Genomic DNA, 64,524 nt, shown 5'->3' on the forward strand with positions numbered 1-64,524 from the left:
AAGAAAGAATAAAGCCTTTAGTTCATTATCAAACAGATCCACTATGTGGTTCATACAACAGCTTCATAAAGAGATGTCCTTTCAATATGCACAAATATGATTCATTGCTATTATGCAATATTACCATATGAATCCGAAGAAAGAACTACGCACATTTCAATTCATTAATTTCACAATGAAGCAATCAATGCGTATTTTGTATCCGAGGCTACACAGTATTACTCAGCATAGTGTTATTCTTTGTCATTATTTTGTGATGCATCTTGATTAATTAACTGTGGAAGTACACATGGGTTGTTTGCACAAGACTGGCCCCAGCATTCCCTATCTTGTTTACAGAGTAAGCTAAATTGTTACAGTTGATACGGGGCCCTTGTCGACTCGGAACATCTTTCACTTTACGGTAACGCTGCTTTGAGAACGTATGTTGTAATACTTTGCAATAATGGTTTGTAAATATATTGCCAAATAATAAACTTAACCAACACAACAAACAAACGCAGGCTCTCGTATTACATGTATCGCTATAATCGGCATAACAGGGCATGTCAAATATAAAACGCCTCCGAGTGTTTGGTTGGGGGGTCGCGCTTGCCTCTTCAGGAAACAATTTGCATGATTCTGCAAAAAAAAGCAGCACCCAAACTTTATTGGCATTCTGTCTCGCGGAAAGCGAATACACTTTTGTTGGAGATGTTATTTAATTTGACCAAACCATCCCGGAAGATGTTTTAACAGGTTAGCTTATACCAGTTGAAATGCAAGAAAGGTTAGGTAACTTCACTTCTGAAAACCAAATTCCACTGACATTTTTTTTAAAGGTAAATCCAAGTCTCTACTAATATCTAGTCCGGTGTTAAGACTACCTACTTTGTTTGCTCTACCATTAGCGCCAGCTAGTTAGCTAGCGCCTAGCTGACAGAGAACACTGTTACGGAAGAAAATGTGTTAAGTTACACAATCTTCCAAAAATGAAGTTGGCTTACGTTACGAGTTACCACGTGCTATGTCAATATTCAGTTGGGTCCCAACAACAGTTTATCAAGCATGACTCATATAGGTACACTTACCTTTCTTATTAGATATTCTGAAATGAGACCTAATGACCCTCAGTACTAGCAACCTTTCAGAACCTGCCTGTAATTTTATGTTTACTGTAATTTATCTTGTAATGCCGTAAACGTTTGACATCATGTCGTGAAAAGCATTGTATTCGGGCCAAACAAGAGTGAATTTTGAAGGAAAACGAAGTTCAGTGGGCCATCTGCTGGTTAGTGGTAAGTATTGCAGAGGAATTCAGCCAGGGAAAGATTGTGCCGTGAAGTTGACAGAAGCAAATCTTCTGGACCGAAAGGGAGAGAGACACAAGAGCTTGCATAAGAAGGCCTATGTTGTGAATAAATTATACAAGGAGATGTAAGCTGCACATGAGTCACTGATCGAATCAGTTCAGGACCTGTTGGCCAGAACAAAATGTAACCTTAGTCTATTCTGACTCAACATCCACGAGTCAGAGCTTCATTAACCTTCTTCAGTATATAACTGCATACAGCTTCATGTGCTCCTTGGCCTGTATAGGCAAAGTGTCCATATAAAGGTTAAGCTTTTGGCCCAAATAACTATGGTGTGCGTTCAGCGTATTCCTTTAATGTGGGTTACATGTCTGCTCTGCACTGTTGGTTTGTATACAAATCTTGCGATATCTGTCATTTGTCCACGGGGTGGCGATATAACTTTGGAATGACCTCGCAAACACATTTGCTCTGAATTGTTCAGATATTATTTGTAACCTAAAGCATTCTTTCTTAGGCCTTACAATTAAAACTCAAAACTTCGTATCGAGTCTTGAAAACAAAAGAGATCATGTTTGTATTATCAAACTTTTTGCAAAGCTACACAGGGCCATCTGCATGAGACACAACACAACTGCCTTTCAAGATGCTATTTGAATATTACTGTTTTTTTTTTACAAACATTCTCACACTTGTCTCAATACCATGTACACTTTTTCAAAACACTTAACACATTCACTATATCAGTATACTATGTGAACAAAACTAGGGATATGCATTGCATTCTTCCGAAAAATGGATACCTGTCTCAGTCAATGTTCACCACCAGCAAAACTCTGTGAAACTACAGCAATTTTTGCAGACATTTTGATACTCTGAGCAAAACAGTTAACTTAATTATCCTTATGATGGCACTGTTGACCCAAAGCTGGACAAAATTTAGATCACTGTAGATGGAAAGATGCTGTATTTTGACAGACAAATGAAACTCTTGAAATAAAACAGATTATACAGATTTTTGCAGGACATTTACACAGTTTTCGGCTTTGTTTTGTGTGTTTGCAATCTTGTTAACAAGTGGTGCAATACTCATTTGCATTAAAATGTGCATGTTTTAAAGAAAGAAATACATGTAGTTGACACTGAAGAAATGTTCCCACTATAACTACTGTGTATGTAATGGGCTATCAATTAAACAAAATTATCCAAAAATGCAACTATAACAAACACTTTTATCCAAAGTGACTTACAATAGCACTTTGCATTGTGCAGGATTTAAACCCAGGAATTAGGAATTCAACCCACTGTACAACTGATCACACATGGAAAATGTACTGTACCCAAAAGTGGTATCTACAGTATTGCAAAACCACAGATCAAAAAAGGTTGTCCGTCTTGGTGTGACAACAAAAAATATCTGTGGAATATGGGAGAGTTTAGGGGTGGATAATATGTGCTAAAAATTTGTTTCTAAAGATTCAAGGCAAGGGAGAATGTTGCTGTACTGTAAATATGAAGTTCATAAAAATATCACCATGTATCAGCATTAGGGCTGCAGGATACCTCTAGTGGTAGTCTCATGTATTGTTGCTTCACATACTGTACATTTGAATGAAATCCTCTGTCACAGAGGATGCTGAATAGATCTGTCTTTAGGCATTTAGCTGATTGTCATATTTACTGTATTTGTTTTGAACTACAAAATGTAAGTGGTGTGATATATTTTGCAGACTAAACTATGCAAAAATAGAAAATACAACTACACATAAAATACACATTTTTGCAAAGCCTCAAGTTGTCTGTGTTTTTTTAGTTAATTGTACATAGAGTGATAAAGTAGTTAAATGAAAGAGAGCATATGCTATAGTTATGGCAACATGAGTCACTTCTGGGTGAAGTAAGAATTGTTTTGGTGGTTGTTGGGTATTTTACATGAAAGGTTAACTGATGCGCTCAGGTGTTTGTCTGAAAAGCCCACTGTGTAACGTGTTTTGAAAAAGGATATATGGTATTGAGACTTGCCTTGAATCTTTAGACACAAATCTTTAGCACATCAAAACTGTACAAAACGATTGTAAAAAAATAAATAAATAAAATAAAATAAAAAAAACTGTATCGTAAACATGTATGTTAATTGAGTGGGAGAACTCAAGTTTGTGATGCAATGTAGACAACCAAATATAAAGTCTAAAGTGGAGGCTAGTTCCGTTTTTGCATCAGGCTATATTGTTGTAGTAGCCTATAAACCGAATAGGAATAGCCTACAGAGTAGCCTACCTTTTTAATTTTGAAAAAGGTTTGTTTTATAGTCTAGTACAGACCATGTGTATTTATCTTTCATTTAGATATTGTGTTTCTCACAGAAAATTCTACGTTCAGTGCAGTGCACGTGGGCCTACAGCCTCTTGATTGACCTCATCAGTGTAGGCTAGTTCATAAATAGTCATTTGAATGACGTGTGCGTTATTTGATGTGAATCTCTTGTCAAAAAAAGTATTGATATTATCTAAATGATGTGTTTCATTTTCTCATTTTAAAAGTGATTGTTGAGAGCAGGAGAAAGAGAGAGAGAGAGTGTGTGTTGGTTTATGATCGTGTTTTGAGAATGCCTTTCATGTCATGCATCAGAAAACGTAGCATTTTTAACAAATCACGTCACTGGCAATTTGAAAAATAGCATAGGCTACATTTTAGAAAATTCTATAATTACATTAAAAACTGTCATGAATGAGTGACACCAAATGCATTTACACTGGACCGAACAGTTCCCCAAAGTGAGGCTTTCCACCGATGTCCGGATAGGCCCATGCGAACTCTTGAGGATAGCCTTCTATAGATGATTCATTCATGGGAGTATTTCAGCTATAACAATGGCCGTCACATGTCCATCTCATCGCCGTTGATGGAATTTATTTAATTCGCGCTGTTCTCACCATAAACCACTGCTTTTACCGGGGGGCGGGATTTCCAATATGTTCAGTTTGTGTGCATCTGCAGGTTAGTTCAGTCAGATGGAGGGGACGCACGTTTCGCCTTTCCCCTGACATCCCTCTCTCCCCCTCTACCCCCTTTCCGCTTTTTTTTTTTAAAATATATAAACACCGTATTCTCTTGTGACCGTGGCACTGTGCTTCCCTCAGCCGGCCAGTCGCCACTGGACGCTGCTTAAATTAATGGCGGCCTCTCCGGAGGACATCACAGATCGCCGACCGATCAGAAGAGTCCGGTCTAAGAGCGATACGCCCTACCTCGCTGAAGCAAGGATCTCTTTCAACCTGGAGACAGGTAGGAGGCTGCTGTATGTCATGCATGCACAGTGTGCTGGTTCAGATCGTAACATCGTGATGTTGTAAATTGCCTCTGACATTTGCTTGTTGGCTATAATACTGTGTCTTCTAATGAGTTTGAGCTATGACAAGCAGTTTTGTTTGGAAATCAGTTTAGATTCTTTCGGTTTGGAGGGTTGCTCTCTGCAGTGCTGGATGATCGGGCTTCAGCCTATTGAAGAGAACGAGTTATGTCTGTCTAGGTAAAACATGTAGCATAATGTCAATGCTGATATTTGCACACCATGACTGGTATATGAATCATAGCCTTTATTCTTTAAAGACAGGTGCTTCACTGATAGGGAGAGTTTTCAAAAGCGTGGTTATTTTACAGATCAAGATGTATTTATATGAGCTTAGTCTATTACCTTTGCTAAGCTATTGTATTTTATGTCAGGCTACATATTTAACAAAAATCACAAATGTAAAGTTTGATTAGGCAAACCTTAGAGTTGTTTTGTGTAGTAGCCTCGCTGACTAATTCCGTTGCATAATAAGAGAAAGTCGAAAAATCAAAGCGTGAGTAGTCACATGTTTGTTTTATTTTATTTGATCATATTACACATTGTTTCGCCATTTTATTTCACAATGCCTGCAAAATCTCGATGCTTTCATATTTAGAGTTGGAGATGGTTCATTAATTGTGCAGATGCTTTACCGCACGAGGCGCATTGCATCCCTTGTTGCCATGGTGACTTGGCATTAATGTATGGCTGAGTCAGTGGCCTACAATGGGAAGTCACCGATCCAGATCGCAAAAAAATACGAAATAGGCTACCCCAGAACATGGAACCTCAAATTACTAGCCTACTGTTTTGATCAGGAATAGGTTTGTTAAATAGCCTTAATTTTTTTTTATTTTTTACATTTGCAACATTTCGATTTGATTATAAGGAAATGATGGATCTGTTCAAATATGTTATGCTGAAATAGTCACCGCTTGCATCCTCTGTGCTGACTTTGTGCTGCATCTGGATCAACACTCGAAAATCAGTCACAAAATGTTCATCTGATATTGAACTGGATCAAACTATTGTGATGAATCATTCATCTTAAAATTACCCTTTAAGGAAGATTCAGTCTTGCATACTAGCCTACGTTTGGTGTATGGTAGCCTACACAGCGTAAAGTAGTATCACACCCCCTTAGATTTGTATGGGTTTTGTCGCTAAATGGATTCTGCAGTTTTTGTCTGGGCTAAGTCCCATCATGCCCCATGATGTTTTGACTGACTTACTCTGCACATTAACAATGATGTAATGGAGCTGCCCTCTCTGCTGTGCTGTAACTGACTGTGACATTAGATAGGCCTAGTTACTCTGACATTTACCTTGTTGTGTAAGCGCAACCGTATTGCCATGTAATAGAGCTTGGTTTGCTAAATTTAGCTAGCCTGTGTAGTTCTGTTACACACATCCCTCCACATCCTATCCAGTCTTACTAAATATCTTGTACCAATTTAAGCTGCAAGGTAGCCTATGTTTCAGCACATGGAGGTAACACGGCAAGGCTAGTCAGGCACTCTTTGTCATATCTTTCTATCTTACCTATCAAACAGAGACCAACTTATTATTCCATCAGTGTTCATGCTAAGATGATATGTTACTTTGAATGAACGGTAAAGCAGTGAGATTTTTATTTTTTGCTCATAGTTGCCCTTTAAGTGTGCACTGGTGACTACTACTTTCCATATGGAAATCTGTGAAGTCTCTACTGGTCTTTGATGATGCAATGCCACTATGGAGAACTGTAATGATGCAAGACCTAAGCTCCTGCAGCATCTTGAATCTCTGATGAGTGGAAGGGAGAAACCAGCAAAGTTGGGGAGACAGAGAGAGCTAGAGGAGTGAGTGAGAGAAGAAACAAAAGACGGGGGAGTGAGTGAGAGTGGGAGGAAAAAGAAAAGAGAGTAAGCGAACTGGACAGGGAGAACAAAAAACACAGAGATAATAATAATAATAATAACTTTATTTTGTATTGCGCTTTTTCAGATACCCAAAGTCGCAGGTTACAGAGTCATAGGGGGGAGGGGGGGGTAGTACAGACAGGGGGGACAGTACAAGCAGGACACATTTACATTTACAGGCAAAGAAAGGGGGGGGGTATTACAGACAGGGGGGACAACACAAGCATACACGAGATGGAAAGGAAGGGGAGAGACCGAGATTAGCAGGTGTCGCTAGAGGAGAGGAAAACAGGTTGGTGTATGGAAACAAGGTCACACTCTGAGGAGTCCCGCTGTGACCCTCTGCTGTTTCACCAGACCTCTTTAATGAGGCTCCTGCCCTGCAGACAGGAACCCACTGTGAGTACTACATGTCACATCAAGACCATCTAAGGTACAGTGATGTGACTCATTTGGCATCTTGATCATTTCAGCACATTTTTATTACTGTAACTTTAATTTCTAACTATAATTCCTGAAGTACTGGCTGCTACAGCAGGAGGAAAGACTGTAGGCATACCATGTGTTTGTGTGTGAAGGATTGTTTATCCTGTCAGTTTAATTGATTGACTGATTGAGTGTTTATTGTCCGACTGAACGTTGTTTGGGTCTAGACATGCCTGTATGACGCCTGTCTTTATTTCATACCAATGCACACACAAGCATGCAGTCAGCCATGCAGATACGGTATGTCTGCCCTCCTGTCTTGCACACATACATACACACGAACGTACACATACACACACACAGATCACAAGTAGGGGAGACACACATTACTGCTGGATTATTCAAAGTGAAGCACAGTTCTGGCGAGATTGTATTGATCTGGAGTCAACAAAGTGTTTGCACCAACACAACAGCATCTTCTTCCTGCGCCAATATAATAGTAGTTCTCCCAGTTCCCAGTCGTACTCTGGATGAAATCAGGTTGTTCTGTTAGGATGACTGGCATGTCCACATTTAGTCCCTTTTGTTGTAAGTGTAATGGTTCCCTTTGTGGCTTAAGTTCTCAGTCAGGTTGAACTAATTTGGTTTGAATAAACAGATCATTGATGTTGGACTGTAAAGAATGGCTCTGAATGCCAAAGTATTTGCTAAGGTGAATGACGTACAGTGTATATGTTTAACATAATGTTCATCAGTTTATCCACCCCACCTCTTTACAAAAAAAAAGTATTCTGTGAAGAATTCAGTGAATTGTGTGAAGAGCTAAATGCTACAGACACCAAGCATTTTACCTCGTCTTTCCAACTACTACAGAAAAGGCTCAGGCTATCAGCCCCACTGGGACCGCCAGCCTCTTAATCAGAGACGATGCTAACACAACACTGCCAAACTGTAGCAGCCAATTAATCTCTGATTCCAGTCACTTCATAACGCAATCAGAGGCTAATGTGAGCACACCGGTTGTTTCAATGAGCCTGTGTAGTGGCTGAATAATTGGATTTCAGCCATAGATTAGATAAAACACTGCGTTGCCTGCCATTTGAATCACACTTCAATCTCAATGTGGATGAAGCGCTGCTTTTAATAGACTTTCGGTGCTTCCTGCCTCTAGTAGAACAACTGCCAGGGTGAATGTTTACACACAGGGAAGGTTGTAATTGTATATGACTGCCCGTTCACTTAAAAATGTGGAAAAGTTTGAATTGCGTAGCTGTGGCTTCATAAAAAGAAGCAGTCTGATAAATGTGGGTGAGAATGTGTGCTGCGCTGGCCTGGTGCCTTGGCTGATGACATCATCACTTTGTGGCCAGCTTTGGCACAGCTGTTCCAGTGGCGTGGGCAGCTGGAACAGAGCAGGTGAACAGATGTGGTGAGCACCAGGAAGGAAGCAGAAGATGAAGAAATGGCATGCCACTAGAAGCGTGCACGCATAAATGCACAAACAATGGCTCAGGATAAAACAAAACCGAGAAGATCCTAAACACTATTTGACCACGAGGACATGCACATGTGAGGGTATGACGGCATGCAAGGAGTTTATTTAGAGTCCTGTGCCACCTGCTTCTGTGGTGCTCGTTTGTATGGATTTGTAAGCGAGAAAGCGATTTTTCAGGTCTAGCTGTCGTCATCTAGACATAGGTAAAGAAAGAGAGATTCAGGGCGATGAACCATCTGGCATGTCCACCTATGGGGACAAACTTTAATCTGTGCCAGCGCAGGATAATGCTTTCAGCTGATTAAACACAAAGTGTTACACACTGACAGTCATGTGCATCTATCTATAAATCCAGGAATCTCTGTGTGTCTGTCTGTCTAGGGCGTATCTCCCTGACGGTAGTTACATTAGTTATGAGATTTCGCATGTAGCTTACGCATGTCATGAACCTGTACATCCTAGATTTTGAAGATTTTTGAATTCATAGTTCGCGAGATATTTGTATTTTACCGTTTCCCGTAGGGACTAATGGGTTATCGTTGACAGTCATGTGCATATATTTAAAGGCGTGTAAACACAACATTGCATGTGCTCCCTTAAGCACAGTGTTCCTGAAGACAGCATCTCAAAGACCTCCAAATATCTAAATACACCGTCCTCCTAATATTCCATCTCTCATTCTCTCTCTCTCTTCCTTTCTGTTCCTCCCTCTCTGTCTGTCCATTTTGCATGGGTAATAATAATACAAAAATGGCTAGGCTATCTTATCTCTCCTTTATGTCATGCTTGAGTATTATACCACCCCCAAAAATATATTGTGCGTGTGTGTGTGTGTGTGTGTGTGTGTGTGTGTGTGTTTGTGTGTATGTGTGTGTGTGTGTGTGTGTGTGTGAGTGATTGAGCTTGCCTCTCTCTTCCTGTGAATTGCCCAGCATGTGTGTGCTTTATAATATTCCCATGCAAGAGTATCATTATAAGTAAGTACACTAAGATTTAGCTTGGGGTAGTGTACTAATAATTCATATTGACAAATCCTAATTCTCTGTAAACATGGATCACTCCATCTAGAGACAGAAACAGATGTGTGGGGATTAGCCTGGACTATGTCCAGTAAACTGGGACTAAGTCTTCTTTTGGTCATGGTTGGAAGTTATTTTGCTGCGGATTAGATTGAGATGGATTAAAGATAGATCTTTGGGTCTGCTATCATTTTCATGCATTATACATTTCCTTTGGAGTTTTGACATTTTGTTCTTGCAGTTGCTATTGTGGAGGTTGGTATGGGTCTGAAAAAGGCAGTCTTTTCCTTATTTATACACAAGCCACACATTACCTGTGTGTTTATGTGTGTGTGTGTGTGTGTGTATGTGTGTGTGTGTTACCATGTTTTTTTGTGTAATGTATTATTGTGAGATGCTGATGGGCTTGGGCTGCTTGATCAGAATGCAAATAGAAGTCTGCATTGCAGAGGGTGGACACACACACACACACACACACACACACACACACACACACACACCGCTATGTATGCCTGGAAAATGTAAGATTTTTCATAGCTGTATTGTAAAAATACACACACACATACACACATACACACACGTACAACCAGCTACCAAGTACACATATACGCGTGCACACATCTACAGAAATAATTAATACAATGATTGTGTGTGTGGGAGTGGTTACGTGTGATTGTGAGTGTGTGTGTGTGTGTGTGTGTGTGTGTGTGTGTGTGTGTGTGTGTGTGTGTGTGTGTGTGTGGGGGGGGGGGGGGGGGGTGTGTGTGTGCAGTGTCCACACATAAATATTTGTATAGATATCACAGCATGGGTTCTGACTGCCTCAAGCTACTGTATGGGATTCCAGCCTATGGGAATTCTCTCCCAAGAGGAAAAAAACCTTTCCTGCTTGCATTCTCTCTCTCTCTCTCTCTCTCTCTCTCTCTCTCTCTCTCTCTCTACCTCTCCATCACACACACACGAGGTAACAATTCGCTTCATGCATATATTATGACTTGAATATTGTATGATCTCATTTTAGGCTCTTCCTACTCGAAAAGAAGCTACTCACCTTTGTTTTCATCTGGGCTCCTTTTCAAAAAGCCATTTCACTTCAGTCAGTCAACTTGTATATTTGATGTCAACTATTTACGTTGTGAATTACCAATGGGATTGTGAAATGCCGCCTGACTCTTCGCTTACTCTTGCCTCTCATGCGTACCCTCCCTCAGCTGAAATGAGGTCTCATTCAGGTCATACTTCTGCAGTGTGTTTCCAAACGGTATGGCTCATTACTTCAGCACACTGTGCTTATTTGTTGTTTTGTTAAAAACAAATGTGTACCTAAGGACCTGTGCTGCGTCTGCAGCAGTGGGGCTAGTTCCCTGTGCAAGGTCAGTGTGTGAAGCAGACTGCACACAGACTGCAGTCATCCATCCCGGCATCAGCTGTGGAGATGGGAGTGTGCAGCGTTGTGTCTCGCACAGCAAGCTGAGGCTGGCACCGGGCAGCTGCCTGTTCAGCGCGCCCTTGGCAATTATAAGGCTTGTTCTGCAAGAGAGGAAGGTGTTGTCACACCCTGACGTTCCTGACACGTACACACACATTTGCGCACACATACACACACACAAGTGCACAAAGAAAGGCTCTATTTCACTTAGAAACACACACACTCACATGCTGATACTGCATACTCTACTAGTAGAAATATGTATCACATGGATGTTATAATACACGTCACACTGCAGTGAAGGTATAACATCATTACCCAGACCCTCCAGGATTTCGCGATGTCGCGATCGCGCCAATTCACGCGAATTCAACGATTACCCGCGAATTCAGCGCGATGTAGCAATTTTAGCACATCACCGCAATTTTCGCGAAAATTTGACAAATCATTGTCCTCTCCCACAACTTTCTCGTGCCCTGCAGACACGGTGCAGACACTAGCAGAGTTCTAATCCGTTGTAAACAATGAGAATGGCTACACCAGGCATGGAAATTAAACACAGTTTTATGTGTAGGCTGAGATATTCATAACATTTAATTCAGTCTTACTTGTGGTCCTTTTGTAATTCCAACAGGTGCACTTCGTTGTGGATAAGTAAATCCTATGTACTTTTCCCCCTACGTGTTTAGCATAACTTAGCATAACTAGCTATGTTTCTAGTTAACATTCAACAGCTGTTTCCATTCCCACGAGACGAACATTTGAGTGATGTCAAAGTAAAAGTCCTGTGTTCGTTTCCATAACAACAACTCAAACAATATACATTTTCTGACTTAAATAAGCAAAGGGCAGAACTGCCTATTACGCTACATTTTTGTAGTACTGGTAATCTTTTGTTTGGCATGTTGGTAAGGTTATTTCAGTTTCAGTTTGTTTATTTGTTGAAGAGGGACAGTGTACATTAACAAACATTAAAATGTAAATGGACCCAATTGTAGCCAAAAGGCTATTTTCCATTGGCAGTACCCCTGCCAGAGTGTAAATGGCTATACATATATATATACACATATACATATAAAAAATAAAATAAAATACCAATATATAAGTTCTACTGACCCACTGATGCACACATTTTTGGTTATTTATTAACCATGTTTTAAGATTTATTTTAAAGCAGTTAAATTAAGTTGATTCTCTAATGTTCTGTGGAAGATGGTTCCATTCTGGGCTGACCTTAACTGAGAATACACTTTTTTTTAAAGGAATATCACACTCTCCTATTGCTGCCCTTCGAGTAGCACTGGTTGCTGATGTTCTAAACTTGACTAGGCTGCATAGTGGTGGGCGGGCCAGGTTAAACCGGATTTTGAACATTAAACAGCAGTTCTTAAATGTGATCAGATTGTCCCAACTTAAAAGTCTGTATTTTTGGAGGACAGAACAGTGATGGTGTGAATTAGGTTTTTTATCAAGTATTTTGAGAGCCTGTTTGTAAAGAGACATGACTGGTTTAAGAGTAGTGGAGTTTGCAGTAGACCAGGTGGGTAAGCAGCAGTTAATGTGAGATAAAATCAATGAGAACATATACATTTTAGCAGCCTCAGTGGACATGTGATTTCTAAGATGCCTAAAGTTGGCCAAGGTGAATTTTAAATTTATTTTAGAGGACCATTTTTCAACGGTTTGGTTCTTTAGAGAATGTTTGTTCATTCATTATTTATTTTTCAACAAATAACTCAATTATTATTACAAAGAGGGAAATAAGCAACTTTTTATCGCAACTTTCACTTGCGCTCGCAATTTTTCATTGCAACAAACACCTAAAAACACCGCAATTTTCACCGCAACTTTTTGGAAAAGAGCCCGTGAAATCAGTAATTTTCGGCCGCAACTATCACAGAAAAGGCCCGCGAAATCCTGGGGGGACTGATTACCTTACAGCGTTACATAACAATAATCGTGTTCCAGAGTTCTTTGCACATCATGTCAATTCATTCAAAAGGGATTTTTATCTCCACAAAGCCTATGATTTTATGGAACCTGCAAAAAGTGTAATCATTTCATTTGGAATAGTTGGAATGTAATGGCTGAAGACATGTTCAGTGTCCTTAGTTGAGTAGATATGTGTCCCCGACTGTTGGATGCTTTCAAGTAATGTATATGTATGTATTTAAGTAAACAATATTGGAGCGGGTTCTTTACTAACTCCTCAAGCAATATGTAATTTTAGTCTGTCATGTCAATTTCATTGCACAAGGCAATCAAACTAAATTCACACAATTCACAATGTTAATAGCTCTTGTGCTCACATGCACACCCGTGTTCTCTGGTGCACAAGCTCCCCTGTCAGCGACTTGAGAGGCAGTGGGATTTTGCAGTAATGGTGTGCCAGTGAACGCCCCGCTGTGCAGTAAGGCTTTTTTTGGGGAACGGCAGCATGGCCATAAAGTTATTGATCATAGTCGTAGTCACAGTGGCAGGTCGTCTCTGCAGCACGCTGTGCATCTCAATGAGGAAGGCAGCAGTATACTGTTCCCCGGAAAAGGAATGCGCTAAGAAGTTCCTCAGCTGACAGTGTTCACTCACAACTCTGTCTGTTGCCCCAGAACCTCTGAGCCTTTTTCACAGTCCTTTAACACGTTTTATGGTGCTAGGTAGTTTCGGGGAAGTACATTTCTGATTAAGAGTACAGCCACCTGATATTTGGTGATGAAGCAGCCGTAAGGAATCTTGGAAAACCATGCAGATTCACTTGAAAAGAAACACGTTGATGGGGAAAATGCACTAATGACTGCATGTCTGCTTTCATTTGTTGTTTGATATTATGCACTTGCATTGCACAGCCTCTGGTTTCTCACTGATACATTTCTCGGTGTTGATGAGACAGCGGGAGCCATGTCTGCGTGTGTTTGGTTCGAGCTGCGGCTTCACGAGCACCGAGTCAGCAGTATGAAGTACTCCGTCATAAGAGGGCTGGTTGTGCACCGTGTGTGTGAGGGTCATTAATATCCTGTTTCTGGCCTGTCTCCCTCCACACACACAGACACACACACACACACACACACACACACACACACACAGAGAGAGACACACACACACACACACACAAACACACACACAAACACACGCACACACACACGCACACACGCACACACACACACACACACACACACACACACACACACACACACACACACACACAGCGAGTATCAGCTCCACAGCTGAGTCATCACACGAGCCAGTAAGCCCAGACCTCCAGCCAGGGAAAGAGAGTACAATAGCTGTAGAGAGAGGGGGTATATATAGAGAGAGCTACTGCTGCCAGACAAAACAGTGATACCTTTGCCTCTGCATAGTAATTCATAAGCATTTAAATGTCCCTTACGCCCTACTACTATGCTTGAGTGCGTGCCCCATTTCAATTATGTGGTGCAAATGCTTTTAGCATAAGAGGAAAACAAGTGAAAAATGAAGCTGTGAAAAGAAACAATCAATTTGTCGTGGCCATTTCTCCATAGTTCACCGGGCACACCTACCATCCAGCATCAAGTCTATCTCCTGTCGGAGCACCAGCTCAAACGACTCCGGCCCAAATCAGGAGCAGAACCGTCGCACTACGAGCAGTGATCCTCAGCAGGGCAGGGCAGGGCTCCATCCATAATGCATTGGGATAATGTCTGTGGTTAGTCACCTCTAACCACGAGGAGATCATGTACACTCCTGGCAGATGATGCGCTGCCGCTCGACACGAGCAGTTCTTGCAAACATTTGCGTCAGCTGGGCATGGAGATCAGATCAGAAGCAGCGCTTTCCTCATGACTTTTTGCAGTGGCTTGGTTCACATGGATCTGTGCGTGGAGGAAAAGTTGTGTTCTATAGAACTAGTTCGAGCAGTCAGTTGTTGGTGCCCTGTGGTTTAGTCTGCTTGTTGTAATGTTCTCCTTATGTAAAAAGTATGATTTAATCTGCTTATTGTTGTGTTCTCCCTATGTAAAGAGTATGTTTTTCCAGTGTTATGTAAGTTTTATTTCCTCCAGCCATCCTGTGCTCTGAGATAATTGGACCAAAGAGAGAGAGGTGGACAGAAATACGCCAGATATTTTCAGTCCAATACACAGAATTTCTGAATTCACAGTAAAAAGATGATGACGCATGATTGTATTTGTATTTCTTTATAATTTTCCAAAATATTTTGAAAAGGAAGATCCATTTAGCAAAAGATAGACCCCATTCTGTTAGGATAGAACTGTCCCATGGCCCTCTGAAAAACATCAGCAGACAGACTGTCAAATATGCTTCTATTTTGTCTGTAATGCACCCTACCATCAGTTTTCAGTATATGTTTTATTTTGGTTTGCCCTGATGACAGCAAGAAGTAGATCCTAAGTGAACGTGCTATTTTTCTTCTTTTTAAAATGCCACTTGCCCTTCCCCTCACAAAGCTAGATGTATGGGCTATATAGGTTACTCCTCCAGGACAGTCACGTAAGGATGCAGATGTATACATGTTTTATAAGGTTCACTGTTGGTAAACAAAAGGCCTTTTTACAGTATTTCTCTGTTCCTAAAACACATTTTTTCAAAACATGCCTCGGTTTCTCTGAACACTAAACCCAAGTGCCAACTCCCTAAACCAATTCTGCTAAACTTTAAGCACAATTCTCTGCTTTAAACACAGATTTCAATTGTTAACCGCACTTTCTTCAAACCACAACACACAATTCTCTGCTTTAGACACAGTTTTCAATTGTTAACCACATTTTCTTCAAAACACTAAACACCATCCTCTCTACTTTGCATGCTTCATCAATGCCAAAACCTCATTGTGTTCAAACAGAAAACACTGCTAATCAAATGACAAAACTTCCATTTCCAAAGCTGTTGTGCAATTTGAAATCAAAACTTTAGATCCTAGTTTGGAGAACAATTTATGGCAACATTGAAGTGAGTGGTGATCAGAGGGGCAGAGGAGTGAGAGTAAGAGGAGGAGGAGGAGGAAAATGATGAAGAGGAAGAGCAAGACGGAGAGCCATTACTGTATCTCTGATGAGATTCAGGCCAATGTGTTCAACCATGTGGTCAACATGGGTTTGACCATGCAGGAGGCTGGCAAGGCTGGCCAGAGGGTTCAACCAAACATAAGCCGCTTCTCAGTTGCACCGATTCTCCGGACATTCGGAAGAGAGAATGGGTAAGAAACACTACTATGACAGTAAAACACTAGTTTGAATGCCTTACTGTATCAGGAGCATAGTATTGTTGTATTTTACTGTAGAATATTTTACATTGTACTGTATTTGTAAAATTACAGTATACGTAAACAAATACAAAGTGCAACCATTGATGACCAAGACATATTCCTAAACATCAATACAAAGAGCCTAGCCACAGTGGACCATGTTCTAAGGCAGAACATCTCGAGAATGAAGCAGGTGTACAGGGTGCCTTTTGACAGAAACTCTGATAGAGTCAAACAATTACAGTATGATATGACTATGTGCAAGTAAGTCATATACGTTTCCACAACTGATTACGTCCTATTACTGTACTGTATTGTAATCCAATCAAATGTTCAAATCAAACTGTATTTTCAGATGTTTCACAACACAACAATTGTCGATATTGTCTTGAGCAAGAACAGGATGCAGTCTAGTTTTTTTGTCCTTTTATTATTTTACATGTTTCTTTCATTTTTGAGTTAAAACATTATACAGTTACAATATTTTACAACAGGAGAAAGCGTACAGTAACACTGGAGATGAAAAGGCATAATACTCCTGATAAGGCCTTCATACTAGTGTTTTCCCATTTCATAGTAGTGTTTTCCATTGAGCACATCAGTGTTCAATCAATGCTTAGAATGTCTACTCAAATAATGGTCTGTGTTTGTTGTTTGAAAACAAAATGCCCTTTTGAGGTGATATAATAGTGTTTTGAAACCAAAGTGTCATTTTGCAAGAGATATAAAGGGTTTTGCATTTTGTGTGAGTGGTTTTGGGATTTGTGTTTAGAGCTAAGAGAAACCGAGGCATGCTTTGAAAAAATGTGTTTTAGGAACAGAGAAATACTGTAAAAGCACTCAAAAAAGGCTGCACAGTTAGAGGAGAGTAGTGTGTGAATGTCCTGTCTGACCTGATACACAAAACAGTGTATGAAGCATCCTGGATAAAACAAATGGGTCTTCTCACAGAAGTAGTCAGTCTCACTGTTACATCTCAAATAAAGTGTTATGACAAGCTCTGCTGAATGAATTGCCAGTTGCATTATGTGTGTGCGTGTGTGTGTGTGTGTGTGTGTGTGTGTGTGTGTGTGTGTGTGTGTGTGTGTGTGTGTGTGTGTGTTTGAGAGAGAGAGAGAGTGTGTGTGTGAGAGAGAGAGAGACAGAGAGAGAAATGGAGCTGAGTATGCCAGTATTTGTGTGTGCTTGTGTGTGTGTGTGTGAGTGAGAGAGAGAGAGTGTGTGTGAGAGAGAAAGAGAGAAAGGGAGCTGAGTATGCCAGTATTTGTGTGTGCGTGTGTGTGTGTGTGAGAGAGAAAGAGAGAAAGGGAGCTGAGTATGCCAGTAATTGTGTGCTGTTCACTGCTTTTGGTGCAGTGCCTCCAGACCCCCATCCAGCAGGGCTGTCACACCCCTCTGAATGAGCTAGAGTGAGACATCTCCATCAGCCCAATGCAATGTGCATGATGAACCCTGAACAGATGCTTTCAGATCATGTGTGAAGTATATAGTGAGTTTTTGGAAGAAGATGTGATCCTAATTTGCCATACATTGATTTTTCTTATCCTCTTACAGTACCACCCCCCCGCCCCCCACCACCCCCCTCCCTTTCCTCACGTGTCTTTCCCTATCAGAGAAATTACATATTTTCATGGATCACTAATAACTTCTCACCTGGGTATCACAGCCACGGTTGATTGCCAGCATGGTACATGTCACAGGTTTGTGAAGCAGACTCAAGTCGAGGCTGGCATTGTGTCGTGCCCGTGAGCGGTTCCAGTGCATGATCTTTGCCAGGTCAGCCACCAGCCCTTTAAAAGCCTGGCCACACAGTCAGCCACGCCACACCCCCCCCCCCCCCTTTAAAAGCCTGGTCACACAGTCAGCCACCACTCCTTCAAAAGCCTGGCCACACAGTCAGCCACCACTCCTTTAAAAGCCTGGCCACACAGTCAGCCACCACTCCTTTAAAAGCCTGGCCACACCCCCCCCCCCCCCCCCCCCCCCCCTTTAAAAGCCTGGCCACAGAGTCAGCCACCACTCCTTTAAAAGCTTGGCCACACAGTCAGCCACCACTCCTTTAAAAGCCTGGCCACACAGTCAGCCACCACTCCTTTAAAAGCCTGGTCACACAGTCAGCCACCACTCCTTTAAAAGCCTGGTCACACAGTCAGCCACCACTCCTTTAAAAGCCTGGCCACACAGTCAGCCACCACTCCTTTAAAAGCCTGGCCACACAGTCAGCCACCACTCCTTTAAAAGCCTGGCCACAGAGTCAGCCACCACTCCTTTAAAAGCCTGGCCACACAGTCAGCCACCACTCCTTTAAAAGCCTGGCCACAGAGTCAGCCACCACTCCTTTAAAAGCCTGGCCACAGAGTCAGATGTGCACAGGGCCCTGGCCAGAGCAATTTCATTTCTGCAGCATCACTCTCATTTGCATCTCAACGCTGGCCCAGTGCTCCCTGCAACTGAGGAGACTGATGCTGTGCAGGTCTTCAGGCCACTGCATGGTTCTGCTGAATAAGACGGCAGAGTCATGAACCATGTTAGCTAGCTGTGCGAATCATGGCTGTGTTGTGTTAATCTTCCTGCTGAGACATTGTGTGGAGATGACACAGCACTGTTATAATCCAAATCAACCTTGCAGAGTAAATGAAAACAGCCTTTTTAAACCAATGGATCATGAAATTTAAATGTGGTTGTTTGTATTGTTACATCAGTAATAACATTATTTTTCATCTCATCTGTCTTGAAGAATTTTTGTCTTATTTGCGAACATTTCAACTAATTCCTTCAGCTAAAAAAAAAAATAAGAAAACTTCACAGGCTGTCATGGCATCAGTGAACCTGTAATCCCACAATATGTTTTCAGATCACATTCACAGAGCTCCATTTGAAATAGTTACAGTTGAAAGAATACAGAACCTGGATCAATCGCTGTGCACAGCCGGTGAGAACTCGCCCTCCGGGACTGTCGACTATGAACTCATGGCTCATGCTGGCAAGCAGAGGAGGTGCAGTGTGCTGCAGTGGTGCAGTACTGCCGCCCTGTGGAAGTTATTGGAACATATTTTTTCTCGAACGCTGAACTCCTCCAGCTCTGTAAGGGCATAAATGAATGAACATTGTTGTTCTGGTCAACGTAGAAGTCCATGTAGAGAAGCCAAGGTGACTTTACATGCTCATTGTTTGTGATAAATGGGCATAAATAGGGTGCTTTATGTCTGTGTCCTCCTAGCCCTGACTTTCTTCCCCTCTCTTCCTCACCTCTCTGTCAGTGCTTTTGTGTATGGAGCCATGAATAATAAGTGGAACAAAAGCCAAGGAAATAGGAAGCTTAGGAATATAAATGAATATTTAAAGCGTGAGAGGATTCTGTAAATGCCATTACAGTAAATATCCGGCCATGCACTAAATAACATATGACCTCACAAAAGGAGCGTGACTCACACTACATACACACTATGAACACAAACTGTCTCCCACAACAAGCATCACTACCCAACACAGACATGATGCACCAATACCCTTCACTGCGCCTCTTCTGTGTCGAGAATCTCAGTTGTGCTGAGCTTCACGATGTGTCTCCCTCACCCCTTAAGGCTCTTCCTCTCTCCTCTTTCAGAAGAGCTGAGCATCCATTCAAAAAAGAAAAAAAAAAAGAAGGTCTCTTCTCAAGTTGAGGGGATTGTCTGGGAAGTCTGAGGGCTGGTTTAACGGAGGCGTTGTATGTGGGTGGTCTTCTTCACTGTTGTGAAAGACGGATGTTGCATAATATGTCTGAAACAGATGAATAAATCTGACACTCAGCCATTCAGCGGCTGTATTGTTTCTGTCATTCTGTTCTGCTCAGTGCTTACACACGCTACGCACAGGTACCTCTCACACATATTGACTGGCAACATAATCGAAAATCATGTGATGTGTGTTTATTCAGAAAAGGATTACTGCACAGTTGGCCATCTGACATTAGCTTACCCTTCTCTCTAAATTAAGTAAGTTACCTGGGACAACTATAATAGAGAAAAAAAGAACATACGGAGACTGGTTCAAAAACATTTTTGAATGCATCATCATGCATTTGCAAATTAATTACATTTCCTTGAGTGATTGCAGAATGTCTTCTTGCTTAATAAAACTAGGCTTAAATGAACCTCACCTCAGTAGCCCTAAGGTTTATAATTGTATATAGCGTCCCCGGTGGTAGGATGGAGTATTTTATGTTTTGGTGTTGATGGAACGGGTGGCCACTAGATAGCAGCACTGGGCTGCTAGAAAGAATTTGGAGCAAGCATTGAGTCATTAAATGAATGACATTTGTCTCCTGGTGTCACACATGATGTACCCATCTCTACGAGGGATTTAGTGTATAGATGTCAGTAGCTGTAGTAATGCACAAAAATGCAAAATAAATAAATAAATAAATGAAATCCTTAAAAGGGGTTCGATTGCCCCAGGCTCTCATGGATCTCTCAGCCAAAACCAATCTGATTCGATCTGTTATGCCCAAGTAACACATAGCACCAAGTCCTCTTCCCCTTATTTGTGATATAGATAAGGGATTTTACTGTGATTGACTGAGATACAGAATCCTCAGGATAGATGCTTCTTTTTGTTTGGGAATGTGATGCATTTGACAGTTACAACAACAAACCAGATATCATAGCTTAGATGACTTTTTCTTTTATGCGCATAAACAAACCAGCAAGTATTAAATGTGTTTGAATTAATGTGATTGTAATCCGTGACACTTTTTGTCAAATTCAGCTAATTGTGCTTTATGCTACTGTGGTGTTCATACACAGGCCTGGCTCTATAAATGGTAAAACAAAAATGGCTTAGACCGAAACAGTATACACTATTCCAACCAATCAACACATTGCTTCAGAAAGAGGGAAGGGAGGGATGAAATTTGATTGACTGTTGAGCTAAAATATAAACAACCTTGCACCAGAATTGCAGACTATACCTTTAATGAGCAAATAACTGGAACATACACAATAATAATTTAAATAATCGAGCCATGTCTAGACCAACAATATAAAGTGCTCTTTTTGCTGCAATGCTTTTTAAATTTAACCTAGAGTGCTCTGTATTTGTGTGGTGATGGAGGTAGAACAGCATGAGGGCGCTGTAGTTCTCTGTGGCCTCCTGCATTTGCGCTAATTGAATTTGTGCTCCCTGCTGTGGCCGAACCCTTTTGTCTCCACCACTCTCAACACTGTGCAGGTGTAATGGACAAAAATGGAGCTAATCTAGAGACCATTATTCTCTCTCTCTCTCTCTCTCACACACACACACACACCCTCACTCTCTGTCTCTCTTTATCACTGTCTTTCTGTGTGTTTGCAAATCACAATTGTTTGTATTTGAAAACCCCCATTTCAACCCACTGCTGCAAGGAGAGAGAGAGAGAGAGAGAGAGAGAAAGAAGAAGAAGAGAGAGGCAGACTACCATGAAAACTAATGTTTGGAATAGTTACAGTCAGATTAAAGTTAGTATTTAGAGCACTTGGAGAGCCATATCTTATTATACCACTCACACTGACAGAGTGTGATAACATTATCAACATAAGGTTCAATATGGTAGAGACAGTTTCTCAGGTCCCATAAGCTGTTTGAAGCTATAACAAGCATCAAAGCAGATGACAGGGCAGATATGACAGTAATAAGTAACGTGTGGAAATATAAAAATGCTATAATAACATAAAATGGGACTCAGGATAAGACATAAGCCACAAAGACATCCACTATAACATGCTAATCAGTTTGCATACTATTGTCAGTTAAAAGGACAGAACACAACCATTGTTTGATGTTCACAGAAATGTGTGAAAATAACCTACAGTTGCTCTTACTAACAACAGGGCTTCCAGGGTACTTTAGGGACAAACTATTAATACAGACAAAAACATCACATGCGTTATGTTCATTCTTGTCAAGTGTTGAAAGCTCCGTTAGGCAGTTGATGTGACGCTTAAGCAAGTAGCAGCGTATCCATTCCTCAAACATATGACTGAGATGAAACACTGCTGGTCTGAAGGTCAAACATCAGTCTCAGACAGAAATGGACAAGATCACAAGAGCCTCACAAGAGCCCCCCCCCCCCCCCCCCCCCCCCCCGAAGGACAAGATGCAGCATCTTCAAATGCCTGCCCTGACCTCTGCTGTCAACAAAAAAAAAACCTCATAAATAAATAAACAAGCTTTACATAAGCTATTACATGCTGCTTCATGTCAGCCCGAGGAAGCCTGACTTCAGTTTGTGGGGTGGAGCCAAGATCTGCACAGCTGAATAGCAACAAAATTAGGTTCAACCCAGATTAGAATTACATAACTCTTCCACTCTGCCCGAGGGGACAGAGAGGGAAATGAATCGGACAGTTATCACATCAATTCCAATTCCAATTAAGATTGTAGGTTTTATAAGTATGCGTGTGGATGTGTGCACTATATGTCTGCGTGTGTGTGAGTCCACAGGGATGCATGTAAGTGTGACTATGTGTGTTCACCTTGTAACGGCCTTGCATGACATACCAATTGCATGTTGACATATGGAACAAAAATAAGAGATTTTCATAGAAGCATTACTCGGGGCAACCTACAATGTCAGTCCGCATTTGTTAGGGAGAGATGTAGGCTACTTGTGAAGGGACTGGACTGGACCCATGCCACATGAGTTCCCCTGGGGCTCAGGCGTAAGACCCAAGGAAGCCATCGTCACAGCCAATGTTGAGTTAGTACGCTCAGCTGACGAACCTTGTGCTGAACACACAGCACAAACAGAGCTCCCAGAAATGGTGAAGCACTGCTCTGCTTAAACAGTTCATTATTTCACCGTGCCAAAGAATAGTTTGGCTACTACGAGACTATTTGGCTGTTTGTGATTTCTTGAAGCACGCTGTAGGAAAAATTGCCGAATCTGGGAGCATTTCATCTGTCTTGACACTTGATAGTTTCATTCACATGTGCCTCAAATGACTAATTCAGCATGATATGCACATGAATAGAACTGCATATGTGTTAATACGCGTATATACAACCTTACATTGAGGTCCGCATAGCGCAGTGGAGTATTAGAAAATGTGTGCTATGCAAAATTATCAGGCAAAGCATTTTTGCAGTTATGTGTGTGTGCGCACAGCAGTGAAAGTGTTTAAAGATGTTTCTAACTAATGCCTTCAGGGAAGAGACTACTAATTGGCAGACCGTATCTCTTCCTGAGTCATACAGTTCTCCGGCAGAAAGCTAAAGTAAAACACAGAGCACAGTCCAGTCACTTTTAACAAACTACCCAGCTAAGTAGTTGGAAGGACGAACCCTGAAAAAAAAAAAAAAAAAAAGCTGAAAAACACCCTCTTTCCTCATGAATGAGCCAGACTAATATGCTTGGGTGGACAACAGCTTTGTCTGCATAGTGCAAAGATGGAGTTATGCAACAGAGGGGTACTCAGTCCTCATGCGCTGCCCAATGTGACCCATCGCCTCAACAGCTGAACCTCACAGAGAAAAATATGTGAGAGATTTAAGTGGATGAGTCACGACCAACAATAAAACATGATGTAAAAAGAGTGATGAAGACAGGCTTTAAGCATTTGTCTTAAACTCTGTGGAAGGGTGAATGAAAAACCAAATGTATGCATAGAATGATTGATACATTAAGTTGTAGATGTTGACCCTCGGAGAGTCTTCCACACACATACGTATATACGCACACTGTATGTTATTCTATGCAGTATATACATGCTATGAGCGCACACAATGTGCTAGATATACACTGGTCAAGTCTTTGTCCCAGGAAGGACTGTTATGACTGCCAAGGGAGGAGGTAGTGCTGTGATGGTTGAGAGAAGGAGATTTATTGAAGGGCACATAGGGAATAGCAGTAGCATGAATGACATGTCACTGACTAAATTATAAGAATTGAGTTTTGTTATTTCATACAAAATGATACAGGTGTTTATATGTCTGTTTACTTCAAGGAAAACAGAAAAAAATGTGAAGAAAGTGTTTAAAATCGGTTTTAAAAACAACTTCATTGCTTCCTCCACATACGCAGTTAGAGATATGTCTACTTTTGTCATCCTGTGAGGTGATGCAGTGGTCTTGTTAGAAAGATACTGGGGCCAGAATCCGCAACAGCACTTTTGACAACACTCCAACTTCCCCCATGACTGTTTCTCCGTATCTGCGGCTACCAGCTCCCCACCGCACAGTGCTAATTTGGGGACTTTGCCCAGGGTGGGATTCTGAAATTGGGAAGGGGAATGTACAAGAAGTGTGACTGGTGTTCTCAACTGCTGCAGAGGGAGAACCCCATCCCCAGCCCCAACCTCCCTACCCTTTGATGTCTTCAGCTGAGGCAAAGGCTTGTGGCAAGAGGCATCAAAGGCATGCTGGCGTGAACATGGCCGGCCTGTAACTTGATTATGGAGGGATATGCGAGGGTTTTCTAATCTCTCTCGGCTGTGTACAAAGTACTAATTTTCAGCCTGATGGAAAAAAAAATGAAGGAGGAGGAGGAGGATATGTTAGTGGAGGGGGCTGTGTGGATTTGTCTCCACTGGAACCTGAATGAAACAGTCTCTGAATGACAAGCAGCAGTTCCATTCGTGGATTAATCTCCGGGGGTAGTCTTCACTGGATGTAAGCTCAGGGATAGGGCCAGCTTCACTGAGGGTGTTTATTGCAGTGGATATAAATATTTTGATGTTATTGTCTGTCCAGCATTAATTGTTGTCAAAAGCAAACAGACATAATTTTATTCTTGCCTATTCACCACATTCATCATCAGCTTGTATAGTTATTTTTGTGAGAAACATACACTCAATCAGGTGAGCACAAAGGAGTTGTTTATCCTATGCTACTCCTGAGACACGTTTAATTCGCACATTCTAATGGACCCTAAAATGAACACCACCTTTAACCCCTCTCACGATGCCATTGCTGATAGCCTGCAATAACAAAGCCTATTCACTCACTAAGTACATACGTAGCCTACAGTAGGCTAATTGGGATTAGCTCGCAGTGGCGGTCGTCAATGGCGTGCACGTCTTGCTTGGCGTTGCCTTCTGTCAGCAACGCTTTACGTCCCTACAGGTAAAAAGAGAGGACAGGTCTGAATCTCAGTTGTGGAATTGATAGTGATGCTGACGTAGTTTGCAGTGGGGCTGCCAGCTACAGGATTGGTTGTTGCAGCAGGGGCAAGAGGGGGGTGGACGGGAAACAATCGAGATCGGTTCGTTTAAAACCGCCTCCTCGCACGGCGCGCTCGGAGAACGGCAAATCCTTTCTGCTTTCTCCATGTTTAAGTCTGCGAGCTACCAGATGGCGGATCCCGCGCCTACAATCATGCATGGGAACTGGTTCTCCATGGGATACAGGGATAACGCTACCACCACGCCTGCGGGGATGTTTGTGGAGAAGCCGAAGAAGAAGGGCTTTTGCCTGGTTAAAATGATGTCCCTTAACCACAAGAAAGAGACGGCCAGTCATCAGCACCATAACAACAACATGCCCTTCATGATTCATTGTCACATTGGAAAAGAGATCAAGCATATATGCAGCAACTGTAGCCGCGGCAACGATACACAGGAGGGTGAGTGGGCTTGTAGCACAGGACCGTGCACCACAGGGGCTTCTGTTTTCAGTGTGGATTTTCTACGAGTAGGCGAAATATCTTTCTTTTCAGGTCTTCAGTTATGCGAAAGATCTTTCGGAACGCCTCAAGCCGCGGAACTAAAGATACCACTGAAATTCACTAAACAACGTTATAGTTTCTTAATGATATGAACAATTAACCTACCACACTAGTGTTCATCGTTTATGGTGTAAGCACATAAAAACATAGGCCAGACAGTAGAATACTGAGCTGAAAGTGGTCACTGTAGTATTGCATCCCTATTGAATTGTTTGCATGTAAAATATATGCGGATTCACCGTACTGTGCATATAACACTCTTGTTAGCGTCCGACAAGTTGTGAATTCCTTTCTATCTAAACTAATACACCGTTTTTCGCATTACTTCACCGCAGCGTTGCTCACCACAACATGCCGCTTCCAACTGTTTTTTCCGCTGCGTTTGGAGGGGTCATCTAGGCTTGCCACTTACCATCCGTAATGTCATTGTATGTAAATGCAAGCATGTGAAAATAATTTAGTTTTAAGGAATTAACAATGACCACAATTTGTGAAGTCTTCCAAGCATTTTATTGACTGTTGTTGTTTTGATTCCTTAATTATGCAATTTTCTTATCTGGTTAAATAAATTACGTTAATGCGCACGATAATTCTTCGTATGGCCTATAAATCCCTCTGCTCATTGCTTTGGTTGCTAAAATAAAGGGCTATTAGAAGTACATTTCAGGTGGTTTGTTTATTCGCTCTGCGCCCTTGTTCCAATCAAGCAAACATTTTTCTTCTTCCTATGCCATTTCTTGAACCTTCGGTCACAGGCTGTCTAGATTCCGAGTTGGATGGAGAATGGTGATGTGAACGAGAGACTGTTTGTTCGGAATGGATGCTTAGACTGAAAGGAGGCCGATTTGGAAAAGGACAAATATTAGAAAAGATGTCTGTGTGTGTGATAGTGATGGTTTTTAAAAGTTGGTTTTGGTGTGGAAAGTAGCTTAACAGCAGACCTTTTCCCTATTCCTTTTGCAGCTTACTCAAACAAAGCCATCTCATAAAAAGCTCATAGTGAAGTTAGGAAATGTTAACAATGGCCATAATAAGCATTTCGTCAGACAGGGTGGCATCTTTGCAAGGCATGCCTTCACTTTATAAGCAGACATGTTAAATGCACAGATGGTTAGGTACCAGTCCTTTTCAAAGCCTCTGTGCTTTCTCTCATCTTGTCTGATTTCAATTGGACGGGACTGATTGGCTCGGTTGCTCCACTGTGCTATTCCTGGAGATGCAAACATCTTTCAGATGGTATAAGTAATGGGCATAACCTGGTTCATGTCTGCCTTAGGTTTTCATCATTCAGCCGCACGTCAAAGCCCAGTCAAAGCCCAGTCAAAGCCCATCCCAGCAGTGACTTGTGAGATGTAGTTTTGTGATGGGTTTAGCTGGTAGCCATTGGTGTGAAATGTGGAAAGGCATGCAGTGCCTGCCATGCTGGCCTCCCTGTGGTTTGGCAGCACAAAAACCTGCATGATGTCTCAGAGGTGTCCTGTCGACACAGAGTCAAATCCTCAGTTCTGGCCAGGCATGCTTTTTCCACTCTGACACAGGCCCTATGTCCCTGTCTGTCAAACCATAAAAGCCTGATCCAACGTGCAGTCCCCCCCGCAGTTTAGTTGATTGTCAAAATGGTCCTCAATAAAAATATAGGCCAAACACTGATATTTCTGTTCCTATTTTTACTATTTCACCAAGACTATGCACAAGTGGTAGTTAAAATAGTTAAAACCTAGTCCTGAAAAAGCATCAGTAATTCCTTTTGAATTACTCAGTGCAGTATGTTCAGAGTTTGAAGGGCAGCCTCCCACATCTTGTATTTTGATAAGGGTCTTTAAAGATCACCCTCATCCATTTTTAAAGGCTGTGGTTTGTGAGGCCAGGAAAAACATGGCCCACTTCTGTTGCAATGTATGATGTTCTTTGTTTATTTATTAATTTGTGTGCTACTCTCTGTCTGTGTAGCAGCTCATGATCTTCACCATGTGGTCTTCCACTGTAGGCATGCTCAGCCTAATATTTCGCCTGTAACTCTTTGCTTGAACACTCTTGTGGAAGTATTTTTTGATGGTAATCCTTATACATTGCTTAGGCCTGTGTAGTAAATTATGCGAGATTACTGTCATTATGTTCCCTTTAGTTTTGTTCTGGCGAAGCCGTATTGTCATTCACCGTCGTGATCTGTCATAAAACCATAGCAGTAAATGCACTTGTCCATTGCACACCATTTATGTTCAGTACTACTCTTTCAAGTAAATACTTTGGTCACATGACACACTGTGTCTTCATTTGTAGCTGAGGAGGTGGAAAGACTGTCTGCCATGCGTTCGGAATCCCTAGTCCCAGGTACCCACACCCCACCCATCCGCCGGAAGAGCAAGTTTGCCACCATTGGCCGTCTCTTCAAACCCTGGAAATGGAGGAAGAAGAAGAGCGAGAAGTTCAAGCAAACCTCTGCAGGTAAGGCTTTTTCCTTCTTTTCCCAACTATGTCTCAAACTTCCCTCCAATTCCCTTCCTCTGCCACGCTGCCCTACTCTGGTCTTTGGTGCTTTTCACCTGTCCCTGCCCGTTCTCTGCCCGCTCACTCTCCACTAGCTCTCTCCCTGCCCCTGTTCGCAGGCCCTGGCTCCTGTCGAGAGGAGCTTGCATAAGCGCTCTCTTAAGCCCAGCCCTAATGGCATCACCTGGAGTCGGACCAAGCCCTTGGCAGCATCGCGTTTATTTTGAGGTCGGGGTCCTGGGTGCCTGGTGCAGAAGTGTACGGAGGCAAATTTGCCGCAGATTGACCATCTCCTGTTTAAGTACCGGCTCTTGTGCTCTGCCTTCTGAACATTCAAAAGCAATGTGAACCTCACTGTTAACCTGTAGTGGGTATCTCCTACATCAGTACATCTTCACAGACCCTCACATTTGGTTGTTAAATTTGGAATCTTAATTCAGTGTAAGCAATTATAATTAGATTTTTGATACAACTTGTTAAAGTCTGACACTTGTCAATTATAAAGACAGTGAGGAGCATTAACATTATTCATTGGACCAGTTCATTAACAGCCAATCAAAAAGTTCTTTGCATTTCTCTGTTTGACTGTGAATCTCTCTCTCTCTCTCTCTCTCTCTCTCTCTCTCTCTCTCTACCTGAGCGGACGTGCGTGTGTGAGCTGCGTGTGTGAGTGTGAGTGAGCAAGTGCTACTTCTAACTTTTCTCCCTTTGTGTGTTGTTTATATGTGTGTTTAATCATTGAATTATTTTGGTGGCACTTAGTTTTACAACTAGTGGGGTTTTGGTTTAGCTGGGTGTTGTAAATATCACGTCTTGTTTCCCCGTGGAGTCTGCGACCGGCTTGTTGCTGGGAGTATGGCGGCCGCGGGAAGCATGGATTTTGACAAATTAACCCGCCAGCACGGGATCAAAATTGAATGTACCGCAAGTGTGGAAAATGTTAGTTTGGCGGTTGGTATTTTAATTGGGCACGGTAACGTGAAGTCGACTTCACGTATGAATAATGCGGTGGTGCTATTTCTCAGCACAATTGAGAACGCTAATGAGGTAATTGTGAGGGGTATTGTACTCAATGATTCCCACATGCCAGTCCTCCCACTCAGTACCCCCGCCAAGAAAGTAATAATTTCAAATGTACCCCCGTTCATCAAAGATGAGCTTATTGTAAAAGAGTTGCAACGCTATGGCAAGCTGGTTTCGTCTGTTCGAAAAATCCCTCTGGGATGTAAATCGCCCCTTCATCGACATCTAGTGTCTTTTAGAAGGCAAGCATACATGATCCTAAATAGTGGCATGGAGGAGATTGAGCTAGTGTTCAAATTAAGGGTGGACGGGTTCGATTATGTGGTGTATGCAACGTCAGACACTGCGTTGAAATGTTTCAGTTGCAGTGGAGCAGGACACATTGGGCGTTTTTGTCCCGGTAAAAAGGGCAACACAAAGGAGGACACTCCAGCCAAAACCAATGTGGCTGAGTCCCCCATAGTTGTTCCCCCAGCCACTGAGGTAGAACCCTCGGAGGATGGGACCGAGGGAAGCGGACTTGAGGGGGGTCTTCAGTCCGTAGTGGATCTGATTGTGCTTTGCCCTGAAGCCGTGGCCGGTGATTCGGTGCTGATTGAGCCAGCCGTGGCAGAGATAGCTGTGGCTGGACCAGGTGAAACTGCTAATGAGAAGGGGCATTCAGTAAAGACACTGACAGTGCCTCAACCGTCAGTGAATGTGGCTCAGGCTGAGGCTATTGACATAGACCCAGTCTTCAAAGTACCGGTGAAGAGAACGATAGACCCGGTGGAGGTTACCGGGTCTAAAGTGAAAAAAGACACACACACGAGTGGTAATCTGGATAGCGATTGCGAATCTATTGACTCAAACTGGTCCGAGTGTTCGCAGGGAGAGGCACAGCTCTCCAGCGAAGAAACGAAATATACTGCAGAGACAATTAACAGTTTCCTACGCGACACGAAAGGGTTGCGGAAAGTGGAGGTGGAACTGTATTTTCCTGATTGCTCGCAGTTTGTTAACGATGTTGGCTATTTCATGAGGGAGGGTGCATTTGAGGATAACAATGTTTTTCGTCTCCGGAAAATATTGAGCAAATTGAGGAAAAAGTTGCGTGATAAAACAACTAAGACTACTTAGTTTATATGTATGTGTAAGGAAGGGTTTTGTATGACTTGTAATATTGTTTGCTCCTGTGTTGGAATAACTGAGCCTGGTTTCAATTGTGTGTTATAATGTACAGTGATTTTTGTTTCTGCAAACCAATGGCAAATATTTCTGTGAAAAAACTGTGTGCTCATTTGATGATGATTTTCATTTCCGTTTGTTTTGAATAAGGTGTAAAATACTGTTGGCGTTACTGTTTACAAATAAAAGTTTTTTATAAAATCAAATAAAAAAATCTCTCTCTCTCTCTCTCTCTCTTTCTTTCTTTCTTTCTTTCTTTCTTTCTTTCTTTCTTTCTTTCTCTCTCTTTCTCTTTATACACACACAGGGACACAGAGCCCCTTCTACCAATACCATGTGTTCTCATCATTGTATTTGCACAGTGGGTGCTGTTATACACTCAACAAACAGCTGTGCTGTTGCACACTCAAACAAGGTTTTAAGGAAATGTATCTTTTGTTAGCTTTATGTCAGGAGTTCGTCAGTATATTACCTATATACTAGCCTGGATACCAGACCGAACTTAGACCCGCGCACAACATTTTGAGGTCTGGAAGTTCGGTCTGGCACTGCTCCGTTGGGGAGAAATTGTCAGATCTCAGAAAACTGACCTAACCAATCATATTGTCAGGGTGGGCTGTATACGATGATGGACAGATGATCATGATTTTTTTTCCTGGTTCGGTTGAAACACATAATCACAGCCCAATGGAGCAGTATCAGACTCATATTCTGACTAGAATTATGAGTATGACATCGTCCTACCGATATACCAATTCCACTGATACATTCATTACATTGTACAATTCTTTTACCTTGACTAAAGTCTTGGTGAAGCCAATAATACATTTATTTGAATGGAGTGCAGAAAATGTCCCCCCACCACTTGACCTCAGGTTTGAGGAATGAGCAATTCAGTTGTGGCGCAAGGTGATTGAGACACAAGAGAATTGATTGAAGGAAAGTGCAGTGGCCTTTGACAGAGAGCTATTTTAAGGCCTTTGATGCACTGGTTCACTGGTCCATGGCGGTCAGTGGCAGGTTAAGAGCTTGCTTTTTACAGGAAGGTGTGACGGGACTCTGCACCACTTTGTTGATCTTGGTTGACAATGCTGAGAAGTTCACTCGTTGCCCTGAGTGCATATACCACTTGGCTTTTATTAAACCCTGGATGTTGGACCCTTGTGTAATTGCGTCTGTTCTTAAAAAAACTTCACTTGCTCAACTCCAATTATTCCTAACATCCTCATTTTGTACATGTTAGGAGAATTTGAGGACAATTTGCCTCAGGATAAAATGATTTGGCTCCTAGAAAGGATGTATAACCTTTTTAAGCATACGAGAAGAGATGCTTCAGAACACCTGAAATGATTGACATGGGGAGTCTTGAGGCGCATTCCTCGTCGTGGATAGCCTCAAAACCACTCATGCTCTTCTTTTTTGGCAGATTACATTTGGAGATTAGTATGACTGACTTACATTTCCGTTTGTTTTAGGGACTTAAGCAACGGGAGCCCAAAGGTCCTCTTTTAGATCCGTATCGAAGCACTTCAATTGCTCTTAGCTGTTTTTTTTTAAATGCCATACAACTAGGGCAAATTAGTTCAATGTTTTCCTCTGTCACAAGTTAGAGTAGTTAAAGCCCTAGTGTTGCTGGCTTTTTTTCCCCCACTGAATGTCACTGAATGATCAGAGAAAGCGCTCTTGGCATTTATGCCAAAGAGACTTAAACCCATACAATTAATGTAACGGCTGGAAAATGCTAAGCAAGTAATAATTTTTCTATTATACCAGACGCCTTGGGCACAAGGGCAGCAAAACTGTTCTACTTTGATGTAAAGCCTTCCAGGACCTCAAACAGTGTAGTTTGTCTTGACTGACAGATACATAGATGTATGGATGTTAGGGGTGGAGAAAAAAATCGATTCAGCTATAAATTGGGATTCTTGATGAAGGTCAAACTGACAAAAAAAATCGATTGACCCTTGTTGACTATCTACAAAATAACTTGGGATTTGATTTTTCCAGAGGGGATAAGACAATGGCATCTCCTGGCAAAGGCATACATAAGGAAATACTTTAATTTTGAGGGGTTTGTCACTACATAACTGAAGATCAGTAATAGGGAGGGAAAGTAATAAGGCCCCCCTCGTGGTAACGTTTCTAACGCTGGTTGAAATGAATAGGACTCGTAGACATTTTTTGAAAAAATACAAATCGTAAAGTTGGTAGAATGGATTCCATGACGTATGCTTTGAGAAAATGTATTGATTCTGTCGTATAGATGACCTCACCAGTTTGCGCACCTCACCGAGCGGATAGGACTCGTAGACATTTTTTGAAAAAATACAAATCGTAAAGTTGGTAGAATGGATTCCATGACGTATGCTTTGAGAAAATGTATTGATAATGTCGTATAGATGACCTCACCAGTTTGCGCACCTCACCGAGCGGATTTTTAAGGCACTAGAGCTGTAACCTTACGTTTCATGATAAACCTCAGGGAATGAGTTAAGAGTTGACTGAAACCATATCTACCACTTTAGCATATAGGCAGCAACAACTTTATTTTTATAGGACAAGACAACAAAAATGTTACAGAAGATTGTGGGTTGACCTGCTTTGCGATATATTTTTGTATGTTTTGTCCTTTGCCAATCACATCCCCTAATAACTTCGGGTCTCGGCAGGGGCTGTCATTACTAACACATCTTGTAGAGACAACTTTCTCAAGTTTACCCTGGTGTGCTGAATGAGGAATCCCATTTCATCATGAATTGGAGGTGTGTGGTTGGTTGTTTGTTATTGCCACAAGTAACACCCCCTAAACACCATATAAGGGCAGGTGTTATGCTGTGTGTAAATACTCTGGGGCAGGCCCAAGAATTTGAGAGATGCCACTACATACTATAAGAAGAACTTCAGCAGTTGTGAAATCAGCATAATGTTAAATACATTTAAAGCAAGTAAACGTATGTTAAAATAAGATTTATATGATATTCGTGCATTTTGTTTTTGTTTTGATTTTTAATGCCCGTCAAATTTAAAACATATATTTCCTTGGGTTGGACATTGAAAAGGATTTATTTATTATTATTTATTTTTTTTACTACTTCTCGACCACTCGCCAAAATGTTCTCTTGCCTAAGTAAGAGAACAGCAAATTCACATTGGTGAATCCCAGAAATCTATGGGCATTGGGCAGTGACAAAAAAAACTAACAAATCATGGATGCAAACAAAAGTAAGAGGAAATGTGTTCCTATATTGCTTCCTGCATGAGGCCCATTGTCTCAGCTGTATTCTGTATACTTTCAGTATCAAAGTATTTAAGGGGAATTGCAATACATATTGAATCAGCAATTAAATATAAAATATCATCACATTATCTATATAACTAAATATTAAATTGGGATTTCTGGCAGTTTACACCCCATATGTGCGTATGTATAGATGGATTACTGTGCAGTTTCTCTGGTGAACAGCAATTGGATGTCAAGTTTAGGTCAGGCTCTATGGATGTCCAGTTTGTTCGGTCAACTCACAGAGTAGCCCAGGCCAAACCAACTCTGGACTTGTTTCTTGTCTATCTGGTAGTTTAAAATTTGCCCTGGCGTTTCATATAAACTGGTTGCCTGTGATTCAGCTCCTCACATTGTAGTTCCTGCAGTGCAGGAAATAGGATCTTTATTGGAATATTAACACATGCTGGTCCTCCTATTATTAGGCTAGAAAGTAACTGGTGTACTTTGTGTTTAATGAGCATGCTCCAGTTTTCTTTCCAATTGTAGACAAATAAGTAGGCCTAGACAGTAAGGGGGAGGTTAATGTGTCAAATCAGTGGAAGAAATAGGCTAGGATAGGAATGATGGCTCGTTATGGGAGTTGGGGGAAAATCAATAAGATAAATGAAACACGCCAGTATGTGTTGCCCAAAACCACTGCTGTGTTCAACTCAAACGGAAGGAAATGGATAATATAAATGGGCTTCATCCTCAGTCAAGACCAACTACACAGCTCCTCTAACTGCAAACATTTGATCCCTCTTTTGTTTATATGGGATCTTTCAGTTCTGTACTTGAACCTGTTTTGAGATGTCTTGCCAAGACCTGCTTCGGCATGATGTTGAGAAGCCAGTCATCTAAACGCATGCCCTCTGACAAAGACATCACAAGCCTTGATCAATAGAACGTGATGTTAAGGAGCTGACCCCCGGGTTGATGCCTGTCCCTGTGGAGTAAATGACATTCAGGCAGCATGCTGATGGAGTACCGATGACATGATTCTTTACCTCCACTCATTCTCTCCTTCGCCTGCCAGTGTTTTTTTTCAACCGGACTGATGTAATATTGAACCTTTGTAACCACTTCATGTTGTTTACCATATTGCATATTTGCTGGTGGTTTATTTTGACATGCAAGAAAGTTTGTTGTAATGCAAATGGGGTTCTCCACTTGCTGATATTTATGCTGACATCTTTTTCAGTTTGCTTATTTTGTCTTTTTTTTTTTTTTTTTGCTTAATCACCACATTAGTTTTAAGTAGATAGTAGCCAGACTGTTTTTCTATTATTTATTTTGAAGAATGTCTAGTCCCATCTGACCTGATCTGGTTTGTGTTTTAGGGCATGGTGTAATAGCCCGAGTCTAAATGGCTTACCATTACCTTTGTTGGCAGTTTGTTGCACCTCAGGTGTGTGTGTGTGTGTCTTTGTGTGTGGCCTTGTGAGTTGCTGTTTCTAGGCAGCACTGGTGTGTGTGTGCGTGTGTGGTGTGTGTTGAGTCCTCCTCTGTATATGCATGTGTGTGTGGCCTTTGAGCTGATGTTTCTGGGCAGCGCTGTGGGAAGCAGAGAGCCGGTGCTGAGAGTGCAGATGCTGCAGGTAATTGCGGGAGAGGAGAACACAAGAGGATTAGGTCAGCTGCTGCTGGGGATGGCCGGTGAGAGCAGACTGTGGGGCTTATCTCACAGCAGTACACCACCACTCCCTGACAGCTGTCTGTATGTGTGTGTGGTGTGTGGTGGTGTGTGTGTGTGTGTGTGTGTGTGGTGTGTGACTGTCTTGTCATTGGGAAGGAATGGATGGAACAAAGCGGCGGCTGATCTATCCAATGGAATCTGTCTCCCAGAAGTGGATTTGATGTATTTGTATCCATAGCGAGGCTGGAGAGGGACAGTCATCCTCTTTAACTCCCCACCCCAGGCTGGTACTGCAATGACACTTTTTTTTTTCTTCTAACAGTCTCAAATTTTGGAATTATTTCACACACGCACACTCATACCCACATGCATACACACTTACACATGCGTGCACACACGCGCATACACAAACACACATTCACAGACACACCTTAAAAAGGTGGACATTTTCCTTATTTTTACATCAGTGTCAGCCAATGTCTGTCTTCATGACATGCACGGCATGAGGTATTGAGAGTGGCTGGGAAAGAGAATCACTCTTTAAAAGCCTCAATCTGCACGAGGTACCAGAGGGAAGGAAAGAAAGCTGAATATCTAGGTCACTTTTTGGCTGGATGGGTCGTACTTAGACCAACAGCATATGCTTCACAACACAACTTGAAAGTGCCTTTGATCACATGCTGTGGTATAGTACCTTATATTGCTCTATCCTGCACTTGATAAAAACTTCTCATTATGTTTTTATCATTTGGTTTTACATGAGTCTTAGCTGGCACTGGCTAAGGGGAGTAGTGAACTAAATGGAATTAAACTAGTAGTTTAACTACATTTTGCAGTAGATGGCTGGTTGTTCAACGACATAGATATTTGCATAGTGGTTGAAGTAGGTAAACTACTTTTTTTTTTTGACAATTTTTGTCCACAAAAGGGCCTATTTATTTGTCAACGAAAATGTTTTACTGTTTTAGTTGTAGTCAGATAATCCAAAATCCAGATTTGTTTGACAAAAATAAAACATCCCTTGCTATTTTGTCCTTATGTATAACCTGTGAACAAGCAGGCTCTTTTTGCAATAAACTCAATTGCGAGGCATTTTTCGCTAGCATAAATGTGTTTTTTTTTTTTTGCATTATATTTTGTTATACATAATTGTATTTGCATCACCTGAACATTGTCAATTTGATCATAATTCTACAAAGTAGTTAGAACTAAGTTTTTCAAGTATCTTTAGTTATCCAAGCAAAATTTCTCCCTAGGGTAGCTTAGCTGTAGTTCAACTTCTTCCAGCGTGAAGTAATTGGTAGCTTGCTATATTACTCACTGGTTGGTGTAATCCTCACTGAGGCACTAGTCTGCCTCTAAGGGCTGTGCTCTGGACCGTCTGAGGGGGTTTTGGGCGCCAGGAGGATGGCTCGAAGGGAGCCTATATGCCATCTCTCTCGCTCACTTAGACACATGCCACACACACACACACACACACACACACACACACACACAGAGTGTGAAGAGTGGTGTACTAGAACTGTCCCTCAGATGTGGTGACCTTGTTAGCTGCAGGCTCAATAGTGAAGTGTGGAAAAATGAGGGCAGAAGTGTTGACCCAGCTAACTGCTCTAACTGGTGTCTCTGAGGGTGCCCTGTGTTGTGTCTGAACCTGTAATGCTTGTAGTATTGATACCACTGTTTTTACAAAGCCTTTCAGCCAGGGATTTTGTTCTCACATAGCACAAGTCGTTTATTCCCTAATTAATTCCGCTTGTGAAGTAAACGGTGTATAACATCTCAACAAGTGATTGGAATCATATGAGTACATTCATTTAATTAGTGTTTAGATGTACAACAAACAAACCAGTGTTTGCTCTAAAGACTAGGGCAATTTGTGGTGGTAATTCTGTTTTAAAAACCCAATTTCAATGTCTGTATTCGGTAATAACAAGTCCAATAGCCAGAAGTCCAGTTGATGCCTGTTGGAAGGAAGAAAAAAAGTGTGGAAGAAAATCAGTTTAGAGGTGAAAAGAAAAAAGAAGGAAGGAAGGCAAAAAAAACATCACAGCTAGCGCTAACATTTCAACATCACAGCTAGCTCTAACATTTCAGCATTTCAACATCACAGCTAGCTCTAACATTGCACATATTTCTGGAGAAGCCACACATAATCTATTAACTGATGTATTTGGTAACATGCATGCCTTAGTTTGTTCCCACTTCATCTTGCCCTTTATGGCAAGATGAGTTTGGCAGGGATGAACCTGTGGCTACTGCAGGTTGATTGGTTTACAGACAGCAGTGTTATGCAATATGTCCTGCTGTAGCTTGCCCTGTACAGTTATGTCACAAATCCTTCGGTAATTGCGTCTTTCATTTTGCCCTGTTTAAATGTAATCTGACTGCATGGTTAGTAATGACATAGACCCAAACTGTTTCTTTCCCTTATTTGTTGGTATGATGCAGAAATGTCATTCTGAGACACATTCGTTCACGGACCGGCTTCGTGATCCATATGAACTCTCAAAGGTTTGAAGATACTCTTGTGCTGTTTGGTGAAGGCAATAATAACACGAGGGGAGAAGCTGACAGGAGTGCTGTTTGCCCCATGGCTTGTGTTAAGCATCGGGGGCATTCTAATTAATTGTTCACATTAAGAGCCAGTGAGTTAAACGCTAAACATATAATCGAACAGGTTTGGCAAGTACCAACAACACTTGTAATGCACGTTTAATCCATGAGGGGAAATAAAAGAAAAAGAACATAACTAATTAAAAAGAAGTTATGAGTGAGTGAACTGTTTGTGCATGACTGTCTGGAGGAGGTAATACGTGTGGGTTATGTTGTAACCATGGTTTCCACAATTGAGAACCTAGACATTTCCCTTCATGTCGGTCACGAGACCCTTCATTTGAGTTGCTATGGGAAAACAATCGCACCGCACCATGTGCATCTCACCATGGGCAGCACAAGAGCCAACACTGCAGTGATGTAGGCTTTCTCTGCTATGTAGATGTAGTACTACAAGGTTTCGAGAGCTAGAGGGACTTGGACTTCTAGGGTGGCAGTGCCAGTGGGCACAGATGAGAAGCCATGGAATCTTCTAGCTGAGGCATGGCCATGTAGCCAAGGTCTGCGATTCCATCCATGTTCTTGTAAGCAGACATGCCTTTCACAGGGGATGTCGCTGTGTATGGTGATTTCTATACAGCTTCAGTTCCTGCCGTACTTCAGGGAAGAAAGCTCTCTGATCTCTCAACATTTTACCCGACATGGTATGGCAGTGGGGGCAGTCCGATGCCGGAGAGTGGGCTTGCTTGGCATAGTCCATCACTTGGCACCCTAAAGCACTTGGCATTAGTGTCCGAACATAAGATGGCGGTGCCGCCATGGCACCGTTTGTCCAGCATGGGTTTGTTTTCTTTTCTTGAAAGCCCTGGTCTACGAAAAGAAACCAGAGTTAGAGAGAGCTAATATGCTGGCAACACCTCCGAGCTCAGTAGTGGAAGAACAGTGGACCATTTAGGTAGCGAGCCACAAGAGTTTATTCAGCTTTCAGCATACACATAGGAGGTGTTGAGTCACGCTGAGGGAATGAAGAGGATGTAGGCATACATGGCACAGGCATTTATAGCTGTGGCACGAGATGATGTGCGTGTCTTTGGTCAGTTCATTGGCCCTCGGTGCTGTACGGCCTCAGCAGTTTGCCTGGAAGGGGCTGATCCCCATAGCTTCTCTGACGCAGCGTCTCCTGACCTGACATGAAGGGGCACTTTTAGTAGTCCGCATCCTTTCAAAATAAATAAAGTTTGTTGTGTTTCTGGCATCTGTCCTGGCTAAAGGCCAATATAAGACATGACCGTTACAATTGCTGGACAGGCCTCTGTGTCTTGATGTAGTATTTTGTCCTCTGCAAACAAAAAGGTTAAAACTATGTGGTTATTTATTCAAACATTTTATCAAGTCGACAGAGACCGAGACAGAGGCTTCCACTCCTCTCTGCTTGCCTGATGATTTGCCATACGCAGGTTCTAAACGTTGAAGATGGATGGGACTTGTGATTTTTCCCCTGCCAGACGAAATGAGTACACATCATCCTGGGAAGACATCCCAGATTTCCCCAGTCTTGTATGGAAGCCATGTTGTCCTTCCTTGCACACATAGACTCAACGGTCTTATCTGCTTAACATGCTGTATGGAGCTTGGAATCTTCTTTTAAAGGCTTCCCATTATTTAAGTTAATTTGGGCTGGTCCACTTAATCCATAGCCTCATTTTGTTAGCCGGACCAGCTGATGCAGAGCAGTGCACAGACATGAAATTGTTTGTCAAATAGTTGTCATGTCAGCCAGTCTGAGGTCCATTGTCTGCCAGGTTGCTGCTGATTTTTGAGCTGCAAAAAGAAGTCTTGTCCTATGACTCACACACCTAGACAGACAGACTGACACACACACTCACACAAAGACACGCACACACATAGACACTCCCAACTGAGAAAATCGTTATCTTTGGGTTGTGGGTGACACACCTAATTAAAGTGCCCTCACCAATATCGCTGCTTAACCACCACCACCAGCAGCAGCAGCAGCAAAGAGAAAGCGATGGCCCTGTAGCAGCCAGCCCTGTGTGGGGAAAGAGAGAAGAGAGCTATTGATTTGCTGCCGCTGCAAAAGCTGATGCTGGCACCCACTCATTCTTTTACATACACCCTCTTCTCTCAGGGCTCTGACACAAACATCACCATGCTGATGCATACACACAAACACACACAATCACAGACATGAATAAACACACACACACACACACACACACACTCATATGTCAGCTGCATCCTCTTTGTGTTGAGGTACCTGCATGGTCACACACCTGTCCATTTAACCACACAGATGGTATCTTTAAACGCACATCTGACAGTTTTTGTTTGGTGTTATGCATGATTTAGTATGAGTAGGATTCTCCCAAGCTGCTGATTGCAGCATTGGTTTGTATGTAAGGTCTCTGACACCGGACTCTTAGCGTCACTTCCTCGCTGCTTTCTGAGGAGGCGTGGGAGAAGGAGCTACTTTCCCTTGACGCTGCAGACGTGGCATTGTGGTGCGGTATGGTGTGAGCTTACTGACGACGTCCGTGCCACGGCACAGATGTTGCTGCTGCTGCTGCTGTAGAGGATGCTCTTAAGCTTCACGGTGACATTTACAGTTCCTGTAAGCCGCGTCCACCGGCGAACCCCCCTAATGGCTTCCACACCTTAACAATTTGATCATAACCCCCAAAATGGCCCGGCATGGCCCAATAAACAGGATGACATTTTGAATCGGCGTGTGTGAGTAATCCATTCTTATGCGTGGCTGATGCGATGAACTCTTCTCGCTGAATACAGACGTGGTGCTAGGCAGCAGTGGGTAGAGACCTCGTGGAGGCTGTTTTTAATATTCAAGCGTGTAGGATGTGAGAGATGGGGAAGGGGATTTTTGCATTTGGGTTTGGTGATTCAAACTCCAGTGTAGGTGTCCACAGCCACCATGCATTGAGAAGACCCATTTTGGAAGACAAGGTATCAGCCTCAGAATCTAAAGCAAACGTGCACTCAAGGGATTGTATATAACATGTTAATGGCCTCAAGGAAGGAGGCACTTTTACAGTTTTACACATAAGCCTGCTTTAGCCTGTTTGAGCTGCTCTTGTGTGTTGGTCATGTGCTGCGTACCTCTCAAACCTTCTGTGTTCGTTACACACACACTCACACACACACACACACATGTGCGCGCTGTGTATTGAGAGCTGTTCTTCTGCCTGATTCTCATTTCACATTCTTAATTGGTTCCTTTGCAGGGGTAGCTTTTGAAATGACTAACATCACGTTAAACGACCCCAGTTCAGCACAGCACGGGAGAATGTTAAGTCCCTCAACTGTTTGAGCCCTAAAAATAGATGGGAGCGGTCGCGCTGGGACATCTAGCTCGTTTAGAAGGCGTTTCGCCAGATAGAATGGAGTGGGGGGGGGGGGGGATTATTGAAACACCTATCCTTTTTATCATTCTTATCACATGAAAGTAAAGGTGTTAAATCTTGCTCATACCTCACGTCCAGAGATTGCCGGCTCTGGTGAATCCACTGAAGGGTTTACACGATGGAAGGAGAATGAGGCTCTGTGTCTCAGTTTGGCCGTGCAGTATTTATTGAACTGTTGGCATGCATTTTCGAGCTAATGTGCGTAATGCAGAAGAGCATTAAGGAAGCAAGAAATGCACATAAATTAATGCTCTCTGTGTCTCTGCTGCTCTGCTGGTGACTGCGGTTAAAGCACAGCAAGACATCAACTGCCATTTTATGTGAAGCGTTCTCCCTAATGCCAGTAGAGCAGCGGCTAATGCTAAGGGTTTCCTCAAAAACTATTATTTTTGGTGTGTGTAATATCTAGAAGTGACTGATGTATTTAGCATTGCATGCATTGTGCTGCAGTATTAAGCTTTAGGTTGAGTCACACAGACTGTTAGAATTGTGTACAGTGCCCTAGTTTCAGCAGTGCCTCCTTAAAATGTGTCAGAGGAAGGAAATTGATGCATTAACACAATTGTAAAGGCTCTGTTTGATGGTCCCATAGGTTCAAAGTGTTGATCTTGTTATCAGCCTGCATTCATACAAGCTAATTGCTTCACTAATCAGAGGCAGAGGCAGAAGCCTTGTTGAGTCTTTCACTGCGGTCGTGCTAGAGGTACCTCAGCAGCTTTTACAGCTCATCCTTGACGGCTCCTTTTCCCCCCTTCTCCTCTTTTCTCAGCCCTGGAGAGGAAGATGTCCATGCGGCAGAGCAGAGAGGAGCTGATCAAGAGAGGAGTGCTGAAGGAGATCTTTGAGAGAGGTACGTTTAGTAGCCATGTTCGAAAGCTGACTCCTCAACAAAACCCCATGAAGAACCTGAAACCATATTCATACAGTTGAGGAGATGACTACAACCTGTATGCCAGCTTTACCCTATCCAGAATGTCATCTTGTGTGTCTGTGTCTCTGTGTGTCTGTGTGTCTGTGTGTCTGTGTGTCTGTGTGGTGTTATCATTTCGTTGGGAAAACCACACCATTAATAATGTTAGAGGGAGAAAAGAAATCCTTTATATTTTGGATTCATAACACTGGGCCCATGGGAGTGATCCCACAGGGAGATGATGCAATAGCCTCCATCTTTAAAAAGCAGATACAGCTCATACTTTCATGTTTATCTAGGAATGTGTGTGTGTTACCAGTGATTCACCAACTCAGTTTCTTAAACAGGGAAAGGAACCAAATGAGGCAAACAATGGGTAGCTTTCTGGTCAAAGATGGCCGAAAAGATGTAGAGCAGTGGAAAGAGTTACATTATCCCTAGGGGGCTATATGTACAGTAGATAAACCACATGCGATGTAGATGGACTATATGTACTTCCCATTGGAAATGGCCTTTGTTGGTTTTTCACTATTCCACTTTCACCAAACTTGAATCGTTTGATATCTTGAAAATTCATGGCACGATTGCAGGTTGTCTTGGTAATGCTTTATTCTGAATTACTGTCAGTTTGACTGATTGGGGATTAATCGATTGTTAACTTTCTCATTGGTAATGTTTCTTTGTTGTTTATGTTTTCTTTTCCCCCTGTCGGGTAGCCCTCAAAAATGTGTTAATCTTCTATCTGATTGGCTCTAAACGCTTAATCAGCTTATGGACTTACTTGAGTTCGTAGTGGGACAAAATGTTAGATTGTTGGACTTGAAAACAGCTTATATTGAAAAACAGTAAATATTGAAACAAGTTTTCAATATTTACTCCACCAGATTCAAACTTCTGTGTTTTAAGAATGTAGTTTCAGCATCTGCAGTCGTTTGTCAAGCAAATGATGGCTCATAAATTGGAAGCGAACCGGGTCCACAGTTCTAGTGCTTCACGCTGTTCAGTCTGCACGTTCTTCACATGTCTGCTACATTCATAAGGACACCCTTGAAGAAGCATCAAAAAAGCAACCAATGAGTAGCCTGATGAGATTGTGCCCTGGAAAAGATGTGACAGAAAAGATCACTTGTGGCTGTAAAGGTCTTAGAGGTGTGTTACTGTGGCTGTGCCCAGCCATCACTCACATCAGGAACAGTTGAGGTCCATTTCGGGCGTTATGCCGTTGCACGTTTCCTGTGACTGGAAGCAGGTGTGTCTAGATCAAACACAAGGAGCTAATATTAGTTTCTGTGAAAGGCCTTGCTGTTTACCGCTCGTCTGGTGCATTAGCCCACAACTACACACACACATATACACACACCCATGCACACTCACAGATACAGAGTTGAGGGGTGGGTTGGAAATGTGTAACCATCTCCTCTTTCTCAGACTTCATGGCCTTTGTAACAAAAGAAGAGGGGAGGTTTAAGTGTGCAGGGCCAGGGTCAGTGCCCTGCATGTTAGATGGGGGCAGGACGGCATCATGTGGCTACAGGGGGTCCAAGCACACAGATGGGCACAGGAGCAGAAAGTAACACACAGCCCAAGTCAGTCATGTCCTCTCCTAATTCCCCTCAGGAAAAGTTCTCACAGCATTATTAGTGATGATAAAGGGGCTTCTGGCTAGTGTGGAAATGTTAATAATGTGCAGGGAACTTGAATGGAACCGATCTCGCATAGGCATTGTCTTTTATCCTCACCTTCCTCCGCAGGGATTCTATCTGTTCTTTACCAGCTTGTCAAGTTAATTACACTGGAAAAAAGATAAAAAAAAACATCAAAAGGACACCACTTAATGAACTAATGTTGCAAATGGGACTTTTTTTTCCCCCCTTCCTACCCTTTCAAAATGTCTTTGTGATTATAACAGCAGTCAAAAGCTCGGTAATGGACTTTGTTTTGCGTCAGCAAGTGATCTGATCTGATTTGTTTTTTTCAGCGACCAACCTTAAAGTACGCAATTCCACCGAGACTGCATTGAGTCAACCTACTCAAAGCGTTGGCACTACAGTAGACATGACCATGTAGAGGTAGAGAATGACTGCAGGCAGCATTACGTGCTGCTTTGAATTGAAAGAGGCATCATCATCCTTATCACAAGGCTCATAGGTGTGCTGGTGACCATTTTTGATGAGATTGTTATGCATATCAACGTTCTTCTTCACTTAACATGACCTTGATATATAGGTACATAAGTTAGTATGTTGTAGTTCAACCACATCGGCACATATTCAAAGACTAGGTTTGGTTAGATGAGTACATGGATCAACCCAAAACATTTGTGCTTTAATGCTTTCAATTCACTTACTGCAACAGTCATTTGTCCGTTGCTATCCTCTGATTCTGCCAGGGTATGATCATTTTGCAATGTAAAATAGGACAGCCTTCTGTGTCTCTTCACCATTTGTGTTCTTTGTCTGGTAGTAGGTGCAACCTAGGGGTCATTACAGTGGGTGTGAGAATATTTTATTCAGTGTTGACTGTTGTGGTTTTAAAATAAAGATGTCTCTTGTGTTGAATTGCAGCCAACATCGACTTCCGGCCCTCCATGGAAGGCAGTGTGTGTCCTCAGGACTCCTCCCTGAAGCAGACGGTGATCCTGCCTCCCAAGAAGTCTGTGGCTTTCACCGGTGACGTTCAGGACACGCCACCTAAGCCCCCTCTGTTCCACAAGCAGCCCCCGGCGATCCCCCCGAAACCCTTCTCTCGCCTGCCCAATCACAGCACAGGTGAGCCTGACCTCAAGGAGAGGAGGGGTGGGAGGTTTATCTTCTGAGATTAGGGATTGGTCTGACATGGTGGCACCCAATCCCGTCCACAGAGAGGTCACGCGTGTCCGTCCACAGAGAGGTCACGCGTGTCCGTCCACAGACGCATGTCCGTCCACAGAGATCTGAGCGGTTCCGTGATGGCGGTGATCTCGGGCAAGATACTCACTTTCAGGTTTAAACTTTCCAGGTGATGTCGCTTGTTAACCCTATCTGGCCCCCGAATGGATTTCAGTTTTTCAAAAAAAACACACATTTGTGGAAAGAATTGCAACTTTTTTAGACCATTCAAACAAGGCACTGTTTTTGATCATCTTGCCTAAATGTTCTTAATCTGTTGTAGGGATTGAAAGCTAGTGCTGGTCTCTCTCTCTCGCTCCTTCTCTTTCTACCTTTTTCTTTCTTTGTCTGTGTGTGTGTGTGTGTGTGTGTGTGTGTGTGTGTCTGTGTGTGTGTGTGGCAGATGGCCTCTTTGAGATTAGTCTCATTAAATCCCACTTCAGCAGGACTGCCTCTTTCTTTTCTCTCTGCCACTCTCTCTTACCTTCGCCCATTTCCTACTGTGAGTTATTAGGTTTCCTCCGGTAGGAGGTAACCTATTGTATCTGTTAGTATTATTCTGTTAGTACCATGGGAGTCAATGGCAGCCCCTAGAACCATATGGTAACTTTTTGTGAAATTTGGCACACTCATTAAGGACAGCCCCTTCTTCATTCACACCAAGTTTCATGGCTCTCATTACACCACTCTAGCGCCACCAACAGGTCAAAGTTGGACTTTTGTAACACACGCAACTTTTGAACCGTATGACCGATTTTCAAAAATGAGGTACCATTGGATTCCCTGGATCAAGACAAATTAAACCCACCCCATGGCGTCAATTTCCGGTTATATAGATTTTCCGCTATTTCCGGTTTTATCAAAAACCTTTGAAAGCCTACTCCTCCTGCAATTTTTGGCAAATCTTTTTCAAACTCACCAGAGATGATCTTCAGACCTAGTCTCACAAAAGTTATCAACAGAATTTTGATCCTCACAACCGTTTGTCCGGTACAGCAACTCAAATTCAGCAGAAAAGTCGCCAAACAGGAAGTGAAGTCATATCTTGGCAAATCTTTGACAAATCAACACCAAACTTGATATGTCACTGGAAGACACTACAACATGTTGCCATGTGCAAAGGCAACTTCATATCTTCAAAAATGATTGATATAAAGCAAATTGGATAGATTGTTAACGCTAAAACAATGCTTTACACATCAACAGGTCAAAAAGTGATACTCTGATTGAATCACAAGTTCATGTGAAGACACTTGAGAATGTTTGACTAAGATGAAAAAATTGACTAAGATGAAAAGTAGATTTTTGGTGAATATTTGAAATACGCATGCTTGGCTAATTGCTATGGTGTTTCTCAATAGACGGTCTGCCTCTGCCCCTCTGGTCTTGCGCGCGTGTGTGCTCCAGATTCTCTCTCTCACACACACACACACACACACACACACACACACACAGGCTCCTTTGACACGCGCAAGCACACACACACAACATTTAAGGAAATTTAGGGATGACCACACCCCTTCTCACTCTTAGCTTGAAGCCATGGCCCTTGAGGATCTTCAAAGTAATGCATTTGAAATGTAATATCCCATTGGCAAGTCTGCAGCATGGATTTTTCTATACAGTGACAAATTGTCACAAAAATACATTTTTCCCTGGTTCGCAATGTCTGGAGGAGGACACCGCCATCGCTGCTTGCAGCTATATTTGTATTGTGTTTTTTTTTAAAAAAAAAATTTATTTATTTCTCATATCTGTATAATAATATGTAATATCTTCCATCCACCCATTTGGACGGGTCATGCTTTATTTACTGTTTTATCTAGTCAATACATATTCTGATTCTATTATATTCTGCCTCTCGTTCCTGTACATCCTTCCCTGCCGGTTAAGAGACTGGCATTAATACATGGATGTAACTCTGGCAGCCCTGACACACATACAGCTTCTCACATACAGCTCCTGTCTCCACCCCTGCTTTGCCAAAACGAGTCAACAGTACAAACATCAGATGTCTGTGCTTTCATCAGTTCAACAAAATGATGTGTTTTTTGATATAAGCGCGTGCGATATCAATATATAAAGACGAGCTAAACTTAACAAAACCATTTATTTTGTAGACATTGTCATTTAGAGTAATTCCCCATTATTGTCTTTTTTTTTCCCAGTCTAATCTTCTAAAACACTCCTAAATGAAAGCGTACCTTAAAAAAGTCCATATACCTGACTATACACACTACTGACAAACACTCTGGTGGTAATGAGCGTGTAAGGGTGTTCTCCCCCCCATCAGTAGCGCTGGCTAGTGCTGTGAGGGCACGTTTCCTCGTGACGGCAGCCTGGCACCGTGCCAGCGTACTCTGATCCGTAAATTAGCTCGGCATAATGAGTCCGTTTTGGTCAGTATATCTGGGAAATGGGTACGTGCGTGTGGCACTCGGTCACCTTTCGGGTGTGTGCACCAGTGGCAGAGGGGGTGAAGTAGCCTCCTGCCGACTCGTCCCCCACGTCACTTGCCCTTCCATCATGCTTAGCCGTCTTAGTCGGTCGTGACACACCTTGACAGATATGATGAGTGACTTAGCTCAACACGCTGATATAACGACTGCTTAATTGACGGCTGACGTTGTCTTTGTTCATGTTAAGCCGTGATGAGTGAGAGGGATTTACATCAGTTCATGTTGCACCGGTATGGGCATTTAAGAGAGGGAAAAAACCTACTTCAGCAGTGGCTTTCTCACTGTGTCTGACCGCTTTATTGATCTCTGTCTCTTCCTCTGTCCGTCATCCAGCTCCAGAGTCTTGCCAGCCCATGAAGCTGTCCTGTATGCCGGGCAAACTCTCTCCTCCTCTACCTCCCAAGAAAGTGATGATCTGTGTACCTCCAGGAGGTCTGGACCATTCTTCCTCGCCCATGTCCCTCTCCTCCTTCACCCAGAAATTCCCCTCGGGCCCCCACGGCTTACCCCTGCACCACGTCACCATCGGGGGGCACCCGGTCCTCTCCGGGCGTGGCCACCAGCACCAGCACCAGCATCAGCATCAGCACCCGCACCCGCTACAGTATGGCACCATGCCCACCAGCCTGCACCCGCCTAGCCGTATCATTGAGGAGCTCAGCAAGACGCTGGCGCTTACCATGCAGCGGCTCGAGAAGTGAGTTTGTGTGTGTGTGTGTGTGTGTGTGTGTGTGTGTGTGTGTGTGTGTGTGTGTGTGTGTGTGCGCGCGCGCGCATATGCATGCACTTTTGTTTGTTTAAACATTTTTGTGTGTGTGTGTACCATTTTAAGTGGGGTTGTGCTTCACTCAAACTACCCTGTTAGTGCATTGCTTTATATTAGCATGAAGCCATCTGGACGAATTTCTCCTCCATGGACTCATAGTCTGGTAAAATCAAACCAGGTCTTATCTTTGGTCATATCCTTTCCCAGATCTGAACCCATCGCCCTGGTGGTATCGGTTCCGTAGCAGCAGGGATGGGTTTTTACACTTCATGTGTGGACACAGGTGTTTGAGGACAGTGACTATCTCCGTGTTTGCGTGTTGGGTATTGGCATTCAGTGTAGTTATAATAGACATCGTGCAGTAAGGCACACGCTCCCGTACTCCATGGCACCATTCTCCCAGAGCTGTAATGGGGTCAGGCTCGTGAGGAGGTGACCTAGCTTCCCGCACCCCTCCTCGGGAACAGCCGGCCCACTTTAGCTGAGCAACGGGTAGAGGTACACACAGCCGCAGCTGGCTTGAATTGGAGGCAAACGCCCTTGTGCCACATTCCCATTAAATAGGATGAACGTCTTCCTTACTAGATGACATGCTTACACACACCTGGGCCCTACTCCTCAGAGCCCCATCATTACACACAGCTTGTGTGTCATCGGGTAAAGGAGAAAGGGATCAGGGTATGACTCAGTTGTGTGTTAGTGATTAGCCTCCAGCTTGCGTTGTGATTCGGAAAGATGATGCTGGAGATAAGGTAATAATTGCATAATCGGGAAATGAGTCAGGCTTGAAAGGCTTTTTTAAATGGCGGAAGTCCTGAGCAATGTGTGTTTTTGCGCAAGATTGAGCACAATTACTAAAATACTCAGATTTAGAGTGTCACCTCATTAGCGATTACTTTGAAATAATGCTGAGGATTAATTTACTTTTATTATAATGCGTTAGAACGGAATAAAAGTAGCTGTTTGAGAAAAAACTATTTTGATCCAGAATCAAATGACGCGTGTGTGCGTGTGTGCGTGTGTGCGCGTGTGTGTGTGTGTGTGTGTGTGTGTGTGTGATTGATAGATGTGTGTGTGTGTGTGTGTGTGTGTCTATAAAAAGTATTTACTCCCTTGGATGTTTTACGCTGTTATTTATTTTATTAATCAATCAAGGGCAATATAGTGATATAGTCAAGAAACTTGTTTATCCTTGGTTGACAAGGTGTAGTAGTTAAGACTTGAATGTGTGTGTGAGATGATGGTTATGTCTGAATGTGAAGCGAATGTCCTTTATGTTTAGTATTATGTAAAGTTTGAAACATGTGGCCTAGTGATCTGATAGGTCCTGTACTCTGTTTTGGGTTATGTCAATCTGGGAGTCTGGCTCTTAATTCCCTGTCATGTTTCACTGTGCATGGCATGCACTTTATGCAATTCCCCATAACGGACATCAGTAGCTAGAAAACATAATCTCATGCGAATTTCTCGCCAGGGAAGTATCTAGTATTACTTGAATGTTGCCAGCAGTGGAGCTGTTATATAAGTATGTTGTTTTGTTACCTCTTTGTTACCATTTCCACAATTGTATGTATTTACTGAAACTTAAAGGACATACCTGGCTGGTATTGAGTAGTGTAACTCTGACTAAATATAGGTATATATGCAGTACATTTCTATGTACTTAGTCCTCTCTGTAATATTATAGCCTATATATTGAGAACATTGCCTCTCTTTTTAATTACTTCTTGTCTGTTACTGTTAATCTGTGTGATTTTGACTGGCTCAGTTTAATGGACTTGCATGTCTTGCACCTAATCCTGACTCTGATGCATCGTTTGTTTCCCTCAATCTCTACCTTCTCCCTCCTAGTTCTGGGCTGCATGGCGGCCCGTGTAGCCTGCTCGAGAGCCGGCAAATCCCCTCCGCGGTCATCGACTGTGACGACGACAAGGAGAATATGCCAAATGAGTCGGACTACGAGGACTTGCCCAGCATGTACAAGGACGAGGAGGAAGACGACGAAGAAGATGAAGAGGATGAGGAAGACGACGACGACGACACCCTCTTCACAAGTAAGCCAGAGCGTGGCACACCTCTCGCGCAAGTCAACCGCTGTCCCCGGGTCAGATCTGGTCACATCTGACCGTCTCTGATCAGAGACACTGGTGTCCAGTCATCCACACAGCCCACACCCCATGCTGGATGGAGTCAAGAGGAAGTTCCCTGTATTGTGTCGGATGTTTTGCTGCTGACACCCCATGTGACGTGTCTCGTCTCTTCCAGGTTCCCTGGCGCGAAAGGTGCTGAGGAAAGACTCACTGGCCGTCAAGCTGAGTAACCGGCCCTCCAAGAGGGAGCTGGAAGAGAAGAACATCCTGCCCAGGCTGACAGACGAGGAGAGGCTGGAGTCCAGGCAGCAGATTGGGACCAAGCTCACACGGTGAGCACACACACACACACACACACACACGCACACACACGCAGACGCACACACACACACACACACACACACAGGCACACAGACACACACACACACTCTGTCACTCTTCTCATTCACACTGGCACATGTACATCATGCTGGCAGACTAACTCCACACCCACAGGGCTGTGTCATACCCATATCTACCCATATCTACCCACACACGGACAAGACTAATCAGATGGTGTGACCAGAAGTTACTCATGTTCCAGAGGACACCAGCTGTGTTGGGGGATCACTTTAAATGCTGACACTTTAGCAACTACACACAAACACACACACACACACACACACACACACACACACACACACACACACACACACACGTTATGTCTTTATCTCAAAATAGAAGTACTTCACTGATTATTTCAGGCCTCTTCTTAAAGAGTCCAGGCAGTTGTTGTACCTGTCTGCAAACATGTCCAAGGCTACCACACACTGGCATCAGCTGTGTAGTCCTTGAGCAGAGGGATGGGATGACTAACAGCCACTAATTGATATTTAGGGGGTTTGTAGCCTCACGTATTAACATGTAGTTCACTTTCAAAATGTGTGCTTACTTGGGAATTCCATTATTTTAGACACACAGATTTTACAATGACACGCCGGTGAATACATTGCTTTCTTAGGTTCCCAGTTCGATTAAATTGGGTTTGTCAGCCAAATGTTTTTTTTTTTTTTTTTGCATTCTGAGAGGGTGGCTGCAATTTATAGCTGTAGCCTCTAATCCTGTTGTTACTTGCTATGTCAAGCTCCCTGCATACAGCACCCCATTCAGAATTTAGGTCAGAGAATTCATGAGTGTGTTGTTGCTCATGGTACACACACACACACACACACACACACTAAACACCAATCTTACAAAGCCTTCCACGAATTGTGCTCAGTGAAGTAGGATCTGAAGTGTGGGCGACCACCTGAACTACCCAGCAGCAGCAGCAGCAGCAGCAGTCGAAGCAGTAGGTGGATATTGCAGATTGCCTCCCTCCAGTGAAGATGTACAGTATCCAGTCTGAGAGATCTGCACTAGAAAACTGAGCCTCTTCATGACTTAAATCTTTTTCCACTAAGCTGACAGGCTTTGATGTCTTCATTCAACGTACGCGTGACTCATTTCTCCCTACCCTGGCTGAATTAGCCACGCTGACGGCCGCTGACGGATGCTGCCGAGCATCAGCCTCTGTCACCACCACCACCACAGCCTCATAAATACCCCACCATCACCACAGCCTCATGAATCCCCCCCCCCCCCCCCCCCCCCAGAGCCATGGGCACTAGCTGCAAAGAGAGGTACCCAATTGACCCAGTTTCAAAATGGTGCAGCAAATCCTTCCCACTCGTTCGTTCGTTTGTTTGTTTGTTCGCTCTTTCTTTTCTTTTCTGTCTTTCATCGTCCTCTCTCTGCCTCCTGCAGTTGTATCTCTCTCTCTCTCTCTCTCTCTCTCTCTCTCTCTCTCTCTCTGTCTCTCTCTCTCTCTCTCTCTCTCTCTCTCTCTCTCTCTCTCTCTCTCTCTTTCTTTTCTGTCTTTCATCGTCCTCTCTCTACCTCCTGCAGTTGTATCTCTCTCTCTCTCTCTCTTTCTTTCTCTCTCTCTCTCTCTCTCTCTCTCTCTCTCTCTCTCTCTCTTTCTTTCTTTCTTTCTTTCTTTCTGTTTTTCTTTCTTTCTTTCTTACATCACCCTCTCTTTGCCTCCTGCAGTCGTTTCATGTTTCAGCAAGACAAGTCAAAACCAGTGCTTTCATAATGCTAAAGCATCCCTTGAATACATTCATTGATTCATGTATGTTTTAACATTCATGTTTTAATCCTGATGGCAAACTAAATGTGTAGGTCCCCCCCCCCCCCCCCCCCCCCCCTCCATGGTCTCATCTGCCATTAATACCGCTATTGAGGAATTCACTTTAAGGGGTTTGCTACGTCAGTCCTTTCAGTTTCAGTCAGAGGAAATTACAGGCCCCATCATGCCTCATTTTGCCAAACATTTTTGGTAGTCTTCCTCTCATTTAAATTCAGAGGAGAGTTTTTGGTTGTATGACTTTATAACAGTATTGCCAAAGCAATGACTATGAAAAGATACCACTGATGGTGGCAGTTAAAACAAGTCAAGTCGAGTCACATTTATTTATATAGAACTTAAAAAAAAAAAAAAAAAAAAGAAGTTGTATCAAAGTGCTTTCCAGTTAAGGTGAATGAAATGACAATACAAATTAACCAGAATAAAAGAAGAATAAGAGATTAAAAAGGCAGGAAATAAATAGGACTTATAAAAGCAATAAAAGTCAAAGAATAAAAGACTAAACATAATGTGACAATAAAACAAGGAAATGGAGATAAACAGGCTTAAGTAAAATAAAAAATATTTGTTAAGACTAATACAAATCTAAAAATAATAAAAAGGGACTGGATAAGAAAACACAAAATAGATTAAAAAAAGAACCATAAAATAAAGAAAAGAATAAAGCCACCAAAACAAGCAAACAGCATATCAGAATTAAGAGTGAACTTGACTTAAAATCATAAAGTAACCTCAGACTGACTAAAAGCACACATAAAAATCTAACCTCAGACTGAACTAAATGCAGCTCAAAGAATGCATCACCTATTCACAACCAAGAAAAAGCCACTGTAAAAAAGTGAGTTTTCAATCTTTTTTTTTTTATTTTTTAAGCAGAGCCTTTCTTCACAGGGTAGCCTTATTATTCTTAATATAAAATATGTGTGGCACCTTGTACAATGGCCAGGCTGTGTTCTTGTGTCTTTTTGTCTTGCCTTTTTTCGGTCAGTCTGTCTGTCTATGTGGGGGCTTAGAATGGCTTTCTTCGCCTTGTAATGTCTGGGGGAGAAAAAAAAACACTTCCAAATCCAGGCGGCTGAGCCTCCTTACCCATCATTAAGGAGGCCCTGCTGACCCGTCTCTATGAAATTGCAGTGGTTTGATAAGCTGCCATTGTCCCACTTTGTGGTTAAAAGCTCATTGACGTTCCCTGTCCATTTACTCGTATGGCGAAAAAGACAAATTGTTCAGTTCTGCCAAAAAAAAAAACTGCATTGTGTAACTCTTTTTATGTACCGTATTTTCTGCACTATAGGGCGCACTGGATTATAAGGCGCACTGTCAATGAATGGTCTATTTTCGATCTTTTTTCATATTAAAGCGCAACAGACTATAAGGCGCATTAAGCTAAACAAAACAGTCAGTCAGTCAAACTTTATTAAACGTGTTCAAAATAACTCAAATGTTCAAACGTTAATGAGCTTATTCACAATAACTTCCAACCTTGTTCAGTTGTAACACATAAAAAAAACTGTCTGATACCGCTAAATCAAACGTTAGGCTATTCACAATAACTCTCAAAATGTTGCTGAGTATTGTAGGTCATAACTGAAGCTCTCGACCATTATTGTTAGGTTGCTGCTAACACTTAGACCAAAATCCATTGAAACACATAGTAGCTAGCTAACCTCACTGCTTATAAGTATAACGTTATCATGCTGCTATGCTCTCACACGCCCCCTCATTGAGGCAGAAGTACTGTTTGCCTCCTGTCTCTTGGCTCTTTCACTGCCGTTTTATGTAAGGACATCCATTCTAAATAGGTTCTACACAGGTTCTACACATACGTGAAAAACATTCCCTATTAAATGGATAGAGAGCAACACTCCCAGCATTACTCCGTAGCAAATTACTTTAGACATTTCAAGCTTGCTGGAGAAGGCTTCCAACACTGAGCCACCAGCAAAGAGAGCAACAGTGGTCCGAAGCTATGTACTGTTCGAGGGTTTATATAAATACGGTAGCCGTAATGCTGCAAGCGGTGCGGCTTTGTAGTTTACCAAAGTAGTACTAAAACATTTTAACAGAGCGCAGTGTACCACACAAAATCGCTTCGAGGTCAGTAAGCACAACCAGAATTAATCCATATATAAGGCGCTCCGCATAATAAGGCGCACTGTCGTTTTTTGAGAAAATGAAAGGCTTTTAAGTGTGCCTTATAGTCCGGAAAAAATACGGTAACGCCATCACGGCAAACCGGCTAAAAGTCTTAAACGACAGGAAAGACATTGTGTAATGACAGGTGAGGATGACAAGGGCCCTGATGAGACTGGCATAAATGGACAGCTAGCCTCGAGTGAGTGAGTGAGCGAGCGAGCCCTCACTGTGCCGAGATCAGCAGGACCGATCAGAGATGGCAGTGATGGTTCAGACATGATGTGACGTAACATGATGTGGTGTTGGAGAGTTTCATTGGGGGGCCTGGAGCTGAGGAAGCTGACAGGGCTGCGCTGTGTGGGGGTCAGGCTCAGGGGGCTGACCTGTTCTCAGTGGACTACAGCTTTTGGTTTTGAGACTCTTTTTTTTTAAACGTATGATTACTGTCAACAGTCTGTCTAGCACTGATTTGATTTCTGTCTTTCTTTTCTTGGGCCTTTTCTCTTCCTTCAGGTCTTTTTGTCTTACAGACTATTTCTTTGTCCGTCTTTCTCACTGTCTTTGTTCGCTTTAACACCCCACAGCTTCCTGCAATTAGTTCTTCAAAGCCCTTTCTCACGTCATGTTGAATCTGCAGAGGGTCGTCCTCCGACGGCTCTACAAAGACACGCTGACAGCCTGTGCAATTTGTCCGTAACCTCGGCACTCTTCCCCCAAATTGCTGGAGACTTTTACGAAGCTTTTGAAAACTAAGATCTGATTGTCCTCACACTACATGCAACTGAAGGGGCTGCAGTGTGGCAGGATGCCGAGTGTTCATTTTTCCCAAGCTCTCGCAGCTTCAACCGTCACCCCCCTGTCTGTCAGTTTTACTTTCATAACAGCACTTGGTTTGGAGCGAAGTCTGAGGATAAGTGGCAGGAGCAAGCGATAAACATGTCACACTTTAAAGCTGGAGACCTCTGGAAAAAATACCAAAACGACCCACGTTGACTCTCACATTGGTGTGTGTGTTTTCCATGTGTATACCTACAGTTAGGTAGATTGCTGTTGTGATTTGTGCTTTTGCAGGAGGTTGAGTCAGAGGCCCACTGCAGAGGAGTTGGAGCAGAGAAACATTCTTAAACGTGAGTGTCCACACACACACACACACACACACACACACACACACACACACAGATTTTCTCAAAAACATAAACGCTTGCCAAATGACCGCCATTCACAGATGAAGAACTCATAGTTCAGAATCCCTTTTTTCCCCTCAGTGTTGGTAGGTGACTGAGAGTAGCTCGTTAGCGGCTCAGTCAGGGCCGCAGAAGGTGGGCCGCCTGCAGGAGTCAGCGGTGCCAGACTGAATCAGGATGCAGTGCTAGACAGTTAGACCCTCAAAATGTCTCATGCAGTCTCATCCCATTGAGCACAGGAGAAGTTGCTAGGCACCCGAGAGGTTGCATATATAAGAGTAGGTAGCCTGTAATCACACACACACACACACACACACAAACGCACACAAAAACATAGATTCAGCCTTTTCCTTCAGATAGCTTTTCAACGTGGCTATCACTACTTACGTTAAATGTGGCTGTTGTGGAACTTTAGTCAGCAGCTAGTATCACTAGGAATATCACAGTCAGCATCTCTATACTGCTGCTGTTTGTAAACCGCTCTAAAAAGCTTATTTAAATATGATCGTAATCGGGTCATGCATGGTGCTCTTCCCTTACTGGCAGACAGCAGCGGATTACGGATGAAATTTAATATCCTGAGAGTTAAAGAGAACTGCAAAGCCAGTTGTGTGGCTCCAGAAGTCCGTGACTTTTAGCTCGGCACAGTCTGTGCTCTCAGCTGTCTGTGGCCGGCTGGCCCTCGCACGTGTGTCTGCTGTCAGTCCCCTCCTGCTATCAGTACTCCTCCTTCAATGGCACAGACTAACAGTGGCTTTGGCCACCCTTTTTGTCTTCTGTCAGGCTTCATTTTGGTTTTAAAGGCATGTTATTTGTACCGCTGACCTTTTTAAGTCCTTCATTATTTAAGATGGCAGAAGTTTACATGCCACACGGCAATACGAGCAAGGGAAAGATTCAGTCTCATTTTCTTTCAAGCAAATACAGAGTTATTGCAATGATGCAGACGGACGAGAGGCTGACCAGTCCGAGAGGTTTCTCATGAGGTGTACAAATGTGAGACATGATCAGTTGTCGTCGTCCAGATGCTGCCTCACATTCTAATGTGCGCCTTGCTGCCAATGAACTGTTTATCCCTACAGCCTCCCTGCAGCCATTGCTGCTTCCCACTCAACATGTTGGAGCTACTGCCAACCTCTAACCCCACTCTGTATGTCTGCCTGTCTCTCTGTCTCTATCTTTCTCTATCTGCCCGCAGCCCTCAACGAGCAAGATGAGATGGAGGAGAAGAGGGAGATCAAGCGCAGGCTGTCACGGAAGGTGAAATGAGAAACAAAGATCTGTGTGTGTGTGTGTGTGTCATTCTAGTGAGGGCTGCTGGACTGTCCCCAGCAGCTCATAGGGAGCGTGTAGACTAGAGGCTGGGGGCTACTACACAAATTAGAGAGTAGGTCTCTTACTGATCCACTGTGGCAGCCCTACGCGTATGCGGTTTGTAGGGAAGGGGGGAAAAAACTATTTCTTTGTCCCTGAGATTATACCATCCTTCCTGACACGCACGCAAGCACAATGATCAAGAACTTGCAGGAAAGCATTCCCGGCGTGCTATTGGAGTGCATTGCCTTAATTAATGGATTTCAGCATGAAAAGTGCCTGTAGCGAATTTGGGATTGAAGGTCACCTGTTCAGCTGGTCCATTGGTGGAGATTCAGTTGTAATGTCAGCTCATCTCCCTGATGCAGGTTGAGCAGTAAATATCAATCAACTCCATGATTCAGGCTGAAGAGTCAAATTCATGTGCCCCCCTAGTGAATGTTGAAGAATGAAGCTGTAAGATGTCAGTCAGTGGTCAGTCCCACTGGTGCAGGTTCAGGGATCAGGCTTAGTAGGTTCCGTCACGCAGATCGACAAGTGAAACTAAGTGGTCCCCCCTGATGCAGGCTAAACAGCGGAGCTCACTGGCTTGTTTTCTTCCAGTTAAGCCAGAGGCCCACAGTGGAGGAGCTGCGACTGGCCAAGATCCTGATCCACTTCAGCGACTACGTGGAACTGGCCGATGCCCAGGACTACGACAGGCGGGCCGACAAACCCTGGACACGGCTCACTGCGGCAGATAAGGTGAGAAGAGTGGAGGGGTCTGACTCTCGTGCACAGGACAGGCCAAGCAGCAAATGTGCAAACATGCTCTGGTCAATTGCCTTATCAGACATGTTCACTAGCCCATGATCTTCCTTCAGTTTGTGTTATTTAGCAGAGCATGAATTCGTGGAAACATTGTGGAAAAAGAGAGATCATGTTAATTATACGATAAAGGTTTTTTTTAACGTTTTTTTTTTGCAAACCTTCAAACATTTCTGTAGTGATAAAAATGTGTGAACCTTGTGTTATATCTTCAGTTGTTGTCAAGAGGAGTGCATGCTAGCTTGCGTGAAAGACATAAGCACAACACATCTCTTCCGCTCTTGGTTGAATTAGTTTGAAGTGTTTTCTTTTGTTAGACTGGATGGTAGCAGCTCTGGCTAAATGTAAATACAGCTGCTTGGAAGTATGAAGTCACCCATGATATTATTCTTCAGGAGAGTCTAACGCAGGAGTATCCAATTAAAATTCTAAGGGGTCCAGTTTCAAAACTTTTCCTCAAGCTTGGGTCCGGAGGTCTATCACACATTTTTTATGACCGTTGATTTCACTGATATAGGACTGCATGTGTTTAATGTACCAACAGTCAAGGTGTGCATTATGATTCAGGGGCATATTTAGCCAATATAAGTACTTTAGGCGCTAGTAGTATCAGTAGTGTCTGTTTGGTCAACAACTGACTATCAGATCAAATGAAGGTCTACATTTCAATAACATTTCAACAGTGTTTATTGTGTTTTTCCATATTAACATTATCCAGCATATTCCCTAGCAAAGTTTCAGCTACAGCACTCATGCACTCGTTTGCTCGTTGTTGGGCAGTGAATGAATTAGTCAGGATGATGGTAGATTGGGCATACTGGGCTTTAAGATCGTGTTTTTTCTGTGCTCGCAGTTCGCATTTGAGAGGGTTATTTCGATCAAATTCTTTGTGCTTCATATCGTAGTGGCGTTTCACGTTGCTGCTTTTGACGAGTGCCACCATCTCAGAGCATATCAGGCACACAGGCTTACAGCTGCGCGCAGGCAGAATGAACATGTACACGTCTGTCCACTCCTCTTTTAAAGCTCGGTTCTCACTGTCTACCTTTCTCTTCTTAGAGCATGCCATCTTTCTCTTCAACTGCGAACTGCGATGAATCTTGCTTTGCTTTCCCGCTCAACTCACACACACTCTTTTCTTCAGTCAATTTGTCTGCAGCTCGTGCGTGCACCAGTCCCACAGCTCGCAGCTTTCACAGCGAGCCCGTGCTAAGTAGAGTAGGCTATCATCTGATTGGCTACTGGCATTATTAAGTTTAAACAAAAACATAGCCTACCATAAAGTTATGGTTAATTTAATGTATTTATCGGGTTTATAAAAGTCACTCAAACATCAGTTGTTAAAACCGCTTGGTCAAAATTATTGTTGTATGCTTTTTTTTTATTATTATTATTATTTTTTGATTTTTTTGCAATTGTGTCTCGGTCCAGAGACGACGTCAGTTGGGAGTCCATTGGATCAGTGCCTCACAGTGCACCCGATCTATGGTAAAACATTTTTGCACGAACAGAGCTATGCAGGTGTTTCTCTCTCCCCCCCCCCCCCTGCTGAGTGTCCCCCTTTAACAGTATCTCTGAAAAAACTGAAAGAAAAGCAAAGCCTGTCTTTTGTGCTCCTTCCCAAAGAAAGCACACACAATGGCAAGTGCTCCTGGCATTTTGTGGCTCAGATTTTTAGAGTGCCCATTTGGGTTTTTTTCTTCTGTAAGGGAGGCAGGGTTTACGCTGGGACTATGTGTAAAGCACCCGACCCCAACCCCCGTTGCTGTGGTGATGCTGGCGTGTCAGGGGTCAGCACCTGAGAAACGTGGAGGGATGTTCTGTTGCATAATGGCCCTGTTGATTAAAATCAGGAGAGGAAGTGAGAGACCGACCGAGCCCTAGGGCTGGGTGGCATTCTGTGCCACGCTGATGATGATCTGTTCCTTTCGAGTGGCGTACGAAACCAGGTGGGGGGGTGGGGTTGAGCTGGGTTCTGCTTCATTGCCGTCTGTTCCTCAGGCCCCTCAAGTGTTCTTCACATGCTTTGTATTTAATTGGGAATACATACTGATGTTATTTAGAGAATCACCGTTTCTTCTCATTCACATACTGTGTATATACAATATATGTGACTGGTTATTTATACATACACACACACACACACACGGCTTTACATGTTAGATTGTAGGGCAGTTTTAGAGGTTAACAAGGAGGTGCTGTTTCCTTTTTGATGCCGTGCTTTTAAACTACATCCATCCAGCAGCAAATAAAAGGCTCACTACTCCCTGCATCATGGAAGTACTGCAGGGTCCATTTTAACATGTTGTTGCCTGGGGGCGGTGGGGTGGGGTGGGCGAGAGAGTGGGGAAAGGCCGATGGGATGGAGGAGAGAGAGACGGCCCACTGTTAAATGGACTATGTCATGAATGATGTAGGTCCTGTGAATGCAGGGAGAGGATGGATGGCTCTTAAAAGAGTGCGAGCGGTGAGGCGGGCGTCCATGTCTTGAGTTGAGTGTTCACCGCCCATTTACATCACTATTCTGACTGCCGTGTTCTGTTGGTCTCCTGCAGGCAGCCATCAGAAAGGAACTCAATGATTTTAAGAGTAATGAAATGGAGGTGCATGAATCAAGTCGTCATCTAACCAGGTAAAGCCATTTTGGAGTTTATTTTGGAATGTAGAGCAGTCTTGTATTAGACGTGTCTGTGTTTTTCCTTCTTCCCTCTGTATAACCACTTAACAGTTTGTGAATTATTGTAACGATCATACAATCAAACAGCAACCTATAATATAGGGCACTACAGAATGTATTTATATCAATTTATCATTCTCCTTAAATGTTTCGCTTCCTTCTGGTCAAAATGATGCTGGTGCTCTAACACTGCTTGCAGACGTTCTGCAGGACCCATCCTCTGCTCTAGTAAGGGTGAGGTCCCGGTTGTTTTCTCTATGTGCTCATTTGTGTATTGCTAAAGCTGCCATTTTATAATTTGTTTGCAGGTTTCACAGACCGTAGAACACCACTGTCTTGGGAGCTGTGCTTTTGGGCACTTCTCTCCTTCTCTCTTTGAGGACCATAAGTGCTGGACGGATCAAACAGTGCCCGCATCTACAAAAAAGGCCATGTGTTTTTTCAAATGCCTTTGCAGATCCATGAGACTCAGACGGTACTGTCCACCTTTGTCCATGGAGACTGTTTATAGCTTTTGTTTTCCACTTATGCCAAGACAACATTCATCCCAGGACTCGTCCCCCCCCCCCCCCCCCCCCCCCCCCCCGGACCAGCCCACCCCACCCTAGCCCAGCCCAGCACATCACCTTTCCCTGGGTTCTCAGGCAGGAGCCCAGGAATCTGGGGGGGGGTCAAGATTAACTGGGATGAATCACATTTGGAGACCTGTTCCCTTTTGCTAATGACTGACGCTGTGGTCATGTCTCTTCATGTTCACCACCTTTTTTTTTTGGTCATTCTTGTGATTTCCACACTGCCCTCAGGGGTGTACACTGAACCCATCCACTGAACCCACTTGATCCTCAGACTGTTTGGCTGGGCATGGTCGATGAAACGGCGTGTCCAGGCCCTGTACGAATTTTGTTGAAGGTCTGGACATCATAGACTCTTGTGCAATATACCTAATGTCATGTATAATATCACCCACTGGTGGCCAATGTATGTCATTGCCCCCTGTAGTCACCTTCTCCCCTCTTTCCTACTGACAATGTTGACATCCTCTGCTAACTGTGAATTCTGGAGTGCCAACTCTGCACTCGCTTTTACTTGTATATTGTGTTTATATCAGGGTCTTAAGAAGATATTTTAATGACATTTCTGCTCTGGTATTATTCAGTATATACGTATACAGAAGGGTACCTGTCAGGGGTTCATTCAACAAAGCAGGATTACTCAGAGTTCTATTCAAAGACTTGTGAATTTTTTTTTTTCAAGGATTTTTTGTGTCATTGTTTTCTTTTAAATATTGTTTTCTTTAAGTGGCAACTCTTTTAAGGCTGGCTGTTGAGGTTTGTGAAGGGTGTCGCAGATATCTCTGAAAACCCACATGAGTCCGACCAGTACTTGCTATCCAGGGATTTAATTTTAGTTTTTTTTATTCATATCAGTGTTTTATTTATTTATCCCCACTCCCTAATTTTGTGGTGTAAAAATCCTGCCTAGCACTCATACCTTTCATGAAAAATACAAAGGTGCACTGCAATTGTACAGCTTGTCATTCTCATCATTCTTGATGCTACTTAGGAAGAGCAATATTCTATATATTAGCAGGCATTTTCATACCTTTCAGTTGTGTTTTTGCAACACACCTTATGGTCAAAAACTATTAACACATTTTTCTGGAAGGGCGGGGGGGATTTTTCTTACGTTTAGTTATTTGCAATATGAGAAGTTTGGACTTGTATTACATGTCTAGTTATAGATTAGGGGAGGAAGAGCGCTGTTGTTGGAGGTGCAAAAAAAGTGCACCAAAGACATTCCCTCCATCCTTCAAATGAGTCTCAACTATCAGTTAGCGCAGCCTAGTTTGATTGGAGGATATTCAGTGTTCTCCACATGGGAAGATGCAGTAGTGAATCAGGTAGTCATCTAATGCTCAACCCAACTTCATTTTGAATCTAACTCTGTGGCACCAAATTAAACCTGTTATTTTCCTACACCAAAACAACTCCTGCGCCATGTGCTTAACTTGATTGTAGCTTACAAAAATGATAACCAAAACTCTGAGAAGACTGAAATGGTTCCAAAATCGAATTGTTTGAAGTACTTTGGGTTTTCTTCATTTTGTTGGATTAAGGAATGTGAATTCAGCAATAAATAGTCATTTTTGTCATGTGTACAGAGGATGAATGAACTTGAGTAGTTTAGTGTTTTGTTCTCTTCAGCATACTGTTCTTCACATACTATTGGCCTACGCTACACTTCCCGTCTCTCAATGAAACATAAGTACTGCCTGTAATAGCAGTTTGTTTACATTACTTTGCAGTCATCAACAAAGTAAACTCCTGTCTTCAGTTTTAGTTACACAAAAATCTGAACTGTTGCATAAATGTTTGTAAAGTACATGGTCATGTTTTACCATGCCTATGAAGGGACCATCATAGAACTATAGAGTATGATGGATCATTTTAAATGAATCATTCAAGCCTGGTCACTTGTCAACCACTTGAAGAAAGTAGGTCATACTATATCAGTTCTGACAAAGGACACTCAAATGAGATGTGTACATGCAAATGTAATGACCGTTTAACAGAAACAAATTCCACCATTTTAGGTCTCGAACACTTGAAATATTTGGCATAGGCAACACTAACTATATATTCCCTGTGACTATCTACACTCTTATAAGGAAGGGTTGTCATTGGATGCTGCTAGCCTTTAAGATACACAAATAAGCTATTCACAAGTTACAGAGAATTGAAAGCTAAACAAAACGAATTATATAGATTATGGGCCGTTTCTTTTCAGTATATTATAGTTGGTGCCTTGTACAATCAAATAAGCCATAACTGCTAATGCAGTATAGCAGGGCAACTAAATTTCATATGCACACAACGGAAGCCTAACATATTAATTCCGGCACTGTCCAACTCACTGATGTGTACTGTTTGATGCACATAAAGACCCTTCATGCTGATCATTTAAGAAGGGTTCTGTTATCTGACTGCAACTGAACTACTGAAAATAGCTACTTTTTCAAAGCACTGTATTCATTTTTGTTCTAAAACGATTATTCTTAGAAGGAAATGGTCCACATCCATGTTGTCATTTATTTGTCTTTACAAAAAAGCACATATTTATTCATTGGTTCATTTGTTTAAAAAGGGTGATGTTAACCCTTCATCCACAGCGTGCCACTGGAGTATTTTCAATTGAAATGTACATAACACAATGAGTTGGAATCCTAATACCTTATAGTGTCAAAGATTTTGTAATGTAGAGTGAAACTGCATGTAGCTGTGGAACTCATCTGTTTTGTCTTGGTGTATGCAGTTTCTTGAGCAGGAACTTGATTAAAAAATGTTTTCAGCATCTGACTGACTGAAATATTTACATTTGATTTGCACAAAGGCTTTGTGGATTCCACGAGGATCTGCATGTGTAGTTCTGATGTCACAACCATATTAGGTCACAGATGAATAAAAACACATACAAACATATTTGAATTTGGTCAGGGTGGGAGGGGAAGGGAGCCTAGGTGGTTGTTGGAGAGGTTGAGACTCTGTAAAAGATTGAACCTGAGAATGAGAGAGAGAGGTATTACTGTAATGTTTTTGTTTCCCCTAATTAGGCTACTTGAAGTCCTTTTTTAAATGGGAAATGTACTATACTCATCTAGGTATGTTTCCATGGGGAAGATCATCCCTAACACATTCACAAACTGGTCCCAGATAGCTCCACTAGGTGGGGATAAACTACCATCAGATTCTCTGCTACAGACAT

General features: G+C 42.7%; 2 protein-coding genes across 3 annotated transcripts in view; one reads left to right on the plus strand and one right to left on the minus strand.

The window, feature by feature from the left end:
• Positions 1 to 1,118, minus strand: part of LOC308364540 (NAD-dependent protein deacylase sirtuin-5, mitochondrial-like) — a 5,879-nt gene extending 4,761 nt beyond the window's left edge. The window contains exon 1 of one of the 2 annotated variants that reach the window (XM_080837692.1): positions 1,071 to 1,118. The gene's annotated coding sequence lies outside the window, so the exon portion shown is untranslated. The remainder of the gene's footprint in view (positions 1 to 1,070) is intronic. The other variant, XM_080837693.1, reaches the window with a different exon arrangement.
• Positions 1,119 to 25,417: 24,299 nt separating this feature from the next.
• LOC308363306 (phosphatase and actin regulator 1) lies at positions 25,418 to 60,721 on the plus strand (the record flags this gene model as incomplete). The annotated part of the gene is made up of 11 exons (XM_080836119.1): positions 25,418 to 25,712; positions 28,095 to 28,259; positions 42,155 to 42,235; positions 44,860 to 45,063; positions 47,955 to 48,318; positions 50,239 to 50,441; positions 50,653 to 50,809; positions 55,852 to 55,907; positions 57,163 to 57,224; positions 57,882 to 58,022; positions 60,641 to 60,721. 11 exons carry the CDS (start codon positions 25,418 to 25,420, stop codon positions 60,719 to 60,721), a joined length of 1,809 nt encoding a protein of 602 aa, XP_080692245.1.
• Positions 60,722 to 64,524: the final 3,803 nt, after the last annotated feature.

The sequence above is a fragment of the Sprattus sprattus genome (genome assembly GCF_963457725.1).
Source record: "Sprattus sprattus genome assembly, chromosome: 4".
Classification (NCBI taxonomy): Eukaryota; Metazoa; Chordata; class Actinopteri; order Clupeiformes; family Clupeidae; genus Sprattus; species Sprattus sprattus.